Source organism: Hemicordylus capensis, chromosome 1 (assembly GCF_027244095.1).
Source record: "Hemicordylus capensis ecotype Gifberg chromosome 1, rHemCap1.1.pri, whole genome shotgun sequence".
Classification (NCBI taxonomy): domain Eukaryota; kingdom Metazoa; phylum Chordata; class Lepidosauria; order Squamata; family Cordylidae; genus Hemicordylus; species Hemicordylus capensis.
Genome location: NC_069657.1, coordinates 318,852,294 through 318,924,382, shown reverse-complemented (window position 1 = coordinate 318,924,382; position 72,089 = coordinate 318,852,294). Strand labels below are relative to the sequence as shown.

At 42.7% G+C, this 72,089-nt stretch overlaps 1 long non-coding RNA gene across 1 annotated transcript; it reads left to right on the top strand.

Moving 5' to 3' along the window:
- The first annotated feature begins 30,004 nt into the window (after positions 1 to 30,004).
- LOC128348247 (uncharacterized) lies at positions 30,005 to 61,710 on the top strand. Its single transcript, XR_008318030.1, has 2 exons — positions 30,005 to 30,263; positions 61,212 to 61,710. It is a non-coding gene; the product is annotated as an uncharacterized LOC128348247 (long non-coding RNA).
- Positions 61,711 to 72,089: the final 10,379 nt, after the last annotated feature.

The following is a 72,089-nucleotide window of genomic DNA, read 5'->3' as shown; positions in this document are numbered from 1 at the left end:
GCCTGTCGCCAGCGCACCTGCCCTGGCCAGACCTGCCCCAGCCAGCCTTGCCCCAGAAAGCAGCCATTCTTTCCCCATAGTTTGGGAGGCAGGAGAGCTTTTGCCACCGTCCTGCTCCACCGCTACTCAGCGGTGGCTTTAAAAGTGGTGTTTTTTTTAAAGACAAGCCCCACCCCTCGGTGGCCATGCCCCCTGGGCCCCTCGGGAGTTCCTGTCCTAATTTCAGCCAACGCAATGTTGACAACCCTAGTATATAGGTAAACTTACTTAGAGTAGGAATTGTTCAAGATTATTGTAAAGACTTCCAATTTTTAAAAAAAATCCTTTTGATAATTCTCAAACACATGGTTAGAGTGCGAGACTAGGACCGGGGAGACCCGAGTTCAAATCCCCATTCAGCCATGAAACTAGCTGGGTGACTCCGGGCCAGTCACTTCTCTCTCAGCCTAACCTACTTCACAGGGTTGTTGTGAGGAGAAACTTAAGTATGTAGTACTTAAGTACTCTGGGCTCCTTGGAGGAAGAGCAGGATATAAAATGTAAAATAAAAAAGTAAAAACCCCAAATTTATCTACACTAGACCTTAAAAAAAAAAAAAAAAAAACCCACATTAACCTAGAAAGACAAATTGTCCCAAGGTACCCTCAAGCTTTCTGTTTACAAATACCTCATGCCAAAACGAGAAACCCAGAATTTAGGAACAGATTTGGTAGCGGATGTTTCACCATATAATCTCAATGGATACAAATTGTTGGTGAATTCATGCATCTCTGGAATGTGGCTATTGTTTGGTATAAGTAAATTGCCTTAAAGGTACTACATTTGTTATGTAGGAAAAAACTTGGATTTAAACTATGGGCAGCCGCAGCCAATCATACTCCCAGAGAAGTGTGCCTGAATGTTTTCAGGCATGCGTTGATCACAATAATACTTTACATTCTAAGATGTGTACTTAAAACAGCTTACATGCACACCTAATGTGTGAAATGGCCTGTACTGTTGATCCAAATTGGGTAAAACTAGGTATTTCATAGACCAGTATTATCTACATTGACTGGAAACAGCTCTCTGGGGTATCAAGCAGAAGCTTTTCCTAGCCTTGCCACTCGAAAAAGAACAGGAAGTACCAGAAAACATGCAAAACATTTGCCCTGCCACTGAGCCATCGCCTCCCTAGTTATTGCTGTTACAGTAGCTTGAAAGGTTAAATGCCACACCTGTCAGATACTACAGATGCAGGTGCTTTCCTTAGACTTAAATTCAGACGGGAACTCACAGACATGTAGACACTGTGAGGGTAAATGCAGGAGTAAAATTAACCTTATTCACAATATTTGTGGATCCACCTTGGCTTCGTTTAATTACCTGAATTATTCAACATCGTATAAATATCCTTCACATGCCAAGTAAGGTTGCACTGATTACCATAGTAAACAATCTTGCTCATCAGGTGAAAACTAAAAAGCTATATTTAGTGCTCTAGGGGCAGACAGTCAAAACCTCAGGCAAGCAAGTTCTTTTTTAGAAGCTGAATATGATTATCTAGAAGCGACACTCTGGATCTGCAATGCTCTGGACAGACTCAGCTTGTGACACAGGAAATTAAAAAGTTAACAACAAGCTTTGAATATGAAATGAAAGCCCTTACACAATTTGGGTAACTGATATGAATCTTTTTGAGCAGGACAAGGAGTCATTCCCTCCCCCAGTTGCATTAATTATGTATTTGGAGCTTATTTATTATGCATGAAGGATGGAAGAGGTAGATAAAGACCTCGCTTACTGCTCACTGTGGCTGCGTACCTTCAAGTGCACAGAATCCTTGGTAACACATTTTTTGCAAAAGATTACAAGGGCAATGTAACTTCTCATGACTCATTTTTCTCATTGCAAGGAATGTGGTGCATATAGAGCGGTAGGGGATTTGACCAATATGGAGTACTGTATCAAGTATATTTAACATTTAGTGTCATTTGTACAGTTGAGGCAGGTTCCAAATTCTTGCTTCCTTCCCCCTCTGATCTCTAGCCTGGTACCACACACATCCAAAATGACTTTCCTTATTTCTAAAAGACTATGAGCTGGTTTGGAAAAGTGTCCAGCAGCTCACATGAGGATAGGGTTCTGCTGAGAGCATGCCCACCCCAACATCACTGAAGCATGTCCTGACATGCTATCAGGATACCCGACAGTGGCGATAGGGCTGCCACTGTCACCTGACATCACACCCTTTAAATCGCATGAGAGGGGTGTTAATCTTAATTGCCCCTCTATACACAACACAAAACCCTGGGTTTTCAAATGCACTTGGAGGGGCAATTTGGATGAATGCCCCTCTCACTCGATTGAGGGATGTCCCAACAGCATGTCCTTCATGTCCTTCAATGACGTCAAAAAGGAGGTGTTGTCAAAAAGGACCCAACCCTGTCTTCCTCATGTGAGCCATTGGATGCTCACCCAAACTGGCTCTGTAAGTAATGTATGTAGCGGCTGAAGAATCTGAAAGTGCACAACACATGTTAACAACAACAACAACAATAATAATAATAATAGGAAGGACTCGATGTCTGGATAAAACAAACCAGTCAATAACACCTGTCTGACTGTGTAAACAAGAAATAATTTGATTTCTATACCGCCCTTCCAAAAAAAGGCTCAGGGCGGTTTACACAGAGAAATAACAAACAAACAAGATGGAACCCTGTCCCCAAAGGGCTCACATTCTAAAAAGAAACATAAGATAGACACCAGCAGCAGTCACTGGAAGTACTGTGCTGGGGGTGGATAGGGCCAGGTACTCTCCCCCTGCTAAATAAAAGAGAGTCACCATGGTAAAAGGTGCCATTATTCCTGAATGGATGCCTAGGAGGAAGGACTGATAACAATTGAAATTGCTGGGTGATAATCTTGAGAAACATCAGAAGGAATTCCAACTTCTAAATGCCCCCAATACACTTGTTAGCCCACCCTTGTCTCACTAGCCCAGTCACCAGCCCTCTCCTGCTCAATAACCTTCCCTTCTCAAATGTGCTGCCACAGTGTGCTGTTTGAATGCTGGTGCAGCGATAAGGAGCCTGCATCCAGCAGTGACAGTTTCACCTGCTAGCCTTTCCTCATTGCTGCTGGAGAGTGGGGGTGGGGGAGGGAGAGAGAGAGCTGATGCTCATGCAGCAGTGGTGAGGAGAGGCCAGCAGGTGAAGCTGCCACTGCTGGATCTGGCATGCAAACAGCAAGCAGTGGCAGCATATTGCAGAAGATGAGCCCAGTGAGAGGGAAGAGGGGCAGCACCTGGGTTGGTGATGCAGGATAATCACCAGCCCAGTGAAAGTAGTGGGGGCATGGCTGGTGATGAGGGGAGAGTATGAAGACAGTATTGAATATTGAGTATTGAGTACTTAAACCTACTCTGGGAAGAGCAGAAGTAGCTTCAGGAGGTGAGCAAGTTTTCTAAACAGAACAACATCAAGCCTTTTCTCCCTTCAAACTGACTTAAAGGAGGACGGAAGATTTTGAGGGGCTGGTTTCTCTTTAAGGGATATATCCTAGTCTCTGTGTGTGTTATTTGCCAGGGCTAGCATTTGCCAGGGCTAGCAAGCTCCTGTGTCATCCAGTTTTTGTTTCTCCTTGCCTAGAGGGGGTGGAGTCAGCTAGGGCTCTCACATTTCTTGAGCCACATTCCTGTGTCTCAGTTTTAAGCCTACTCTCTACATAAGAAGTGAAGACCCGAGAGCATATTGAACAGAGCATAGTGAACAGGACGTTGGAGTTTTGCAGGAGCTTAGCGGGAAGGTCTATAGGACACCTCCAGCCTCAAAGTCAGGATGCCTCTGAGTACCAGTTGCAGGGGAGTAATAGTAGGAGAGAGGGCATGCCCTCAACTCCTGCCTGTAGGCTTCCAGTTGCATCTGGTAGGCAACGGTGTGAAACAGGATGGGCCTTGGGCCTGATCAAGCAGGGCTGTTCTTATGACAGGCAGTGGCAGCAGAGGAGGTGGAGCAGTGGTGGCAGCAGGCAAATGGTGTTAAGCTCATCATGAGCCTTCACTTACCACCCCATGGTGCAGTTACTGCTTGAGCAGTGTTCTCTCTCTCTCTCTCTCTCTCTCTCTCTCTTTTCTTCCAATGGTGTGCGGAATGAGTTTTGTTTTGGGAGGCAGTATCAAGGCAGTGTGCATGAACATGCATTTAGAGTGAGACTTTCCTGATTAAACCTGAGAGGGATATAAAATTAACTGAATGGATGTCAAAAAATGTGTGAGTGTGCACAGATGTGCATGCCTTACAGGGATCACTGTGCTTGAGGCCATTGTCTCACCTGGCCTCATGAGAGAGTCGCCCCTGTCTGAATATCTGGTGGGCCACTGTTGAACTAGATGAGCCTTGGGCCTGATCCTGCAGGGCTGTTCTTATGTTCTTAATATGCTACCCAGGGGTCAAGAAGACTCAGGATCCAGAAGAGTAGGAGGAGCCAGAAGAGTAGGCAGTTGAGGCAACAAGCCTTGTGGGAGGAAGTCTCAGATTGAGCCAAGCCCTCCCTACAGCTTGCAAAGAGCAGACTTGTAATACCTCTGCTGGGACCCAAATAAAGATTTTACTTCCAACTTGATGTCTGCAAGTGCTCTATACCAATGAAGCATGGTAGACTGCAAAGGCAAATGGAAAGCTGCCAAAGTGTGACGCTTCTTATCCTACTGCCATCACTTGCCCCCACCCAGCAAGTGTGTGTGTCACAAAATGTAACATTATTTTGTTTAAAGGTAAGTCAAAATGACAACCAAAATCTGCTACCTGTTTCCAGATTGCAGAGGGGAGAAGAGAGAGAGCACTTTGGCACTTGGGGGCACATGAACAGGGGTGTTTGCCCCACCTACTACTCCCTCCAGTCATAAATTGACTTTTGTAGTGACAACAAAGAACAATGGATGTGATTCTACATAGAGTTGTATCAAGATCCTTGTTGTGTGGCCTTTCTTTAACTGATGCATGCAAGCATATCACTAAACCACTGTACAAAGCGCAGCTTGGTGAAGAGCAAAGTCACATCAAGACTGCTTTTGTTGCAACTCCCCCCACCCCCCAGAGCATATGTGCAATTCAGTAAGAGGCAAAATGATCAAAAGAAATCAAGGTACTGGCTAAAAGGATGTGTTGCGCCTCCCTAACACTGCTCCCTGGCTCTGCTGCAGACAGAAGTCTGCCCTGATGCTGCCTTATAACTTCTAAAGTAGCATTTCTGCAGCTTTCTCAGCTGTCACAAACGGGGAAACCTACAGAAACACTGCTTCCGCAAACACTACTTCCAAACAGCGCCTGGCCTGCCTTAGAAGTCGTCAGCAGACCTGGGGCACAGCATTATGGAGCCGTAATGCTGCGCATCATGTTAGCCACCAAAACTAGTAATAATTTTTTGGAATTGTTTCAATTCCAAAATTAATTTTATTTTTTTTTTAAAAAAAAATAATTAATTTAATTTAATTTAATTTAATTTTTAGAAATTATTCTACTTAAACTGTAATTCAGAATGAGTGGAGCAGAGGGTAGAACAACCCTAAAGTGAAGGGGAAAGCTGCTCAGCATTGCCACATTTATGAGAACATCCAAAGCTATGCTGGAGAAAGTCCTGTAAGTGTTCACTTTTCACACAACGTTGACGCAATGTTCACACTGGATTCACACAATTGGATTCACACAACAATCCAGAGTTATGCATCCTTTACTTCCATATATTTTATCACACTCTGGACTGTAGCCTTAGATACCAAAAGCCAATTGTCCATATTTCCTTAAACCACAATGTTATGTTGCACAAAGTGTAACATTTTATTAAAGTTCTCTGCTTTGGACAGGATGCCTTTTTCTTCCTGTGCTTCATTTTCTTCTCTGAGAGAGAAAAAAAAAGTATAGTTTTTCATTCAAGTTCTAGGATCCTGTGTTCTGGATCTGACATATTTGATGAAACAAAATAAAACTTTGATTCAAACAAATCAGATAAAGAAGACTGCAGAAACTGAAGAGCCATTATAATTATTTCCAGATTTCTTTTCAAAGTGACCCCCATTTGGATTTGTTTGGTGGTTGGTCTCTGATCAGCTAATTAGACTGTCTCACAAACAGTGAGTGAAAACCACAGAAAAACTGGCTTTTTTTTTTTTTAAAGGCATACTTCTGTTGCCATCATTAATCCTCTTGGTGGGAGAAAAAGATCAAATAGTGTATTTTTAAAGGGAAAAAAGTCTCTTCACTTGACTTTTTGCCTTTTCTTAAAAGATATAATCATGGTGCTGAGAAAAATGGCCTTTTAAATCCAACCATGCAGATTAGAGGGCATCAAATTAGAGCAATTTGATGTAATACTAGATATTTAAAGGTGAAGAATCCCACCGAATACAATTTAAAAAACAAACAAACCACCACTCCTCACTTTGGGCAAGACTAGAATGTTGTCACCCACCCATCCCACTTTCTAGTCAAAAACAAGAAAGAGGAGATACTAGTAAATCAGGCAAATGAAAGCTATGGGTGCAAATGAGAAGCAAAGGATGTATTTATCATTTTTCAAATGGTAATCATATTTAGTTGGGCTCTGTTGGCATTCTCTCTTCTTGAACTGAAACGGCACCTGAAGCCAGTGGCACAGTTGGGGGAAGATCTCACTGCTGGTTCTGAGAACAGCAAGTCAGACACATTAATATGACCAGCCACATGGTTGGCACCAAAATTTCAGAACAGAGAAATTTGAATTTCAGGGTTCTTTCCCTGGGAAAACATTTGAGAATTTTCAAGGGAAGCCATATGTGTTTCTATAAAACACATGGAGATTCTAGGGGTGGGGGGTCTTTCTATACATCTCTATGAAAATATTATAAGTCATTGATTTTATCTTTTTTCTTCTTTTGTACAAAGCATATATTTTCTCCCCCCCCCTTTTTTTTTAAATGCAGAACTCTTAGGGTATACTGGAAATTGTTCTCATTGCATCCACACCGATGAATAAATAAGTTTTAAACTGGAGAAAAGGGTCGCAACTTGAATCAGTTAAGGATGTTGAGTCAACATCCAAATCAAGCAGCAATTGGATCCCCATCCGCCTCTTTTGATGAAATCCAAAACAAACTATGATAAACTTGAAAGGGATCAACCTTTCAACAAAACCTTTCAACAAAAGCAACAAAACTGCAATTGCAATTGTTTCCTGAGAGAGAAATTGCACATTTTGACACCTGTGGATAGAACCTATTAGTTTTTTTCAGGCATTTCCTTCATGCATATCCCACATTTGTGGAAGGGCCAATAGAATCGTTCTGCCAGCCCTGGCCCAAACTTCTACAGATTGGGTGCAAGTGTGAAACAGACACTACATGTAAAGCTCAACACATGTAGGCTCTGTATGTGGGTTTGGGAATGATGGTGGGAGATAGTGCATCACCTTGCATTTTTCTCAGTTCTTGAAAAGAGCACCAACATTAGGAGTGTTTTCTTCCTCAAGGGAAGGCTTGCTTGGCCAAGCCCTCCTTTTTAAAAATTGCTTTTTTAGGGGGGTCTTTTAATAGGACCATGGACAAGGAGGAGTTTATATATATAAAACATATGGCCTAACCATTTAAGGTAGATATTCCACTGTGGTAGCAAAATGAGAGCCAACTCCCTTCAAGATATTCCGTAATTTGAATTCTGGGAACTGGCACTGCTCCCTCTACACACACACACACACACACACACCAAGCTGAGGTCCCACAGCTCTCCCTTCCCCAGTATTACCTTTGTCTGTCTGGGCTTGCACTTTGGAACTGTTCTGCTGCTGCTCTCCCATCTCACCCCTGTCACAGCATATGCCCATGTCATTAGAGCAATCCATATCAGGCCACTTCAAGGCTTTCTTGAAGCAACCAGGAACTTTGAGAAAGTGAGCAAAAGGAGTTACAGTGGAACTGCTTTACATAAGTATCCCTCATTGGCTGGGCTGCACAAGACTTGATATTCAACTATGTTTTGCCCCTTTCTAGTTGCATATTCTCCTCTGTAACTATCCTGGTCCACAGATAGCAGGTAAGGAAGTAGCATTCTCTTTGGTTCTGTCTCACTCAGCAGTGCATTTCTATCCATAGTATATTATGAACAAGTCTCTCATACAGCAAACTTCCTATTTTAGAGGTGAGAAAACACAAAGCCTCAATTGATGCAAAGGAACAGGATAACTCCAGTTGGATAATTCAAACTGTGATTAATTTGAGAGGATTATACCCTTGGAAGTATGAGAAATGACACCAATCCCCTCTAGGTATTACAAAACCCCCACTAGTAATTACATCAGTATATTTTCATGTTTTTGAGGGCTCATCACAGCATGAACAAAAAGAGAAAGAAGCAGGAATAGGAAATATAGTTTTTCATTACTTCATTCAGGAGTGCTAATCACATGGATGAACAATAGGTTCAAATGAACCGATTACCCAAGGAGCTCTGAGATAGACATTGTTTTCCATTCTCATAATGGCTTGGTCATTGGGAGCTAGTTAGTGGAACTATAACAGACTTCACAATGTGGTATTTTGGAAAGCATCACTGTGTTAATAAAAAGGATTCAGCTTGAAAAATAAGGCGCAATGACCTTAGAACCAAGAACCTGGCTCTGCTCTCATTATGAAAACAATCTTAGAGCTAATCATGTCAAAACTCACGAAGACTCCCTGCTATTGTAAGGTATTTACATAGAATAATAACAATATTGAATATCAAAGACCTATCTCAGTACAAGATAATATGAAATTCTAATATTCTATTTTTGTTGTACAAAACAACTCCAAATAAAGGCCATCCCAAAGTTCTTAATAATTTTCCTGTTTCAGTGCAATGATCACAGTAAATCTCTAATGACCAGTCTATTGACATCAACAGAGCCATAAAAATTATTAATTGATGTTACCTGATCCTTTGCCAAATGATCACTCTTTAAAATGCCACTGATGTGAAATGAACCCAGTCACAGATACTGGGAAGCATCCAAATTCTCATGAAAATTAGTCTTGTTAATCATAACTAACTTGTAGTCATTCATTCTGAGCCATGACCAACTTAATCTGGATGCTACCCACTGTTTTAACAGGGGCGTATCTAGTGTGAGGCAGGCAGGGCACATGCCCCGGGCGCCACTTGAAGGGGGTGCCATTTCTTAATTTTTTTAAAAAATCAAAAAATGGCCACCGAAAACAAAATGGCTGCCGTGCATGCTCAAATGGCCTCTGTGAGGCCCTAGGCCATGCCAGGCCTCATAGAGGCCATCTGAACATGCACAGTGGCCATTTTGTTTTCAGCAGCCTTAAAAAAAATTTTTTTTTTAAATGGCCACTGCACATGCTCAAATGGTCCCTGTGAGGCCCCAGAGACCAGTGGGGGGAAAGCTTTGCAGACCCCCCCCATGGCCTTTAGGAAGCCCCCCAAAGGGGCTACAGGTAAAAAAAAGTTTTAAAAAAATTAATATAATATAAGTCACTGTACACATATTCAGATTGGCACTATGTACAGACAATCAGGGCTTGTGAATACTGAGCTGAAGCTTATGAGCTAGGATTGTATTCATTTGCTCTTACTTTGCTTCTTGTGATAAGTGAGTTAAATGTGATGTCTTAATAATATGGCTATTAATGGTGAGTTTGTCTTTGAATCAGTGTGAAATCCTTAGTATTAAGGCTCACTGGGAGTTTTTCGATCTCTTTCTCTCATTTTAACTGTCTTTCTGAAATACTAGAATATATTCTAAGCAGTGACACAATTTACTCTGCATATCCTTTCATTATTTTCAGAGTATCTGGGGAAAGTCAAATTCTCTATTTATTTTTAGAACTTATGTAACAGTGATGCTAGAATGCATAGTAGAGAATTAGACAGGCAGTTCTGTTTAGTTTTCCAAGTACACCTCCACATAGTATTTGGGTATTTCATGAGCCCCAGCATACTGAAATTTGTAGTTTTCCTGCATTTTTTGGTCTGGCTACGTCCACTGCAAAATAGTTTTTGAAATATTAAAAGATTAACGAGCTTGACTTGTACTTTTCAGCTGATATTATGGTAAAGTTATCTGAAAGATGGGTGTCAGATGTTTGGAAAGGGGGCGCAATTTCAGTGCTTGCCCTAGGCGCTATTTTTCCTAGATACACCTCTGTGTTTTAAATATCATCAGTTACATGCATCTTTTGTATCAATAGTTTAGTCAAAACACATGCAGTCTTAGGGCACTTCTTGGTTGCTTCCAAGAACCATCTAACATTTATATCCAGCAACTCTAATCTAAAGACCACCCTGTTTCTTTTTAACGTCTGTTCTCTGCCTTACAAACGGTCTGAGTGTATCTATTAGTCCTGGGGGGTGTAAGAGAATAAATGTGGGGGAAATAATCCAACTCTTCTTCATTCCAGGATCTGGTTACAGACAGATCAACATCAATCACCTAGTGAGGCTAATCAACAGGTGTGCTTTATTCTTTTTAGACTCCAGTTTAAGAATGCTATAAACTGGACATTTAAGGCTATTACACCATGTTGAAAAACTCTGTCTCCTCCTCTTTTGCTTAACATCCAGACTGATGAAGTGTTCACTAGAGGAGAAGGCACCCCACTGCCCCCCACTGTCCCCACCCCACACCAGAGCCATCCCCATCCTTCTTGCTGAACTTATCCACCAGCCCAGATGCTACCTCTCTTCCCCCTATGTCAGCCTTGTCTTCTGTCATGCTCTGCTCTTGCCATTCACAGATCCAACTCTCATCTGCAGTGTCCAGCTGGCCTCCTTTCATTGTCACTCTAGCTCAGTCACTCTCTCTTCTGCTGTCACTTCAGTACCAAGTTTAGTCCAATCTAAACCAGCCCCTTGTGGAACCACATCCTATATTTACTGGAATTTCCAAACAGGTTTCAGGAGCAACACCTGTTTCATGCATCAGGCCCTGGCTGTAGGCACAATCAATATGGCCCCAATGTAATCCTTCCCTGTGTGTATGGCAAATAGGCATTGGCAAACAGTGCCAGTTTAGATTATACATCTATAACACCCCCATCCACATACAATTGGACACATAAGTCTAACCCTTCAGGGCTTAGCACCTGCTGACTTCAGGACCGCCTCTCCTGGCCAGTCCTGTCCCGTCCTGTGAGATCTTCTCAGGTTGCCCTTCTTTCAGTCCCTAGTCTCAGAGAGGTCCATAGTACTAGGGCCCATGTAAGGTCTTTCTCTGTTGCTGCCCCTTCACTTTGGAATCCCACCCCTACCCCCAGATTTGGTCTGCCTCCTCTCTTTCAGCCTTTAAAACCTTATTGAAGACATTACTTTTCCGCCAGGCATTTGCTCTTTAATTTATTTATTTTTAATCTCAGATGCTGTTCTTGTTTGTACACTGCCCTGAGTCTATGGATTGGGTGGTATATTAAATCTTTTGATAAATAAATATTAAATAAATAAGTGTGCGTGTCCTGCTCGCTTTCCTGGCCATTCCACTTTTCATAATTTGACTGCTGACGGCATTTTGTCTGAACTGCCCACTCAGACGCAAATTAAATACTAGCATAATGAAGTATTTAAATTGTGGGGGGGGGAGGCAGTTCAGACAAACAGGCCCCCACTACAATTATAAATATTGGAGCAGCCTGCTGGATGGGAGAGAGGGATGTGTACGCTTGCATCCTGAATTTACTTATGGGAGGGACTGGTTCAGATATTTTATCCATTCCTACATTCTAAAGTAATTTCTACTTATCAGACAAGAGTTTTGGGGCATATTGTTTAAGAATTCCACCTTGTTCAAAAAGTATCACTGGTTTTACATGTGGAGAAAACAAGGGTGTCATTAGGAGGTGGCCTATGAGGCACGGGCCCCCAGTGAATTGCTCAGAGCCCGGATGTCAATCAGCCACCTCCCTCCTCCACCACCTCTTCCAGAAAGGAAGTGCCACAATGCACAGAGCATGAGAGAGTTCTCCACACCTAGTTCTCTGCTGCTTCCACCTTCATAGATGCTGCATTATAACATGAAAGACTTTTTAAAAAGTAATTATTATTATTCTTTGGGCGGTATGATTGAGTAATTATCAAATGGCGCTGTGGGCCCAGGCTTGGATGTCTCTAAACTGAATGTATGGGGGAAATTACTCAGTAGGCACTTCACTAGTTGCATACAGAATGCAAAAGGCATTGTGGTATTGAAAACACAACACTCCTATTTCCTGGTTCTTGATTGGGCTAGAAGGCTGTGACCACAATACCTCTTCATGTAAATTGAAATCCGTAATTGCTCTTTGATCTTTGGATAACCTATTTACTTTTCTCATTATTGGCCCTTTGCTAGAAGCCTCCACCAGCAGAGGCTTACATAGCTAATGATACTGTAGAAAAATCTTTGCGAGTTGCTACTGCCTGCAGCAACTGTAAAAGTATCTGTACCCAATGTAAGATGGAATTGGCTCATTATCTCATTATTCTCATCTAAGTTTTTGATGGCAAAAATAATGCCAATCCTTTAAGGGGGAAACATGATACAAGAAATGAAAGGCAGCTGTAAAATAGACTAGGCAGTTATTTCCTTCTACGGTAGGTCATTTGTAATCATGTTTTGCAACCTATGGTGGCAGTACACAAATGTTGAAAATAACAATACTGAGCCATCATCTTTATAACGATGTTTGCACACTTTGCTGTCCTTAGCCATACAGCTCAGAAGACCTAGGAAGGCTTTCCTATGTGAGCATACTTCATTTCAAGTCCATTTGGTGTTCATGTGGGAGAGAGAAATTTCAGTGGTGGCTCCTGCTCTGTAGAACTCCCTGTTCTTGGAAATCTGACTGGCCCCCTCTCTTTCAGTATTCTGGCAGACTGTAAAGACCAGGCTCTTCCAATGAGCCTTTTCACACTTCTCTCATCCCTGTTCCATTTATTAAACCTTGATCTGCGGTGCTTTTTTCCATTTCTTTCTTAGATTGTGCTTTTATTGTTATGTGTATGCTTTTATTCATGTTTGATGTAAGCCACTTTGGGCCAAGAAAGAGAAAGAGGGAATCTTTAAAATAAACAAATAAATTTGCCTAAGGGCACACTTAGAATTCTTGTGTGCAGAGGTTCTTCCTTTCATTGCAATGGTAGCAAATCCATGTGAACAAGGACACGTTCAGAGCTGCTGCTGAAATGCATAGATCACTTTTTGGTGGATGGAGGAATTCCATATCGATTAGTGCCCCTGAATTCTTTTTTTTAAAAAAATCACATAATCACTGCAAATATGTGCAAGAATGTCTGGAATTCTGAGACTTAGTAGATTTTGAACCTGTCCTACATGCTGATACCATTTTACTCATATAGTCATTTTATTTATTTATTTTATATTTGTGCATGCCCCCAAACTTCCATCTTTGGGCGGTTTACAGCAAAATAAAACAGAAATTAAAACTTTCAAACCATTTAAGCCCATGATAGATTAAAAAGCTTGGGTGCAAGGGTGTAGCAACTATTGAGCCAGGGGAGACATTTGTCCCCAGGCCCCAAGGATCTGGTGGGGGGCAAGGCTCCCCCTCGCCTCCTGCACCCTTGCCTCCTGCTGGTGAGCAAAGCGCTAGCCAGCTGGGAGCACGGGGCACGCCCTTCTCCTCTCCAGGCAGCATTTCACGCTGGCTGGGGAGAGATGGACTCTCTTCTCACCCCGAGCATTGGCCCCTTCCCTACATCTGACATCTGATGCAAGGGAGTGGGGCCAGTGAGAGACTGGGGCTGTCACAGCCAAGGCAGTTTCATTTCCTCATTTCCCCTGTCAGCAATTGGTGGAATCTCTGAAAGCGCACTCCTTTCCAGATGCAGGGAGCATGGCTTGGGGCACATGCAGGCTTTGTGTGCTTATCTGCCTACATGTCCCTGTCTCCTTTATCAAGCCTGGCTAGGCTTATCGGGACCGGCCTCAGAGCAGGGAGAGGGAGGGGGTTGAGCATCACACTGTGCCTCCTCTGTCACAGGCTGCTTATTCCTTGTGTCTGCCCCTCTCCGGGGGGCCCTGACGCTCTCCACCAGCCCCTTTCTCATCCCTGGTCGGCTCCTTATATGCCTTCTCATAGGCTATGCATCACCCGCCCCCAATTATGGGACCAACACTCCTCTTTATTACCTGTAATTGATTACCCCTTACAGCTGCTGCCAATGCCTCTCCCCCTTCTTCTTCCTCCTGCTCAGACCCCCTCCCTTTGGGAGGCATGCTGCTGATGTTATCCTCGCACGCATTCCCTTCAGTCTTATCAGGGCTCTGCTTCTCCTCCACTGGAGCTGGATCCCTGCCCATTGGCCGTCTTTCCTCCATCTCTCCTCGGCTGCCACCCATCCCTGTCACCTTGGGCCCTCTCACTACTCTGTGCTCAGAGGTAGGGACAGCCAGCCTCACTGGACAGTGCATGAAAGAAGGGGGAGTCATTATGGTCAGACATTATCCCCCCACCCCCACAAAGCTCCCTACACCCCTGCTTGGGTGCCTAAATGTGTAGACTACTGGAGCGCATGTGGAGAAAGACTCATCTCATATTACAACACAGAGGCTGCCAGAGCACATTTGAAGACCTATGCTCAGGCAATATATGTGGCAAATAAGTGGTTATTTTCTGCCCATATTGTACCCACAAGCTCACACCCAGTTCTTCCATATTTCTTCTATATACCAAGGGGCCAATTTTGAGGCAGGTCGGAAAGCGATCATGCAGCTTTGGATCTTAGGAACAATTATATCTACTGCCCTGAAAGTTTTTCACACAGGGCTTTTAGCTTCTATTTCCTTTGGAATGGAGGGTGTGTGCTCATAAATTGGCCAGATTTACCCCTGTGAGCTATTGGGAGCACTCCACACATGATTCAGGTTTTTCATTGAATGTTAGAGTGTAGCCTTATTTATATTCAGGGTTTTTTAAAAAATCCACTTTTTGCATCATTTTCAGGGGACAACTTTGAACTTGCAGTAAAGCCTCACAGTAAACTCATGGTAAAGCCTGCTTTGTGAAAAACGCCCTAGTGAGATTACTGTTTCAGTTCTCCACCAGAGAATCAACAGAATTTCTGGCAGAACCAACACTAAATCCTTCCAAGGCTTCTTGTAATCCTATTGGGTCCAATAACTTTCTTGGGTGGACCATCCTAATAGGCCCCTCAGTGCTGCAGAGGTGGGACATATTTGTGAGTCCAACCATAACCAGATGGGGTTCTGTCCATGGCAATGAGGAAATCAAAGGAGTCCCCAGTAGCCATCAAATTCAGCATACATGCGAGGAGAGAATCACCAAGGAAGTCTAACGCAGACATTTTGAATTTCAGAAGAGGAAACTTCTCCAAAATGAGGAGTATGGTGAAAAGAAAGCTGAGGGGGGAAATCAGGAGAGTCACTTCGCTCCAGAGTGCATGGCGTTTACTCAAAACCACAATACTAGAAGCCCAGTTAGATTGTATACCCAAAAGGAGGAAAGGTACCACTAAGTTCAGGAGGATGCCAGCATGGCTAACGGGTACCGTCAAGGAAGCCATAAAAGGGAAGAAGACTTCCTTACGAAATTGGAAGGCCTGTCCAAATGAAGAGAACAGAAAGGAACACAAACTGCCAGGGAGGCGGTTGGACCATTAGACAATGAGGGAGTGAAAGGTATTATTAAGGAGGATATGGAGGTTGCAGAGAAGCTAAATGAGTTCTTTGTGTCCGTCTTCATGGCAGAGGATACTGAGTATATACCTGTTCCTGAACCAGGCTTTTTAGGGATAGAGGCTAAAGAACTGCGTCAGATAGAAGTGACAAGAGATGATGTTCTAAACTGTCTGGAAAAACTGAAAACTAACAAATCACCAGGGCCGGATGGCATCCATCCAAGAGTCCTCACAGAACTCAAATGTGAAATGGCTGACCGCCTTGCTAAAATATATAAATTATCCCTGAAATCTGGCTCTGTACCAGAGGACTGGAGAGTAGCAAATGTAACACCGATTTTCAAAAAGGGATCCAAGGGCGATCCAGGAAATTACAGGCCAGTTAGCTTAACGTCCGTTCCAGGAAAATTGATGGAAAGCATCCTCAAGGATAACATTGTAAAGCACAAAGAAGAACAGGACCTGCTGGGAGTGAACCAGCATAGCTTCCGCAAAGGTAAATCTTGCCTGACCAACCTTTTGGAGTTCTTTGAGAGTGTCAACAGGTTTGTGGATCAAGGTGATCCAGTTGACATAGTACACTTGGACTTCCAAAAAGCTTTTGACATAATTCCTCATCAAAGACTCCTGAGGAAACTTAGGAGTCATGGGATAAGGGGACAAGTACATGTGTGGATTGCTAACTGGTTGAAAGACAGGAAAAAGAGGGTAGAAATAAATTGAGAGTTTTCACAATGGAGGGAAGTAAGATGTGGGGTCCTTCAGGGATCTGTGCTGGTACCGGTGCTTTTTAATTTATTCATAAACGATCTAGAAGCAGGACTAAGCAGTGAGGTGACCAAATTTGCAGATGATACCAAACTCTTTCGGGTAGTGAAATCCATAACTGATTGTGAGGAGCTCCAAAAGGATCTCTCCAAACTGGGGGAGTGGGCGACAAACTGGCAAATGCAGTTCAGTGTTGGCAAGTGTAAAGTGATGCACATTGGGACAAAAAACTCCAACTTCAAGTATACGCTGATGTGATCTGAGCTGTCGGTGACTGACTAGGAGAGGAATCGTAGGGTCATGGTGGACAGCTCATTGAAAGTGTCGACTCAATGTGTGGCAGCTGTGGAAAAGGCCAATTCCATGCTAGGGATCAATAGGAAGGGGATTGAAAATAAAACTGCTAATATTATAATGCCCTTATACAAAACTATGGTGCGACCACACCTGGAGTACTGCGTACAGTTCTGGTCACCACATCTAAAAAAGGACATTGTAGAACTGGAAAAGGTGCAGAAGAAGGCAACCAAGATGATCAGAGGCCTAGAGCACCTTTCTTATGAGTCAAGACTACAACACCTGGGGCTTTTTAGTTTAGAAAAAAGACAACTGCGGTGAGACATGATAGAAGTCTATAAAATCATGCATGGTGTGGAGAAAGTGGATAGAGAGAAATTCTTCTCCCTCTCCCATAACACTAGAACCAGGGGTCATCGCATGAAACCTCTTTTTAAGAAGCCTACCCTGGATCCCTCAGCGATGGATAGTTATAGGCCAATCTCCAATCTTCCCTGGCTGGGCAGGGGTAATGGAGAGGGTGGTGGCTAACCAGCTCCAGGCAGTTTTGGAGGAAACTGATTATCTAGACCCATTTCAAACTGGCTTTAGAAGGGGCTATGGGGTTGAGACAGCCTTGGTCGGCCTGATGGATGACCTTTACTGGGGAATCGACAGAGGGAGTGTGACTCTGTTGGTCCTCTTGGATCTCTCAGCGGCGTTTGATACCATCGACCATGGTATCCTTCTGGATCGCCTGGGGGAGTTCGGAATAGGGGGCACTGCTTTGCAGTGGTTCCGTTCCTATTTTCTTGGGTAGATCCCAGATGGTGGAGCTTGGTGACAGTTGGACCTCAAAGCAGGAGCTGTTATATGGAGTCCCTCAGGGCTCCATTCTGTCACCAATGCTTTTCAATATCTACATGAAACTTCTGGGTGAGGTCATCAGGAGATTTGGTGCTGGGTGTTATCAGTATGCTGATGACACCCAAATCTACTTCTCCTTTTCATCTTCAGGAAATGGCACTCACTCTCTAAATGCCTGCCTACAGGCAGTAATGGGCTGGATGAGGGAGAACAAATTGAAGCTGAACCCAAGCAAGATGGAGGTGCTCATTGTGGGGGCTCAGAATCTGAGGAGTGAGTTAGATCTCCCTGTGCTGGATGGTGTTACACTCCCCCAGAAGGAGCAGGTGTGCAGCTTGGGAGTACTCCTGGACCCAGGCCTCACTCTGGTCTCTCAGGTAGAGGCCATGGCCAGGAGTGCTTTCTATCAGCTTCGGCTGATTCGACAGCTGCACCCATTCCTCGGAGAGGATGACCTCAAAACAGTGGTGTACCAGCTGGTAACCTCCCGGCTTGACTATTGCAATGTGTTCTACATCGGGCTGCCTTTGTATGTAGTTCAGAATGCGGCAGCCAGATTGGTCTCTGGAGTAACCCAGAGAGACCATATTATGCCTATTTTGAAACAATTGCACTGGCTGCTGATATGTTTCCAGGCAAATTACAAAGTGATGGCTATTACCTTTAAAGCCCTGAACAGCTTAGGCCCGAGTTACCTTAGAGAGTGCCTTCTTCTGCGTGATCCCCTCCGCACATTAAGGTCATCTGAGGAGGTTCGTCTCCAGTTACCACCAGCTCGTCTGGTGGCGACTTGTAGGCGGGCCTTCTCTATAGCTGCTCCGGGGCTGTGGAATGTGCTCCCTGCAGAAATCCACAGTTTGAATTCTCTATTAGCCTTCAGGAGAACCCTTAAAATGTATTTGTTTGGCCTGGCTTTCCAGGGTTTTTAAATCTGTCTTAATATTCTAACCTGATTTTGAGGCTTTTAATCATTGTAATTGTTTAATTGTTGTTTTAAAATGTTTTTAAAATGTTAATTGTTGTTATATTGTTTTTAATTTGTTTTAGCTCTTTATTGTTTTAGTGGTTTGCTTTAATTGTAAACCGCCATGAGCCATTTTGGAAGGGTGGTATATAAATCAAATAAATAAATAAATAATAAATAAAGTGCTTCTGCCTCTCAGGCAGTCCCCAGCCCCCACCGGCTCTGTCATGGAGCCAGCAATCATGTGGGCGGCCGATCCGGCCACCCAGGGCTTCCTCCCCACTCAGTGCCCCATACTGGGTCTCACTGATCGTGAGACCTGGCTCATTATGTTCTATGCCTTTGTATGTATTCTAGAAACTACAGTTGGTGAAGAATGGGGCAGCCAAGTTGGTCTCCAGGGCAAACCGAAAAGACAACATTTCTCCTATTCTAAAAGAACTTAACTGGCTACCTATATGTTTCCAGGCAAAATACATGCTATAAATATATTACCTATAAAGCCCTTAACAGCTTGGGCTCAGGGTATTTAAGAAAGCACCTTCTCCATCACAAATCCCGCTACCCACTGAGGTCATCAGGAAAAGTCTGGTTGCAGTTGCCACTGACTTCTTTGGTAGTGACTCAGAATCAGGCCTACACTATGGCTGTGTCAGGACTTTGAAATGCACTCCCTGTCAAAATAAGAACTTCCCCATCTCTGGCTGCCTTTAGGAAAGCCCTTGAGCACCCCTGTTTCTTCAGGCTTATATATAATATAGCATGTTAACTGTTGGTTGGTTTTTAGATTTTTTAAATCCCATGTAAATCACCCAGAGAAGTTTTATTATGCAGTTTATAAGTGAAATAAATAAATGCACCCAATGCTATACTATGATTTTAAAAGCCCAGTCAGATCAGCCATTTACCATTCTTCTGTCAGTATCCTCCTAGTTACCACTGTGATAAGACTTCCTAATTTGGAACATGTTCATAATATTGACATTTTCCTACATGTTGTTGATATATTAATCCTGTCCAGTTACAACTGCAACTATATTCCCCTTTATATGTTAAACTTTTTATTTTCAGTTCTCCAAAACTGGTTCCAACCTTGAATGCTCTCTTGCTATACTGTTTGAGGAACATCTCCTCCAAGTCCCATTGAAACTCTGAGAAGTCAATATGGCTTTTCAGCTGGACTGGGAATATGTGTCTTTCAAGTCCTATATTCTCATTAGGTGATTTTGAGAACACACTCTTCACCTTTAATTCCCAGTCTGTAAAATGAGAGCCATAATTACTTTTCTGACAGAAGGTGTGAGGACGAATTAGATCTAAATTGCAAAGCACTTTATATGCAAATAGCTGTATGCTAGGTCTTACACCATCACATAAGGGATAGGATGCAGCAACTGCTACACCACAGTTACATCATTGAGATTTAGACTGAAGAGGTGATCCTTCTTAAGATGTGGTGGGCAACTGTGTCAATGTCCTTCTGAGAAGTAAACTACCTACATGGACACAAATACACACAGAACTGAAAATTTTATTGGTCAAAAATAGCGTTATGTATGCTTTTTCCCTTTAACAGATGTTTTTTGAATCCCTTACATCGTATCACCAGAAGGCTCTATCACAAGCAGGTCTTCAGTCTGTTTTTTACCTTGTTTAAGATGGCAGCCACAGAGTTTATCACTGTAATCTTGTGTGCGCACACACAAAAGTACCTATGACAACTAATGAAAATGTCAAGTGACTATTTTGTGATATAAATTAACTAGGGATCATATTTGACTTCCCAGTTTCATTCATTTGTACTACAGTTTGGACTTAAGCCAGTAACTCAGCAGGGGAAAAATAATAGTCATGCACCAAGAGACCATGGGTTCTATATATGATATTTTGAAGAGTGACAGAAATAATGAATATAATTAAAGCAGCATGCAACTAAGGCAAAGATAATTAATGTGCAACCTAGAAGGTTCTACGAAGTCTCTACCATGACAAAACCTTTGCTTAAGAGTTTTGCATAATCTGAGCTAATTAATTTCCTTTCCCATCAAAGGAAAAAAATTAATTTGGGGCTTTCAGTTTATGCAGAACTTAAATTTGAATTTTTAATATAAGCTAAAGAGGAATTATTATAGTTCTTATGACAAACGAGGAATCGTTTTGATCAGTCTGGTTGCTCTTGTTCTTTTACTCTTGATGTTTAAAATGGAAATTAAAATTTTAATAGAAACTAAAGGGACAGACTAGATGTATAGATATGGCCATGCACAGGACCTCACATTGCCACTCATGGAGGCCTGTGGGGAAGGAACGAGCTTGCTTGCCTTCCCCAGCAGATGAGCACTGCCATCTTTGCCTTTCCTGCGCACCCACATGAGTGACTTCCCCCTTCTGCGTCTCAAAGTGCCTCATGCCATGAGTGTGGTGGCTGTTCTCATTAGAGCCACTCCTTCCACCCAGCTCGCTGCAGGAAATGGCAGCAGGCCGGGGGGGGAGCCTTTTAACCCACTGGTGATCATACCGATGATTGCCTGCACAGGTTAAACAAACCACAGGTTCATTTAGCCTTGGCTGAACACCTGGTTAAAAAATTGGGCGACCACATTTTAACCTTTACTATGCACTCAAAACAGTATAAATACAGCCAGGGTACACACACAAAATAAAAAACTGTTGCATGAATACAAGGTCATCTTGTATGCTTGTAATATGGAATACAATAATAATTTGTGGTACTTTCTAGTGCTTTTTCATGTATTATGCCTTACAAAGATTTGTTCAGGATGGACTATACAAACAGGAATAAGTAAGAAGTTATGTTACATGGGTATTGCAGGCTGTGGATACATCGTCATGAATCTTTAGGCGGGGAATGCCAAGAAGCTTTGGAAGAATAGGTTTTAGGCTACAAGAAGCTGTGAATGATAGATTTTAAGAATACATTCTTGTGCTCCCTAACAAAAAACCCTCTTGTGTTATAAAGAATTTTAGAATTTAACCAAATTTATACAGTTCACTTGCCAATTCAACACTTGGGTGGTGTAGATTTTGTTTTGTGAGATTCTCATTTGTCCTGGACAAATGTACAATTCAGAAGATGATGTGTGTATTTCAACCCTGAAGCAAGTTAGCTTCATTATTATTATTATTATTTGGTCAAGAATACATTGATGATCTTTCCATATTCCAGTTTTCTTGAACATAACCTTTATTTCTTTATTATTGTTGTTGTTTACACAGTCAGACAGGTGTTATTGACTGGTTTGTTTTATCCAGACAGCGAGTCCTTCCCAAGGACCTGGGATGGCTGAATTTTATTGTCAATGTTGTTGCTGTTATTATAGATATCGTCGCAGAATATAGGCTGTTCCCAGTAAAGCTGCTTTTTGTAATTGGCTGATGGTGATTTCTGTGGCCCCTGTGGTGTTGAGGTGCTCTTCAAGTTGCTTTGGAATTGCACCTAGGGCATCAATTACCACTGGGATTATTTGGGTCTTTTTCTGCTACAGCCTTTCAATTTGTAGATCTTTGTATTTTGTGATTTTTTTCTATTTCTTTTTCTTCTATTCTGCTATCCCCCGGTATTGCTATGTCGATTATTTTAACTTGTTTTTCTTTCTTCTCGACTACAGTTATATCTGGTGTATTGTGTGGCAGATGTTTGTTTGTAGTCGGAAGTCCCATAATATTTTTGCATCTTCATTTTCTTCAACTTCTTCTTCTTCTTCTTCTTCTTCTTCTTCTTCTTCTTCTTCTTCTTATTATTATTATTATTATTATTTACATTTTGTATTTTTACAACACCTTTCCCAGTCCCACCCCCCTTGGCACTGGTTGGGGGGATAAGAGGGAAGGAAGGAGAGAAGAAAGCAGAAGGGGAGTGGGGAAGAGGCAAAGGAACACTCACCATTGCACTAGTTGATGTGGGTAAACCAACAATTCTTGTGATCCTTTTCTGCAGCCTGGCATGTCTCGGTCCACCTTAGAACATTTTGTTGCATGTGATCAGGTCAATGAATGGGGAAATTGTAAGGTATAACAAAATGTAGTTGCTCACATGAGGCTCCTATGTACAAAAGCTCAAACTTTATTCATTGTGTGCTCAGTACAATTTATTTCACCAAACACGTTAGCCACTTGGTACCTCAGCTGGATCAAGCTGTAAGTATGCAAGTTGCAGCACTACCAACCGTAGAATAGTGTTTCCTTGGGTCACAAGGAGTTCTGAAATGGATAGGTACTTCTGCCTATGCTACAACCTGACACAAGCCTTTAAAAGGCACCATTGCAATGGGACAACACTCAACCTAAAGAAGAATCCCCTTTAGAAGTTCTCTGTCCTCTAGATGAAGGCATAGAACCCATGGTGGCTCTCTTGCTAGTACAGAATATGCAAAGATTTCCATGCACGTGACTCCCTTTGACAACATGTTTAACACTCACAGCCCCTAGTTGGGGTGTGTGGGGTGGGTTGACTTCCATGATGTTGGAAGCATCAATAAGTTTGGAACATTCCAGATATTCTCCGTGTCAGGGGTATAACAGCAGCTAGCCTGGTAAAACAACAACAACAACAATGGGGTTTTAAGGATTGCAATATGGCCTGAAAATAGTGGTTGACAGATACATTTTAAATATGTGTATGCAAGGCTGAGTTATGATCATTGTGAATACACATATTTCAAGGACATCACAAAGGAAGTTCATTCCTCAAATAAGAAATCATTTGTTTCCTTTATGCTCTTAATATTCATAAATATGTTTTCCTGAACACATTCACTTATGACAAACCACATTCATTTCTTATAAACCAAAAGCCACATTCCCTTGATGATGAGCAATTTGCTGAGATTTTAAATATAGCATCTATTATATTACTGCAATTTGTAATTAATAAATGGAAGTACAGTTTATTTTCCTTTTAAAATTCTTTTCCTTTTTAAGTAATTTAATACCAAGAGTTACGTAGCATATAGCTTTAGCATGCATTAGATGCACTCAAGTTTAATAGCATCTATAAAACATTGCTTTTATTCTAAATTGGAATATTCCTGTTACCAGTGATTTGCAATAGATTCAGTGCAATTAATATTGATTGTTTTAAGTCAAGAGACACCAACCAATACATATAGGTCAATATATTTCCAAAGTGAAGCAATGTGTTATTCACAAATGAAAACAATGGAACAACTTTCACATATCTAAAGTGGCACTGCTCTGTTGGATGCTGTGAAGAGGATCAACCAGCTAAGGCTGATTGTTGATGAACCAGCATAGATTGATGTGGTCTCATGGATTCTTGGAAAGAATAGACTATTATCAGTCTAATTTAGAGTATCCATTTTATCTAATTAAGAATTTATTAGAGCTCTTGGAACACTCTCCATAGTTTGTGTGTTAGCTAAAATATCAAAGGATTTGAACTGTGGAGGAAAGTGGCTGAAAGCAAAGAGTCATCTTAGAAAAACATTTATAACTGGTTGTGATCTCAAAATGTATTTGCATTTCTGTGATTTAGTGAGCCCTGATTTTTGCATGCTGATCCCTTTATTAAAAGGAATCAAAAATAATATTTCCAGGTTGTATTACTTTCTGCCAACCAAAACAATGTGATTCAGTCATCAAACCTCTTATTACAAAATAATCCCATTGGCATTTATCCTTTTGTAAATACTTTTGGAATCAGGAATGGAAGCATAGAACTTTATACCTGAAAATGATGTGGTCATCATTGTACAGTGACTACTTCTAATGCTGCATTTTAGAATTGTGATAGTAAATGACAAAGAGATGCACAGAATGTATTTGATGTACATTCAGGAACTCAATCTAGGAAAGCTTCTGGGACCTTCTCCAAAGTTCATTATTATTATTTTTCTTCTTCTCTACCTGTGAAGTTAGTGGCCTACCCATTCTGGCCCTAGTTCTCAGAAAGTTTGATACATCTGGAACTATCTGAGCAAACCTGTTGGTAAACTACTCTAGAACCATGCTTACATGACTGACTGATCTTACAATAAAATTATACAGAAAATTAACACATCAAGAAGAAAACTAGGCAAGCAGAATTCTTCTCTTCAACATTTAACATTCTATGAGGTTTTTTATTTTAATGGAAGAGCATTCAGTCATGAGAGACTCTGCTTTCAGTCTGAAGAGGTACCACTCAGGTTTTCCAGTTCAATAAGAGCTAGACTTTAGATGCTATCCTACAATGACTTTAAGAGAACTGAACAACCCAAGATTCACCCATCCTTACATCGGCACCTCAGTATATTGTATAATGACTGGAATTCGCTTCCAGTAAATGTAGAGCAATAGCTATATTAAAGCAAAAAAACCCTATGAGTATTTGCAAAATATCAGGAAGAAAGACACCATCTCTTAGTAACTTCTAATCGCCAATCCTGAAAAACTGTGCACGGCTTCAGACATTGCACAGAATCTAGGTTGCAGCTGATATCCACATGATATCCCTTCAACCTGAAGTGCATGCTGTCCTCTCCTCCCATTCACATGAGTGCCTACTTTCTTTTGGTTAGGATTTGCCAAGACATCTAAACTCACCAATCCTGTCATATTCTAACCTACTTGCTTCAGAAAATCTGAGCCCCGTAACTCACTTGAACTCCAGGGTTTGCTGCTGTGTAATGCATAAATGATGAAATCTATACAAACAGAGATTCATAGAGGGTATATGTTGCCAGTGCTACATTGCAATTTTAGAAGATTGTTCTTTCATCCCACATCTCTTGAGATGAATCATAGCATAATTTGAATGCAAAGTTAGTTAACAGTTCATATTGGGGAGACACAATGGCCAACTTCATATGTAATGCCAAACTGGAGTTAAACAGGGCAGAAGTTGGGACTCCATTTTGCCCAAATGTATGAAACTGCAACCTCTGGTTTACCTCACCAAACTCCAAACTGAGCCTTCGGTTTGCACAAAGGTTCACCACCAGGACCTCTGGTTTTGCCACGGACACTTTACGTCTGACTCTGAATGCTGCCATAACTGCTTTTTCACGCTGATTTTCAAACTGCAATCACGGAGTCAGCAGTACCGAACCACCCAGGGATGTGGCTGCTCTGTTGATGCCATGGCTTTTCATTGGCCACCTCTTAGAGAAACAGGCCCACCCCACCTGTCACCTATGCAGCTATGGAGTTGCCTAGCAACAGGAACAGCGCCATGCCCCATCCCTGAGTTGCTTGTCAAGCTGTGCAGTCACTCGAGGGCATTCCCTCTTGCTCCACTCTGTCCCTTACTCTCCCCACCTGGCATGCAGGAGGGGAAGAGGATGGGATGAAAAGACAGGCACTAAGTGCTTTGCTCCCTGGGAAGCAAGTGACAGTGATGTATGTTCACAAGCACAAACACTCCAGGTGGCAACATAAGCAGGGCACCCCTCCACAGCGCCGGGAGCTGAATCATTTGATGGGGTAAGTGTGTGTGCGTGCCTGGGGTTGAGTTTAAAAGGCAGCTCCAAGCAGGAATTCTTGAGCAGCCAAGTTCTATTTTTTTCACATAAAGGTTTGGGAAGGGGAGCCTAGCCCAGCCCCTTCCCCTGGGGGGATGTTTGCTCCCTAGGCTTACTCATGAGAAGGCCTGTTTGTGAGGAATAATTTCAAATGTACTAAGTGGTACTCTAGTACTTGCCACACATTATTTCACAGACCACTTTCTCACAAGAGGGACAGGCCATCATGGGCTCAACGTTGAGCCAGGATGTTCTACGGAGGAAAGCTGCAGGGTATCCCAGATATTGCTTTCCTTGTCTTGGCAACTGCCGCCATGTTTCTGTCAAAGCATGCCCCCTACTAGACCTTCCACTGATGTGGACATGTGCTCCCTTGCCTGCACCCTGAAATGGCGACCCACTGTCCTGGGGCCGCTGGAAATTGCAGCTCCACTCTCCTACGAACCCCCACACTGCGAGATTTGCATACAATACAATGTTGGACCAAGCCTGGGAATTTTGAATGCATTTAAAGGTTCGTCCCAGAACCCAGTTTCTTCCTTGCCCATGCACGGGGCAGGCGCTGATACATGGGGCACCAAAATCTCCTTTGGGTGTGTGCAAGGCTTCACAGAGAAGAGGGGGGTTTGTGGGGTTTCTGTCCTGGGGCTGCTGGAAATTGCAGCTCCCCTCTCCCACAATTCCCCACACCAGTAGATCTGCATACAACATGATGCTGGACCAGACCCTGGAATTCAGAATGGGTTTAAAGGTCCATCCCAGTGTCTCCCTCATCCATGCACACAGCCAGGCACATGGAACATCAACATCTCATTTGGGTGTGTGCAAGGCTTCACAGAGAACTGGGGGGGGGGGTTGTGGGGTATCTGTTCTATCTTGGAGTTGGGGGCCACACACAAGTGTGGCCCTCTTAGGTTTGCTAGCTCACCTCGTGAGCACACAGTCCATGGGTTGACCAGTGCCCTTACAACTGCATGGTCTCCCCAGAAGACTAGCCCTCTCATGAGAGGGCAAGCCCTCCAGCAGCAAGATGCCAGTAGAGCAGGATGTTCATTGGGTCTGGGTGAACTGCTTTGGTAGGGTTACTCCCCGCAACATCATTCTAGGTTACGGTGGGACAGTACCCCTACCAGCATTCCTTGCCCTCACTCATCTACATATCCCTTCCTAGGAAGTCTCAATGTTCCCTTTCCCTCCCCTCCCCTTCCCTCCCCTCCCAGAGTAACAGGGAAATATCCCCTGCCCAGAGACACCCCCACCATTCATGCTTGTGTAGGACTATCAGGGTACAGGGCTCTTTGGGGGCCACTGGTGCCATTGCTGCCAGAAGAGGTGCTGCCATGGCCTGGCCTGGCATTTAAAGGGATTTGAATGCCCTTCCCTGCTGAGGGCGGGCTCTGTGCTCCAAAAATGCATGATCTTGCTTGGCATGCTCCCTTCGAGATTGTGGCCATTCTGCTGACATGCTGATGCTTTACCCACAGTCTGGCTGTAGACCTTGCTGGGATAGGCCTCAGTCGCTGAGCAGCAGGAAGGGGCTCCTCTCTCCTGGAACTGGAGGTTGGCGGGCCATGGTTTGACAAATGTCTGCAGTCCGATTAACAGTTTAAAATTGAATCTGTGGATCCCCCAATCTCCAGTTTCATATTACATATGAATTGGGCCAATGAAAAAATACATATTTTTTCAAATGTGATTGGTTACCAAGGATCGGCCAATGAATAGGTGAGAACTAAAGTTAGATGTGACATTAACGCACAGGAGGTAGGCAACATTTGCGGATGTAGGATACATTAGCTGAAAGATGGGGCAGGGCTTTCATCAGGAAAATAACACCCATGAAGAATCGACAGTTAGTGTAACCTGAAACACATTATACATTCTCATAAACACTTACTGAATTCCAGTAGGGCTCTTTTATGGGTGGTAGAACAAAGGAATATATCTGAAGTTGTCACAAGCAGAAAAAAAGCTTCTTTTTTCGATTATCTCTTCTGTTTCTACTGTAGTTAAACTTTATTTTGTGAAGCTGTAATCTGTGCACAATGAAGCATAATTGTACTTCATTCTGTATGTATAACACCTAATCCAGCTCACAGTCTCAATTTTATGTAGGACAATTGTTGTTGTGGTGCCCAGAAGATTCATCTCCTATTCTTCTTTCTTTTTAAAGGAATATTTAATTAATTGATCTGATTATTTAATCAGAATATCCCTCTACATTGTACTTTGTCTCATTTTCTCTTCTTATCCCTATACATATTTTTAAACTGAATGGATTGAAAGACATGTCACATGGTAATACTATCAAGAATGATGCAGTAATGCTTCACACATCATATCACCATGCACAGGAAATTTGAAATGTAAAGAAAAAGAGTTTTTAACATATTGCCATCAAAGAAAAAAGGCCATTTCAGGTTTGCATATGCTCAACACTCAACAGTTGGACCTGGCCACATAACAAATTTACTATGAAAAGCAGAAAACAGTCATACTAGACTGGGCGAATGGAAACTGAATTACTTAACTAGATCAGTCCCTAGAAAGAGCCTGAAAAAGAAAATACGCAGTCTGTGCTATATATCTCTCTATTTCCATTTATTACCTATTAACTCACTTGATTCCCTGCTATTAGAATAAATGTGGTAACACTGCTTGTGAAATCTCTGCTTTTGAAAAGTGTTGGAGCTTGCTTCCAAGCCTGCAGAAGCTCCAGGTTACGGCTCTGTAATATTGCTCATTACGTCGGCCATTATCTCTTAGCCTAGCCTACCTAACAGGCTTGTTGTGAAGCTAAAATAAGCCTCTGTATATGGCTCTGGGCTTTTTGTAGGAAACATGGGGTACAAATGTGAGAACTAAATGCATTTTGAAATCTTAACACAGGAAAACTAGTGTATATAAGGTCATAAAACTTCTCAAAATATTGCCATTTTAGCATTAACCAATTACAGAAATGAAAAAGTAAAATAATTAAGTAGCCATCAGCACACTTTGCCTACTCATATTTTTTATTAAACTAGCATAAGTTTTCATGACCCAGGGACATTTTGTTGACTCTTTTTTGCTGCAGTATAATAGAGCTACCCTCCTAGAAGCTGTAATCAGAGAGAGTTTGACTTAAAAAAAATCTCTCCCTGGTTTGATCATTTTCTATGTGTACTGCAGGAATTGTTTTTGTTTTTCAATGGAGGAACATACAATCATGAGATCTCCTAATGTGTATAATCAATCCAGGAAGCAGGCTTCTTCATTCTTGGATGATACACATATAGATGTTCATTTGGATTCAAGCCTAGCTAGCTCTATGTTGCAGTACTCATCTGGATACCATTTAATGGTCTGTTCATAGCTGAACTGTAAGCAGTTCACATCCTGATCACATCAGGGACACTTACTGTTGATCATCACTAGATTGGAACCATATGATGAGGATCAGGAATGGTACTGTTCTAGAGTTGTAGCACATGATTCACAAGTGCTTTCAGATTTGCAGATGACAATCTTTTGGACTTCTGGACAATAAAGAAAGTAGTACTCTTGTCAATGGAAAGCTCTAGATAAGTGAATAATGGTGAAAAAATTGACATTGCAGTCAACTGGTAGAGGACTCTTAGATCTAGATTAGAAACCTTAATGGGATACTTCGGGAAAATGAGAATGTCTCCATATAGCATTTTTAGTAGTATTAATCCATTAAGCAGCTCACCATTAGGTAGCTTTATGATTTTTTTCATCCTACGTGAAGGAGTGAAGTAGTTTGTTTAAAAACCCACATTTGCCTGGCAGAGCAAAAACTCTCTCCAATTGACTGAGGTGATTATTTATTTATTTATTACATTTATGTAGCGCTCTTCCTCAGAGGAGCTCAGAGCAGTGTACATGGTTATTTTTATCCTCACAACACCCCTGTAAGGTAGGTTAGGCTGAGAAATACATCGCTGACCCAGAGTCACGCAGTGAGTTTCGTGGTTGAATGAGGATTCGAACTTGGGTCTTCCTGGTCCTAATCCAACACTCTAACCACTATGCTATGCTGGCTCGTGGCATGCACAATGGGCCCCTACATGGTCGAGTCATGACCCAGGCCATGCAGGGGCCCATTGCGCATGTGCAGCAGCCTCCAAAATGGCTATGTGAGGGAGAAAGGTCCAGAAAGGGCCGAAGAACACACAAACCGGGCAATTTTTGCCATGAGGAAGTCTGGCGAGGGGAGGGGGAACCTCCATGGACCACCAGCCTCAGAGAAGCCCTCTGGAAGGGGTAAGTACTTTTTTTTAAATTGACTTGAGAACCCCCCTGAACAAACTCAACCTGTGGGCAGTGGGGGTTGATGGGGGGCAAAACTGAACTGGCCTGGTCCTGTTCGGGTCTGGTTCAGACTTGAACCGAACTGGGACAGCCAGTTTGGGCCACACCCCTAGTGGGAGGACTGACCCTAGTGGGAGGACTCACTGAATGATGTGGATTTACTGAAAATGACTGAAAAAGGATTTCTTAAAGGAAATTCAGGAAATCTGCCATTTGTAGATTCCTGTATGATCACAAATTTCTTCACTGGCAACGGAGATTATATTGGAGTGGAGATGAGGGGAGTAAATACCACAAGGTCTTCTGTTTCTGTCAGGACTGGTGAAATCTGCCCCCTGGAAATGTGATTTTAAAAAAAATAAAAAATAAAGGGCAGGATTATTACACTTGAATGATTTATGTCATGTCTCTGAGGTAAATAGGGAACCAGGCTGGATCACATCGGCCTTGGCTCCCTACCTTTGACAGTGACCTCTTCCTTCATTTTACCTGCAGAAGGGGCTGCTACATTCCTTGTAAGGGCCAGAGGGCCCAGGAAATTTAGGCATGACAGGCAGACATCCAACTGGTACAACAATATGAGGGTGGTAAAATGAAACAAAATGAAGGAAGAAGCCACTGTTGTACAGAAGCAGCAACACTAACACTGCTAAGCATTTGAGGTGTACGTGATAGAAACAAGTCCAATCTACCTCAAGAGACGTGAGTTAAATTATTCAAATGTAATAATAGTTGCCCTTTATTTTCATGAGAGATCTCTTTACTGGGGGAGGGGAAAATTTCAATTCTGCTCCGCTGTTACTAGGGCAAAAGGCAGAAAGAGCAGGAATCTATGCAGAACCACTATTCTTCACCATCATCCTAATCCGCACAGTGGCTCCCAGCCCCACTCCCCCTTTTTTTTAAAGGCAGAGAAAAATCAAATAAAAATAATTTCCCCTTACACTGGCATTCCATATAAGAGGACAGTTTGGGGTGTGTGTAGAGTTTTTGAGTTATAAAACTAGCTCTGATACTAACTTTGTGGTCTTCACCCTCCTCATCTCCATCCTATGAAACTGTTCACCTCCTACTCTTTGTCGCACAGTTGCTCCCATTTTTTTAAAAAAGGGGGGGTTAGAAAATCAAATTAAAAATATAAATATAATATTGGAGGATAATAAACCTTTTATCATGTATTTGTACTAACACTGAAATGCTCCTGATACACAAACAACACAAATCTATCATGGAACACCTTTTCTCTTCTCACTTCATCAACCTCAGCTTTCCATTGCTTCTTTTCTGTAGGTGCATGCACAGTTTTCTCACACACCCAGCTGGTGTGCTTTTTGTTGTGTTCTTGCACAGTTGTTCTATACATCACTATTAGCTTCTGGGTTTTTCAAAAATCCGGAAGGATTTTTGGTCAGATTAGTGCAGGTAAAGTCACTCGCCATATTCAGAATGATGAGGCCTCAAAAACAGACAGGTTTCCACAGCACAATCAACATGTCTGCTCCCTGTTTTGAGGGCCGTGACCAAATAGGTATTTCAAAACTTAATTAAAGCTGCTTATGAGCAAATGTCAGCAAAACCCAAACAAACAAAACCCAAACAGAGATTACTTTTAATCACTTTTTGGGGGGAACTGAATACATTTGTTAAGGTGGCATCCCCATTCAGGCTCGCTTGCTTGCTATTTATTTATTTATTTATTTATTTGCTAAATGTTTACTATGCATTGATCACTGCAGACAGTGTTTGATAGCACTGCTGGACTAACACAGTTATTGTCCTACACAGCCAGTTTCTCAAACACATTATTACTGGAATCTCAAAAGATAAACTTGATTGCCTAATAAACAACACACTTTTTTGTTTGTTTTTGCATATCATGGATTGCCAAAATGAAAAAGAAGGAAGGAAATTGTATATTTAAAGAAGGCAAAACTGTAATGCAGTTGAACCTTGCACTTTTTGCTCTTCCGTTATTTCACAATCTACAAGTTCAAGCAACTGAACAATGAAATAGACTGTTTCGCTGTTTTCTGGAAGAGCATTTGGAAATAATGTATTGTTTGAAGTTCCAAATCTATACAACATACAGCAGCTGCAGTACTAATGAGATCTAATGAGCTGTTTCTTTATGGAGAAAAACTAACATTTGCAATATCAGTCCCTTTGCAAATTATACAAGAGCGCAGAAGCAGAGAGGTTTTCATATCTTTCTGATATAGGCTTGAAGTTGCTACTAATAGCATTTAAATTTGAGGTAATTATTCCACTGCTGCAATAAACAGGAAGTAAACTAAGGCTTGATTCAAACAATCACTTTCAGTAGTTTCCAAACAGTCTTACCTAGGGGAAGAGGGAGAGAATAATCAGTTGTGGAAGGCTGATTTCCAGGCAGCAGAACCCCTGCAAGTTAGCTGTAATGAGGCCTTCTCCCTGTTATTTGTAGAGAGGGGATCATTTGTGTAGGAGTGACTATGGAAGAACTAGTCTGGCAGAGCAAAGGGGTTCCAAAGAACCTTATTTGGGGAGTGAGGATTTTGCTATACATTAAATAATTATAAGGGTAACGTAATTAAAGTAATTCATGAATCTCCAGTCTACCTAGCTGCACCAACTGCAGCTTGTTCTGGGACAGAGTGAAAGAGGTTCCTTTAAACAACTGAGGTCTTTACAAATAACTAAATCGATCTATAGGACCATAATATACTTTGACTGTATTGCCTGACACTTTGCTGAAAAGTTCCCATCTGGTGGATGTGGGAGCGGGAAATATTTGGGGGGAAGCACCAGCTACCCCTTGCTGTTCCGTGGAGTAATCCCTGGTATGAAGAGAGACAAGGAAGGCACATGCTAGGCAGTGCCATGTTAATTTAGCTGGCTACAGGTCATTTTGTGATATTCTGCAAGAGGTGGGAAGGTACATTATTTAAGGGCTGGCCATTTTATTCTCTTCTCAGTCAGTGTTTGGGAAGGTTCATGAATGTGACCTCACTTTCATCTTGTGATTCCCCCCCCCCCACCGCCTGGCTTAGTTGGTCATGGCTTGTGGAAGCCATGAAGGAATTTTGACCCCCTGCTCTGATTGGCCAATTAAGTGGGGAATTTGGGGGATTTCTTGGGGTTCTATTCAGTTTCTGTGTCAATTTAGCAGGGTAACTGAATGGAAGGCTGGTAGGCTTCTAGGAGCTTTCTCAGAGGGCATTTGTTATGAGGGTGTTAAGTTTGTAGCAATTTATTTCATTTTGTTTTAATTAGCATTTGTATACTGTCCAAAATTCCCCTCTTCAGATGATTTACAGTAACGCAACATGGATTAAAAACAAAGTTAAAACATTAAAACAATTTAAAACAATGATAAATTCTATCTCTAGGTATCCCTGGATATATTCTATCTCTAGGTATCCCTGGATATCTGCTGATGTGGAGGCTGAGGCAAACATCAGCTGGGTTGCTGGGCTATGTCTAGTTCTCTTTTTTTTAGGCTGGCCTTTAGGGGAGTTTCTGGACTGGGAACCTCCAGCCCAGATTCAGGCAGGGAATGGGTAAAAACTTTGGCAAGAAGCATTCCCAGTCAATTTGCTAGGGGCTTTCATTAGGTAATGCTTGTGTCATCCAGCTACCTGTATGAAGCCTTTGTACAGATTGTTATATACCTTAATAAAGTTTTGGCCATGCATTTTCTGCACCATTTCACATGTCTCTATTGATCTCTGTACAAATGAAACACGGGCCAAATTCAGACGAAATAGGAAACTGTAGGTCACTTCACCTCCAGTCTCCGAAACTGCACGTCCGAATTCAGCAAACCAGAGTTAAGGGCAAAAAGGGACCTGCAGTTTCCCTCGCCAAACTCATAACTTTCAGTCAGAATGGAGTTTTGCTGCCCTTAACTCTAGTTTTGCAGTTCCAGCATTACATCTGAATGCTGGCACTACAGTTTGGGCTCCACAGAACCGGAGTTGAAGGAGGAAGCTCCTCCCTCCCTCTGGCCTGATTGGCTGTGCAGGCTGTCCTTATGTCAAGAAGGAAGCCCATACAGCCAGCTCTCCTGCCTCTCTGCAATCTTGCAATCCTTCCCCTCTGTGGCTTACTTCTGTTATCCTGCTGAAAACTGGTTGTTCACACTACACCATGTCTTCGATTTCTCATTCGAAACGTACAGCCCACCATATGCTTGTGATGTATGCCATGATGGCATCTCTTTTCTTTTTCCACCTCGGTAACTCAAATGTGTTTATATGAAAGAATTCAAGTAGAGAAAATATAGTCATCTGGAACACCATGGCAAGAAGTAAAGCTTATTCGTAAGATATTTAATCCCTAGAGTGTATGAGTTTTCCTTATATTTTGAAGATTCGGTAGGAGAAAAAAGAGAAATACTTGTTTCTCTCCATGTTGTCCAGTATTTGATTAATATCCTAGAGTTTACATAGGTGATAAATGAGGTGAAGAAGGAAGCTCATATTGTTCTACCAATGAAACAGAAACCTACTGAGAACAGCAGGAAAATTAATCAGCTCTTTGGATAAAGTAAGAGAATGCAAAGTGTGTTTCCCATCTGATGACAAAAAAGAGCCAAGGTAATTGCAATAACAACAAATGTACTAACTGCAATGCTGCTGAGTGGCTGAAAGTAAAGATATCACAGCAACATATTCTGACCTCATACTGCATCGACTTTCATCTCTAGACAAGTTTTCCTAAAAGATGGATTTAAAGTGCCACTGTTCTCAATTCATAGCACTGCATAGAGCATCCAAGATATTTTACATTGGATATCAGTTAATATAACTGAAGTGCATTGTTTAAAGAAAATATGTATTCAGATACATCTTGTTAGTAGTATACTTGGGGGGGGGAAAGTCTCCTGAAGAAATCCTCTAGCAATTTTGAACATGGGTTACATATAAGAAAGGAATATCAGTTAAAGGTGCCATCTGCTCATTGAATGTATTTGCTGCATTACACCAAAATTGACCATGGTGTAGTGTGCTAGATGTCTTTGATTTGGTGATAATATTGAAAATGTCAGATTAATTGTTATATTAATATTACAAATGTCAGGATAATCATCTGAAAATGGAACAATTCTGGAAAGATGGAGTTTGCCCAAGAGTTTAGACAAGGCAGCTCCTCTACGTGTATAAATGTAATCTTATTAGCCATTGTGGAGGAGAATGGATTTATTCTTACCAGGGATATAGCCCGTAAACTTAAGTAAATTCTAGAATCGCAATAATATGGTAGAAATAGCATAAGATAAATGAGCTTTTATAGAAGGTTGTCATCAGAATATATCCAGGAAATAGAGAGATGAGGGGGGTGCTGAGAAGCCCTGACATTAAAAATGAAAGGTGTATTAGTTTCATAAATCATATATGCCACAAAACAACAGAGGATGTAGAATTTATTTTCAGTTATTAGTGGTGGCCCATTACCTCCTTATGGGTTCTTCACCATGCCACTTGTGACTGATCAGACTACCTATCTACTGGAGATAAATATTGTATGTTAGCACAAAGTATAGCAAAGACCACACTACTTTATACAAATGCACACTTCTTGATTTGCACTTTCTACTGGGAAGGATTTAATTTCAATAGGTTATTTATCTTAAGTCTCAGCGTCGGTCACGAGGCGAATATTACCACCTTTATCACTGACCATGCTGTTCACATACACCAGAATAATATTCCTGATTTAAAGAGATGTGTTGATAACAGCTATGAGTAAGGATTGACAAACCTCCTCTCTTGCCTTGGTCAAAGGTCCCTTCTCCTTTGCACCTCAGAGGTGTGGGGAGGGGGTTAATTCATCCTTTTTTCCTCCACTAGCCAGGGAGAGGGAAAATCTGGTTCCTCACCAGGAGACTCAGTTTCGCAACCACCCTTACTTCACTCATCAGCAGTGTGGGGTCCTCTAAATAGTCTGGCACATCCATGGCATTCCCTTAGGACCCATCCCACTTCCTGTCCCACCCCACCTCATTCCCCCAACCCTCTGTTTCCCTGGTGGCCTGGAGTTGTTCCTTGGATTCCTCCTCCCTCCCTATTGCTCAGTGACTCCCCTCCCCTCTGAAGTTCAGTTGGGTGATGCTCCCCCCACCCCGGGGCAAGGAGCCCATTCTGCTCTGTGTAGCCAGGATGCTGTGCACCAAGTCAGCCCTGCCCACCTGCTGGCCTGCCATTCGTTGGAGCCCAGGCCTGCCCTGTACTGGTCAAGGCTGCAAGCTTGAGCAGGCCCCATATTGATGTGGCTGGCCTCAGAAGAGAGGCATGCACCACTTGGTCAGCCAGAAAGAGAGCCTGTGCCCTGTCGTCAAACCAATTGTTAGCTTGCACTGATTAAAAATAGCCAGAAGAAAAGCCCAACAGTACAAACATTTAAGAATTTCAGCCATAGAGTGTATTCACATGACATGAGCTCCCTGGATGAACCCAGGGAGCTTGTGTCATCTGGAGCACCGGGAGCCCTCTGGTCCTGGCTGCTCCAGACCTGCGGAGACTGGATTTTCTACCCTGCTCTTTTCTACTCAATGGTTCGTTCTACTTTGGCAGGGGATCGTATGTAAGATCACCTCGGGTAGCTGGGCTTCCCACCAGCCTGCTGCCATTTTAGGCAGTGATCCAGGAGGAAGGAGTGGCCGGGCAGAGCAGAGTGCCTGCGCTACTGAGAGCAGCTGCTCCACTGCTTGCATGGTGCCCTGAGGGATGTGGGAGGACTTCCTACTCCTGATCCCACCTCAGGACTCCACCACAGCGCTGATCGCTGTGGTGGAGTCCAAGGGAACCATTGCTCACGTGGGGGGAAGGCAGGTAAGCTCCTGCCTTTCTCCCAGTCCTTCCCATTAATTAATTAATTATTTTTAGTTGCATTTTCCACCTATTGGGTACAGAGAGCAACAGACAATAAATAAAAAACATGGGCCAACATGTTCTTCATGCATTAGGACAGCAAAGCAACAGCCTTTCAGAAAGGTTGCTGTGGAGCCCAAAGGCCAAGGACTGTGCCCTCACAGGAGAAGGGTGAAGTAATTTTTGCTGCCCTCCCCTTTCTCAAGACACATTTCTGGAAACCAAAAAGTACTTTAGGATGGAGGGGAAAGCTGAAAATATTGATCACTCCCTTCCCCTCTGTGTGTGCTCAGAAGCAGGATAAGTCTTTGTCTGAGCTCTGCAGCAGTTTCTCTGCAGGAACTCAGCTCTTATGCCACCCTCCTAATGCTGCAGAACATGTCAGCCACTGTCAATAAAACAACTCCGCAAAACTAGGAGGTTTTTAAACAGTTCATATAATTGCAAATGACATAACAATATAGCACTTAATTTTTTATTATATCAAACCTTAAAAAAGGATTCATCTATCAACCAATTTATCAAGTAATTAGTTAAATTGTAGCTGATTAAATGTAAATAAATTTGCATATTACCTTGAACTTGCTTGGTCCCTTATGTAGGCACTTTTCTTTCACTTTGACCCACCAGATATGGATACTATGAGGGTAAGAGAGGGAAAGGTTAGAGGTGCTGTCCTGAGTTTCTTGATGGAAGGGTACAAGTGTAATAAATAACTTACAATTTAATTTACAAAGCTAACAGTCACTGTTAGAATGAAAGTTTAATATTTTCCCATTTCCTATTGGAGTAATACACTAAAAACAACCATTAAAAAGTGTATACATTGCTTGCAGCCTCACTGATTAAAATTGGTTTTTCCCAACTAATCAAATAAAGCTTCAGTTGATTAATCTATTGATTGAACTAATTAAAGCTGAAGCATTAATTAGTTGTGATGCTATAAAGTCCTCTCTATGCAATGACTTAGAGCACATCATTTTATTTGTTAAAGTAGTTTTTTCAATATATCCCCTTCATTCACAAAAAAATTCAGAGCTTTGTAGGTCTATGAGTCACAGATTTTTAGCAGACACATAATCTACATTGAAGCTGTTAAAAGATTTAGCCTAAGAAGGAGGTTCATGTGCCATCTGTCATAAAGCAAGACTGTAGGTGGCCCATAGAGAATATTGTTAGTTCAATAATTCGAGACAACTTCTAAAGAGTAGTTGTGAGCACCAAAAAAAAAAAAAAAAGTTGTCATACTGGCCTAATTAAATAGTTCCTTAACTCCATCTTATAAAATAACGCTGTGAAGAGAATTCTCATACACATTGACAAAAGGATAAATTGGAAAATACTTGTAGCTAACTTATATTAAGAATAGTCATTTCCACTGTGCCACAGGGATCAGCATAGAACATAGGAACATAGGAAGCTGCCATACACCAAGTCAGACCATTGGTCCATCTAGCCCAGTATTGTCTACACAGACTGGTAGCGGCTTCTCCAAGGTTGCAGGCAGGAATCTTTCTCAGCCCTATCTTGGAGATGCCAATCCAACCTTCTGCTCTTCCCAGAGCATCTCCATCCTCTAAGAGGAGTATATTACAGTGCTCATACATCGTCTCCCATTCAGATGCAACCAGGGCAGACCCTGCTTAGCTAAGGGGACAAGTCATGCTTGCTACCACAAGACAAGCTCTCCTCTAGATATTCAAGTGCATTTTTAAGAACAGACTATTCATCTAACAGTTAAAGAACTGTGACTCACATACAGTTCAGTGCACCATCTGTGGAAAGGCTGAGTGTGCTGTGTCAATTCATCCCCAAATTGCACATTTTTATCTAGAAAACTCACAGAGCTTCTGCAGTTCCTACGAATTGTGTCATCACTGCAGCGATGAGGCTCCCATTATTCCCAAAGGGAGGCTTGTCGCTGCAATGATTCTTAGAATTCTTAGGAGCCATGGAGAAACTGTAGGGGAAGAATAGCAGTTCAGTCCCCAAATAGGAAAGCAAAATCAGTTTGGTGAGAAAGCAGCAAAGCAAGAAGTCTTGAGACAGATCTTTAGTATTAAAAAACTACAAGGCTTTATGTAAAGAAAAGGTTACAAACGAATGTGAAAAAGCTTGCAGCTTAATTTCAGCTGAAGCTCATGGCTGAAGAGAGAGACAAAAAAAGCCATCTCTGGAGAGACAAAATGAAGACTAACATTGGAAGAACAAAGAGGGGAGGAGTCTAGCACTTTTATCCATGACCCTAAAATCCCCAGTGGTCACTATGAGACATTGCAGCTGAGAGCTGATGCTGCCAGAGTCCTAGCTCCAACACTACTTCTCATCGGCTTGTGCTGCTGTCTATAATTCCCAATGTCTCTCTCAAGGTTTTGAAGCAATCCCTGGGCAACAGTTTAGTTAGCACATCTGCTACTATTCGTTCATTTGGACAATACATCAATTTTACAAATCCCTTTTCTTGTGCATCCCGCACATAATGATATTTGGTTTCAATGTGTTTTGTTCTAAATTTAATTTCCTCTATTTGTGAGATCTGGATGCAGCTTTGATTATCCTCAAACATCTCAGTGGGTTTTGGTTCATCTATGTTCAAATCTGACATTAACTTGTGCAGCCACGCCACCTCTTAACATGCTTGAGTGGCAGACATATTCTGCCTCACTAGATGAGAGAGCAACTATTGATTGATTGCAGCCACACCAACTGACTGCTCCACTACCAGAGAAGAAAATATAACCACTGGTTGACTTCCAGTTTATTTGATCCTCAGCCCAGTCTGCATCCATATAACCTACTAATTTGGGTCCACTATTAGCAGGCAACGTTAATTTTAGTTGGATTGTCCCTTTTAGGTACCTGCCTAATCTCTTTACCGCAGTCCAGTCATCTTTGCTAGATGTGCATACTTTCCAACTCAAGATTCCCAAGCTATATCCTGTCTTGTTATCATAGCTACATATAAATGTTTTCTAATCACTGTCCTGTAATCATTGTTGTCTGGCAGTTTACTCTTGTCCTTCTGTTTTAGGTAACCTGTTTCCATAGGTGTACTCATTTCTTTGGCCTCTGTAAGTCCCAAATACTCTAGCACATCATTTATTTTCTGTTTTTGGTTAAGCAAATAGTTTCCATCCTCTTCTCCCTCTATGTGTATCTCAAGATAGTGTGAAACAGGCCCAGTTTCTTTTACTTCTATCTCAATATTCAGGTGCTTTATTATTTCAAGGCTGTCCTCTCTTTTTTCAAAACAAATTATCAAATCATCAATGAAAGGAAATATATAGGTCCATCTGTTGTCTTTGAGTCTCGAGTACAGGCAAGGGACGTCAGCCTTTCCTTGAGTAAATCCTTCATTGACTAGCAAGTGGTTTAATTTGACATTCCAGGCTCCTGCAGCCTGCTTTAGTCCATAAATACTTTTCTGCAACATACATACAAATTTTTCTTTACCAAGTTCCACAAATTCTGGAGGCTGCTCCATATAAATATTTTGTTTGATGTCTCCATGAAGAAATGCAGTATTCACGTCTATGTGATCCACTTGCATTTTCTTTGCTGCTGCAATGCTTACGAGTGTCCTTACTGAGGTGTTCTACAATGGAGCCAAATGTCTCATCATAATCTTCCCCATATATCTGCACAGGCGCGGACTGTGAACGCACTTCCAGGGTGGGCAGCTTCTTTAAGTGTAAATGGAGCCGGTGCTCCGTGCTGCCCAGCAGCCCCCGTGGCGGGGAATTGGTTCCGCCACTTACCTGGCTCCCATGGAGGCAAGCCCTCGCCAGCGGCCAGGTGAGTGGCAGAGGCGATTCCTGCTGCTGGGTGGCATGGAGCACTGGCTCCATTTACACTTAAAGAAGCCACCACCACCACCCTAGAGGCCCGTTCATGGCCTGAGTCTGTATCTGCAAGAAACCCTTTGCCACCAGTCTCGCTTTGTATCACTGGACATATCCTTCAGCATTTTGCTTAATTTTAAAAATCCACTTGCACCCCACAGTCTTCCTTCCCTCAGGTAGCTCTGTGAGTGTCCATGTGTTCTTTTTGTGCAATGATTCCATTTCTTCTTTCTCAGCTTCCTTCCAGATTTGTGCTTCGGTTGCAGGTAAGTTATCAGTTTCTTTCCATGTGCTTGGATATTGAAATCTTTCTCCCTTTGCAGTGTAGGAAGGTTTCTTAGGTGGAACTCCTATATTTTGTTGTGTTGAATGCCACACATTTTGTTCATCAGCATCCTCTTCTGCTGAATCGCTGCCAGGTGTAAAACTTACAGTGGATTCTTCCTTTTTGTCATATTACCTTGATTCTTTCTCCAACTGAAAATTGGCTCTAAGTCTGGCAGTTTGCTAGTGGTTGGTTTTTCATTTTCACTGACGTATGCTACATTGCATATTTTAATTGTTTCTAAGGCGAGGTCTAAAATCCTATATGCTTTACATCCTATGGAATAGCCAACAAGTATTCCTTCCTCAGATCTACAGTTGAGTTTGGTCCTTTTGGCTTTTGATATATAAGTGTATGCTTTCGATCGAAACACTCTTATATGATTCAAAGTGGGCTTGTTGCCATACCATAATTCATGTGGTGTTGTTCCTGTGGCCTTTGTTGGCAATCTATTTTGCAGGTAAGTAGCAGTCATCACTGCCACTCCCCAAAATTTAGTAGTCAAACCAGCATCCACAAGCAGAGGCGCTCTTACCCCTGGACTTTGGGGCCAAAGTCCAGGCCCTCCACAGCCCCTGCAGCCCCCCCAAATCCTCTTTAATCTTTCTTGGATGGTGTGGTTGCCTGGCAGAGCATGATGATGCTTAATTTGCGGGGGGGGGGGTGTGCTCCAAAGACCTTTAGGTCCAGGCTTCAAAATTACCTAGGTGCACCTTTGTCCACAAGCATGCATCTTGTCATTTCCATAAGAGGATGGTTCTTTCTTTCCGCCACTCCATTTTCCTCCAGAATATAAGGAACAGCCTTTTTCAGTTAAAACTGAAAATTATAAAAAGCTAAAGAAGCTAAAGAACTTACCAGATAACAAAATAATGATATTAAAAAGCCTCCATATTCTTTTAGTCTTTCTAGTGCTTGTCTCTTTTCATTTAACAGGTATGTATATGTGTATCTAGAATAGTCATCAATGAAAAAAAGAACATATTGATTCCCTCCTGGTGTATTAAATTGCATAGGTCTACAAACCTCACTATGAATCAGATTCAAAGGATGCTGTGTTTTTCTTTCTTTGCATGCAAGAAAAGCAGGTCTTGTTGCCTTTGCTCTTATACAGCATGTACACATTGATTCAGTCCTGCAGGGGCTATTTTAAGACTCTTTACCGAATCCAACTTTTCAGCCTGACATATCATTTTGGCATCCCTATGGCCTAACCTCCTGTGCCACAAATTTAGAAATCCTTTGTGTGCGCATTCCTTCACAGTTTTGGCTTTTTCAGTCACACATTCTACTTCAAACAATCCATTCACTTGTAAAACTGCTTTCATAAGCAGTCCTGTTTATCAGTAATGTAACAGGGTCAGCCTTTAAATTTTACTTCGTAGCCACTTTTCTGTGGAATATTTTATAGACATCAGACTTGTTTCTCGAGTAGGCACATACAAAGCTTTTTCAGTTGTTAATCTAATGGTTTCTTCTTTCTCCAGTTTGCAGAGCAACTATGCAAATCCTTTCCCTTCTGCATACATCACTTTTCCATCTGCCAAATATATAGGGATTTTACAACTTGTATCTAAGTTTATAAATCTCTCCCTCAGGTTTTTAAATCTCTCCAATCAGGTTGCTTGTAGCACCTGAGTCAATGCAAATGCCATTGCAGCATTTCTCAGACTTTACTTCCAAAACTTTATTAGTCCTTGCAAGGTTTTTCCTTTGCTTATTAGCTTTAGACCCTGATTGTTTGTAAGTTCTGTACTTTGTGTTCACAGATGACTCACTCTCTTTGCAACTTTGTTTTGCTTGCCTTTTGTCAGCAAACTATTCTTGGGACACTTATTCTGCAAGTGTTTGGGGCTTCCACAAATAAAGCATTTCTTATTTCTTTGAAAGGTTCTAAATGAATTTTCTTCTCTTTCCTTTGGTTGCCTATCATTCCTTCTGTGCAAATCAAAAACGGCTTGATTACAAATTGTAAGTCCGCATCCTCCTTGACTTCCAAAGCACTAGTCATACTATCAAAGTAATGTGGAAAACTATTCAACAGCAATCCTATCCAAACTGCCTCTGACATGATTACTTCTTACACTTGCAGTTGCCTAGATATTTCTAACATTTCATTTATGTGCTTGGACAGACCTTCTCCTTTTATTGCTCAGTTTTCTTACTAGATACACTTTGGAAACCACAGACTTCTTTTTATATAATCCTTTCTGAGTTTCTTACATATTCTTTGCATTTTCTTTGTCTCTTAGATGCACTAAGATTAGGTCATTCACCACCAAGCAAATCATTACTAATATCTTTTCCTGTGTCTCATTCCTGTGTCCCATTCTTTCTGCTCCTTTCCTGCATCTGCAGGATGCTAGGTGTGCAGACCTCTGCCAAGTCCATGATTCTTGAGGAGCATCTCCATCTTGAAAGACCAGAACTTGTATTCAAGACCTTGCAACTTTTCAGTCATCTGGAATCCTTGTGCTGTCTCCATTTTCAAAGCTTTTCTCATTGATTTGCTTTCTATTTAGCTCTCTAGACTTTTATCTTTTATATACTAGCTTCTGGGCTTGTAACCCTGTGTAGGAGAAGAATGGCAGCTCAGTCCCAAATAGCAGAGAAAAACCAATTTGGTTAGAAAGTAGCAAAGCAAGAGGTCTTGAGACAGTTCTCTAGTATTGAAGAACTACAAGGATTTATTTAAAGAAAATGTTACAAATGAATGTGAAAAAGCCTGCCACTTAATTTCAGATGTAGCTCATGGCTGAAGAGAGAGACCAAAACAAAAAGCCATGGCTGAAGAGAGAGACAAAAAAAAGCCATCTCTGGGGAGACAAAATGGAGACTAGCATTGGAAGAACAAAGAGGGCAGGAATTCAGCACTTTTATCCATGACCCTAAAACTCCCCAGTGGTCACTATGAGACATTGCAGCTGAAAGCTGATGCTGCCAGGGTCCTAACTCCAATAGGAACATCTGGGTTCACTAGATTCTTAGGAGCATCTATGTTGACTAGATTCAAGGACACAATCTGAGGATGAACAAAAAGGTTGATCCTTAAAGGCAGAGGAGACAATAAGCTTGTATTTCTCTCCTAAAGAAGACATCAAGCAAGGAAACGCAGCAAGGAAATTTAAAAAATAAATAAATCACCAAGAAAACAAAAGGCAAAGGAGAAGCTGGATGGAAGTGTTTGTGTATTTGTCAGAGGAGCCTGAGTGGGGGATTCATTCCAAGTGAATGACATTCCAGTTTGTGGGAGGATTCCCATTCCTGAGGACAGTCAGTTTGCCTGCTGATCTTGATTTACAAGGTTCAGACCAGAGGAGCTTTATGAACAGATATCGAAGGAGTTTCACATGAGATTGGTGGGGATGTCTGTGTGGAGGTACACAAGTGGTACTTTGCGAGGATATACCCAGTGCAAAAACAAGGTGAGTACTACCTGACTTTTGTAATTTTATTGGAGGACAAGCTTAAAACCTTTAATTAGCTGACAACTGCACCCAGTACATAGCTTCAAATGAACAAGCCCTATATACTCTGAATAGCCAATCAAACCTGAATAGCCAATACCAGCAGGGGAGGGGTGCTTCCTAATGTATTGCACAGAGTGTCGGATGTGTGACTATCTGCCAAGAGGCAGAAGTCCTGGGTGTGTATTTGGTGTAAAGTGCTCCTCGCTCTTGGGGAGCAGGTTCATTCCCTCAAAGCCAAGGTGGCTGTCCTGGAGAAGCTAAGGGAGGCAGAGAGGTGTGTGGATGAGACCCTCAGGGATGTGATAGAGGCATTCCACTCTCAAGCTGACAGAGCTTCTGCTGTCATGGAGAGTGAAGGTCTCAGGGAAGGAGCACATTGGTCTGAGGAAGAGAGCAGGGACCCCTTCCTTGGGTGGTGCATCCATATCCTCTCGCACAGAGGATACTCCTTCAGCGGGTGAGGGCCTCCTAGTAGTAGTTGATTCTATCATTATGGGCATAGATAAATGTGTCTGTGATCCATGTGTAGACCGCACGGTGACTTTCCTGCCTGTTTCAAAGATTGCAGATGTCACACTGCATGTAAGTAGACTGTTAGGCAGTGCTGAGGAGGAGTCAGCTGCTGTGGTGCACGTTGGCACCAACGATGTTGGGAAATGCAGTTGGGAGGTCCTGGAAGCCAAATTTAGGCTGCTAGGTAGCATATTGAAGTTCAGAACCCCCAGGGTAGTGTTATCTGAAGTGCTACCTGTTCCACACTCAGAAACAGTGAGGCAGGTGGAGCTGAGGTTATCTCAATGCATAGATGAGATGGTGCTGCTGGGAGGAGTGATTTAGATTTGTTAGGCACTGGGATACATTTTGAGGCAAGCAAAACCTGTACAAAAGGGACAGGCTCCACTTGAACAAAGATGGAACCAGACTGCTGGTGCTTAAAATTAAAAAAAAAGAAAAAGCAGAGCATCTTTTAAAATGATGCCTGGTGAATTGCCGACAGGAACTGGGGGGGTATCTGGTTCGGCCAGCAAAATCACCTAAGGTGCAGGTGTGTTTCAGATAAACCAGAAGGGGGTAGAGTAGAGCCAGGAGTTGAGCAGAAGGAAACACATGACAGCTTGGCAAAAATATGCAAGTGGAGATTTGTCAAGGAAGTCCAACACAGTGAAGAAACTTATCAAAAATGAGCGGACTGGTAAAAAGGAAGTAGAAAGGGAAAGTCGGAAGGGTCAAAGCATTCCAGAAAGCACAGAACTTATTTAAAACCACAATACTAGAAGCACAGTTGGGATGTATACCAAGAAGGATGAAAGGTACCACCAAGTTCAGGAGGAGGCCAGTGTGGCTAACAAGTAGAGTCAGGGAAGCTATAAAAGGGTCGAAGTCTTCCTTCAGAAAATGGAAGTCCCCAGGCCCAGTATATCATGATGGCAGCAGCGGCAGCACCAGGTCCATGCAGGGCTGCCCTGCCAAGCGTACGTAGAGGGCGGCAGGCGCGCCACTTGGAAATTGGTGTGCCGTGTGGCCTGGCTGCTGCTGCTGCCCCCGCAGTGCCTGTCCAGGAGCTGGGCCTGGAGCAATGGCACTGGTCACCCCACCCTAAGGATGGGCCTGCATCCCTTTGGCTTGTATAGAGCAACCAGACTGGGTGGCATCTGCCCATGTGTGTCTCCATGGCCTGACACTCTCATGAGAGAATGGTCCATGGGAGAAGGGATGTCGTCACAGATTATTAGAAGTGATTCCACCCAACACCCTGTCCCTGCAGATGGTTCTGTTCATGAGGTGTGAATGGATATCCCCATGGCCTTACACTCTCATGAGTGAGCAGTTCGTTCAGGAACATCCGTCATCATAACCCATGTCGAAGAGCTCCTTTCACTGGTGGCAATGCCGATCCTGGCAATCCTGCCTGGCCCATCTCATCAGTAAGTCTAGGGACTGCATACATTCCCACAAGGAAAGGGGCTGGTTACGGCAGTGAAACTCACTACAAACCAAAGGTTCAAACTGGAGTTTGGTGAGGTAAACCGTAGATCGCTTTTGCCACCAAACTGCCTTTGCATGCATTCGGACATTCACAAATTCAAACCTCTGCTCCATTTAACTTTGGTTTTGCATTATGTGCAGATGTGACCAGTCACTTCTACCCAGGTTTTTCTCCTACCTTGCTTCCACACAACCAAAAATTGGGAGCACACAGGGCTCCCAAACCCAAGTACAGTTTTAAATTGTGTGTATGGCTTCCGAAAGTGCTCTACCTCATGCACCAGACCTGTAAATTTATGTGTTTGTTTCATGTAATTATAAGCTGCTTTTCCACAAGCACCTTTGATGTTTGTCACAATTCTCAGTGGAACACAATGGCTGCCATCCAGAGAAATGTTCCAGGAATGCAGCAGCGGCTGCACATTTGTAACCAACTGTTGCTCTTAATGCAGCTGTATGCTTCCTGAGCAAAAAAGGGGGAGCAATTTTATGAGGTCCTGTGAACCTTCAGGAGGCCAGGGAGATAAGCAGAAATTACTCCAGCCTCTCCATGTACTCTCTGCTGCCCAGGAAGCCTCTGGCTGCAAAGATGAAGCTTCTTGCTACATCTTTGTTACATTGCTCTGAATGTCAACCAGCAATCTTAGCTTACTTTATACAGAAACTTATGACCTGGTCTGAGGACACACCTGTTCCTTCTTAGATCTGACCCTTGTGACAAGACCACCCCTTCTTCTTCCCTCTGATAGCTTATCGCCTTATTTCCCTCTTTGTGCTGAACTTTTATTGCTTATTGTGTGTAAAATTTGGGAAGTAGCAAGTAAAATGCAATTGCACTTATCTTATTGGATTCTGTTTGGTGGAAATGCCCTTTAATATGTCTGTCCTCCTGTGGCAGGAAGAGAGATGCAAGGAACAAACACTTAAATTTGCAATCCTGAATCTGCTACTTTAAAAGCAAATGTGGCATTTATTTTCTGTCTGATAGAATTTATCTGTGAGATGTGAAAAGTGCACAGTTATTCATCACATTTTCTTCTCTTTTTGTCCATATTAATGACTGCATACCCTCCAGGTAATTGCATCCTGTTTCTGTCAATGTATACATGGGAATAATGGGGGGGGGGTTTTCTATTAAACATCTTGAAGGAAATATATTTGCAGGCATGCTACCCCTTTTTTCTCTGATAATAGAATCCATTTTATAACAGTGAACGTGTGCTACAAACTACCCATTGTTATTATACTGGGATTCAGTGCCAATATATTTTATCAAAATGTAGCATCTGCCTTGTAATGCAGCATGTTCTGCTTTGGTGACAAAATGGCAATGCACCAGTGACACCAAATGCAGTGACAGATGGGCTGATACAGATATTGCTTTAGGGGAAGAATGGGGGACAGCTACTTCTCCCACCTTTGCTTGCTGCCAAGACTAAAATATTACAGGTGATCTAATTGGCTTCCTATGAAGTTTTTACCCTTTGGATTTCAGTGCATGCTACTTTCCCCATCTAATTCAAAGAATCTTCTGCCTTTGATTCAAAATTTTACTGAGCTGGAGAGAGAAAGAATTATGCATTTACCTCCCTCCACTACCAACATGCTACACTCTGCTTTCTGATGAGTAGCAAATGTGCACTGTAAGCAATTTTGCGAAAGAGTCTATAGCTCGTCTTAAGTCTATTGCTAATCAAGTGCTGCAGTGATGTATGGCTTTCAAAACATCTGCAGTTTTTTGGGCTTTTTGCCACATTTTAAGAGATAGTCAAGAAAGATCAGTACACACACACACACACTTTAAGGGAAGGAGTGCTGGGTGCTTTTTAGAGTGAACCACCCATAACTGCTCAGTCTTCTTTTTTCCTCATCTCCTGCACCATCAAATAGATGTTCAATGGTAATGGCTTGTGTGCAAGCTACAGCACAACCCTATAGGACCATAGTATGAATGGGATCAAACCTAGATCATTCAGACAAGTGAGCTATAATACAAAGTGACAGTTAGAATCATACAAACTTAACCTGGGCACAAATTTCTTTTAAAACCCCAAACTCAAGTCTGAGATGGTTCTCATGTGCACCCTAACCCAGGCTAAGGAAGTCCAGCCAGGGTTAGGCTGTGTGGGAGAACTGCCAGCTTGGGCCCAATCCAGATGAGGCACGGCTGCGTAGTCCAGCTTTGAAACCCAGCTCAAGCAAGCCCTTAACCCAGACTCAGGGAATGTGTTTGTTTTCTGGGGCTACATTCAGCCCCAGCGGACACAGAGACAGGTGCCTAGAGATGGGCGCCTCCTGGGGGAATCCCTCAATGCACTGTGCATGGGATATATGAAGGCTATTATCCTGAACTTCAGAGCTTCAGGCATCATCCTGACCTTCAGAGGTCTACACTGCACCCTTCAGCATGGATCTTCTGGAAGCATGGTCCACTCCCAGCAACAGTCGGGTGCTCATCTAGGGAGAAGGTGAATTTAACCAGCCTTCCCTGCCCGCCCACCTGCCCGGTCATATGAATGGCTCCATTGTCAACAGCCAAATATTTAATATATGTATTTTTGGAATCTCTTGTCAGAGAATCTGATCTGATGAAATGAAAATGTTGCTTGGGAAGAGATGGGAACTCTATTCATTGCCAACTAACACCACAAAAAGCTATGTGGTAGCTTAAAGCTCTTTTAACCTTTGAACTGTGGTTCATATAATATTGAAAGTGTGATTTATGGATATTTAGGAATGCAGATGTTCCGTTGCCTGAAAGCACAGACTGTTATATGATTTTCCTTAATAAAGCTACTCTTTTTTAAGATAGATCACTAGCTGATGAGGCTGGATACGCTCACTGGCCTTCCTATCAAGGCAGGTTGACTGATGGTCGGAGAGTCTTGGTTTTTTGATATTTACTAGCTAGCCAGAAGGACATTAAAAGAGTTTCCAGAACACATGGCTGATTAAGAATGTTTCTGGTGGTGACGGCAGCACTGAATCATACCTTCTTAGAACCTGTGAGGCTGTAACAATATCCACCTGCTGTTGCTGCTAGTCTAAGCACATGATCAGCCTTAGTGAAAGGTAGAATAAAAGCCAGGATCCAGAGAAGCCAAAGCCTGTGCTCAGGGATGGGATTTTCCCCCAACCTCTTTTGTTCCTCAAGAGGTTTGCCACTTAAGAGCGTGTTACAACTGGGGAGTTACCAGGAGCTGCAAGGTACTCCTGCCAGAAGGATGGCCCTGAAAAGTCCTTGTGAGTTTGTGTAAAAATATGTACAGAGCTTTGGATCTCTGCCCTTGTCTGCATTTATAGCATTAACAGCAGTTTATTGTTGCATGCATTTACCCTCTTTTAGATCTTGAATAATCATAATCAAAGATATACAGGGCAAGATATACAGTATAACTAGAGACAGACTCAATAAATCATAGCGAGCACAATCAGAATTTGGTCTTGTCCTTAAAAAGATTGTGCCATTGAGTCAGTGTTGACTCCTGGCGACCACAGAGCCATGTGGTTTTCTTGGTAGAATACAGGAGTGGTTTACCATTGCCTTCTCCCACACAGTGGGATGAGACAATGCCTTTCAGTACTTTCCTATATTGCTGCTGCCCAATATAGGAGTTTCCCATATTCTGGTAAACACCAGCGGGGATTCAAACCAACAGCCTCCTGCTCTCTAGGCTGGTTGCTTCCCCACTGCGCTATTAAACGTAAATGTAAATGTAAATTTACATGTAGCAAAATGCTGGAGCTGCTATTTTTACCATTAATCAACAACATTCAACAATAGCAAGAACAATGATAATACTTGATGTTTTCTAGGAGTCTTTATCATGTTAATGAGTCTTCCATGAACAATAAATGTGTTCTTTGAACTTTATAATATGAAATTTAAATCCACTCTGTTTTTTTGGTTATAAGAGCAATATAATGGGATCATTCACATGACCAAATAGAGGGGAGCTGGGGAGAAGGCAGGAACCTACCTACCTCCCCGCTGACAATCAGGGGCTCCTTTCGCCTCTGCTGACCCACGTGGCAGCTATTGGCAGAGCTGGGAAGAGGAGAAGGAAGCCCTCCATTATCCTAGAATGCATTGCACAGGAAGCAGAGAGGCAGCCCAATGCACAAGGGCTCCTACCCTTGTATGATGGCAATGCACGTGGGCTCCTACCCTTGGCTTTGCAAGCGACAGACCTTTATGGTTGCCAGCCCCAGGAGCCGCAAAAGCTGCTGCAGGCACCGTCATGACCAGGAACAAAGGTAGGACAGTGCACGTTTCTGTCCTACATAGGTTAAGAGCAGGGTAGAAAAGCTTGGCAGCCCAGCTTGATAGGTGCTAGGGAGGAGAGGGTTCCAAGGCTGCAGGAGTCTCTGTACCCTGGTTAACCCTCACCTTCCCAGAAAAGGCTAGTCATGGGTATGGCCTAATTTTTTTATTTGGTAACAAAAGGCAAGAGGACCAGGTGCCATTTCCCTCATTTACATGACAAACAGAATAAGTATGGCCAAAATCTGTTCTCATTTACTTCAGTATGATGCTATACTAACCGTGAGCCAAGCTACAGTTGTTGTTAATAACAGGATTGGCTCTGGCAGGCTTATTCTTTCCTAAAATTTATTTTTTTATTTATTTTTATTCTTAAATTTATATACCGCCTTTCATCAAAACAATCCCAAGGTGGTTTACAGCAGAATTTAAAAACAAGATGGTAAAAAAGACACAATTAAAATATTAAGCTAAAAAATATAAAACAAATCTGATCGAAAATTTAAAACACAAGCATAAAAAACAGTACAAAATACAAAGAGCAGCAGCAGAGGCAATCATATAAAAGCCTGGGTAAAAAGCCAGAATTTAACATGCTTTCTAAAAGCTGTGATGGAGACCGAGGAGCGAATAGCCACCAGGAGAGCATTCCAGAGTCTGGGGGCAGCAAGAGAGAAGGCCCTGTCCCACGTGCACGACAATCGAGCCTCCCTCATTGTCGGCACCTGGAGCAGAGCCCCCTCAGATGACCTCGTCAAGTGGGCAGCAACCCTTGGGAGCAGGCGGTCCCTCAGGTATCCTGGGCCCAAACCATTAAGGGCTTTAAAGGTCAAAACCAGCACTTTGAATTGGACCTGGAAACAAACTGGTAGCCAGTGCAGCTCTTTCAAAATGGGTGTGATGTGCTCCCGCAGGGCAGCTCCGGATAAAACCCTAGCTGCTGCGTTTTGCACTAGCTGCAGTTTCCGGATATTCTTCAAGGGCAGCCCCACGTAGAGCGTGTTACAGTAATCCAACCATGATGTGACTAAGGCATGGGTAACTGTGGCCAGATCTGCCTTCTTGAGAAAGGGACGCAGCTGGCGCACTAGCCGAAGCCGTGCAACCACAAGGTTAAAATAGCAACCACAAGGGGAACTGGATCCCTCCCTGTGAAGGAATAGGAATAGTAACCACTTGCCACCTCAAGTGCATTCTGGATTGGCCTCCTGCTCTTGTGTCAGAGTCGATCAGGTTATTGTGCAATTTATCTCTCAGCATACTTTGCCTCCATAAAGTTCCATATCTATTAGGTGGTATTTAAAGGTGCCTAAAAACAGTTTGGCTTGTGATAGATGCCCCCTCAGCTGATACTTAATCCCTCTTCCTGCCATAGCTGCTGCATCGCCTATGATGCTGATCTATAGGCCCTGGCCCTAGCCAGCTTCAGAGAGCTTCAAGGGTTAGGAAAGGCAAAGAGATTTCTACTTATGCTTCTCTGGAAACTCAGTGTCTAGCCATTTATTACATAGTTAAGTCTTAAAGGGACTTGAAGGAGTCACATTATATGAGTTCTATGGCACCTTCAAGATGAATCAACTTGGTCCAATTGATGCCTTATATCCTTCTCAGTCCAGACTACCCACCCCTTCCCTAGAGAGTGCTGCAGCCTTTTGGTATGGAGCCTAGCACCCCATTTCCTGTCCACCAGCTCCCTCCTAGTTTGTTGCTTGAACACTGTAAAGTCCTTGTTATGGAGCAGACTCAGCAAGGTGCTGAAGTCCTATGTTACTCAATTGACAGGTTTGGGTTCTAATGCAAGCCTGGTGTCAGGGTCTTATTTATTTTTGGGCCTGCTCTCTTCGCTTGCTGGAAGACTAAGCTAGCAAAAGAAATCAAGGGATAAATATTAAAATCCAAAAACTATTGAGTATTTAAATCATGCTGGGATGCTTGTTGGTGTTCAATCACAATATGAGACTTCCTATATATGGTCTATAAACAAAGGAGTCAGAGAAATCATATCTGGCATATATGAATAATGGAAAGTTGGGCACAAGGAAATAATAGATCACAGTAGTGGGGAAAGATTGATAGAACTGTGAAATACTACTGGGGCACTAAACTTTGTGTGAATTTAGAATCCTCTAGGTGCAAAGTGTTGTGTGCTTAGCTGAGGAGAAAAACAAAATTTACAGCTCACTACTGACGGTTTGAGTAATCTAGCCTAATAGTCCAAAACTAAAGGTGCCATTCAGCTGTCAACGCTTGTGCAGTCCTCTCATTATCATTAATAGGAGGAATGTGTGCAAATAATAGATCTCTCATAGATCAAAATGGCCTGATGCCATTGCACATGACTGAAGAATGGCTTTGCTTAAATAACCATCCACCCCTAACCTCAACAGACACATCCCTCTTAATGATTTCTGCCATGGCTAGTAGAAATTCATTTGTTCTCCGCGTGTAGAATATGAAACAGCAAGAAGCAAGAAGATACTCTTTTTTGCAGGTTTTTTAAAAAGAATGTGATGTCGGATTTATTAGTGGGAAACTTTGGGTCACCAAATTACTGTACTCTTATTATCTTTACTTTGTATCTGTACTCTGTTTAATTGTTGGGCAAGTGTATACGGTGGGTATATCTGTAAGTCCTGCCTCTACGCTCCCTGTGTTGATGCATTACTTAGCACAGCATTTGTCTGATGAGATTAATGCTGATTTTGAGAAGAAATCCTGCTCATAACTAGAGAAGTTTGAAATTCTGATGTTAAAGTATAGACAGCATTTGACAAATACAGGAATGGTTTGAATGAAGTCCCTCCACACATTTAAGAAATGATGTACTTGGTGGGGAGGAGGAAATGTGAATGCTCACACAGGAGCATAGGGAGTCCAGCGGTGGCCCCTGTCCTGCCCGTTGCACAGCTCCGTTTTTGAGCAGCTTCCCAGCCTGGGTGAGAACACATCTCCCTGCCTTTTAAAGCAGGGATAGCTGCTCCTGGCCACACTGCGAAGGCGGCTGGCCAAGAATTTGCTTGGAAATGGGGCGTGCACCCACTTTGCAAGCAAAACTTCACCCCTTACATGCAGGGTGTGTGGCTGAGGCATGAGGCGTGGGCCCTGAGGGGTGACAGCATGGGTTCTTTGAACCCATTCACGCAATGGGGGTTCCGCCCCATGCTCACCTCTTAAGCATACTGCTAAATGGAAAGTACCATCAAACCAGCTCCCAAAATCTTCTGATTTTTTTCTTAAAACACCCTTCAAAATTCCTACCACTGACTGAACACCACTGTGTAGGGCAGAGGGATTCAAAATCCATACTAGAGTAGTGCAAGGCAGTGGTGAAGGCACTGAGCTGCTTCATCAATAATATGAAGATGTGCTGCTACTGCATTGTACAAGTTGCTAATGTTACCATCATTGCATTGGGTGCATTGGGTGTTGCTAGCCACTTAGCAACCACACTAAAATGGGGGTATACGTCAGAGCATGCTGGAACACCCAGGTTACAGTCCCTGCTATTTCTAGATAAGGCAGGGAAAGACCCCTGTCTGAACCTCTGGACAGCTGCTGCAAGTTACAGTAAATAATACTGAGCTGTATAGATTAACAGAATAAGTATAAGACAGTGTCATCATATATTCAGACCCCCACACCTTCCCAAACTAGAAGCATCCATGCCTCCAAAGCTTCCCTGTAGGGCATCATGTTGGCTCCCTCCCATGGAGTGACATATGGTGGACAAAGCTGACAGCTTTCTGGAGAACCACTCCTGAGTTATGTTGGAGTTTGAATGCTGGAGGCCCTATTCAGCAGAATGCAGCATCCCTCTGCCTCGTGCCGGGGGGTGGCTCTTTGCCTCACCCCAGTCCTTGGCCAGTCTCCAAGGCAGCTCTGTTTGGGCAGCTTCAGAGAGGGCTGGTGGGCTTAGGAGGAGCATTAGTTGGGGCTTGCTGCTCCCTTCTCAATTTGCCTCTAGCACGGCTTTGAGAGGGAATGTGTTCCGTGCTCTCCTCCTCTGCTTTGTGGGATCAGACTGCTGGGCTGAGCAGGTTACAATCTGGTGAGGTGTGTGCAGCCTTGCAGCAGTGTTTGGTGCGGCCTTCTGGCCAGTGGGCAACAAAGTGGCGCGGATCTCAGCAGAGGCCACGTGTGGTTTGCCCAGAAAGGGGAAGGCTTGGGGAGGAGGGTTGCAACTGCATTTGGATCTAGCAGTGGGTCTGGGCCCTAGGGGAGCAGCAATCCCTCCTGGAAATCCCTCCTGTTTATTTTGGCTCACATCTCCCCACTGGGTCTTTGCAGGCCAATTGAGTTCTACTTAGTGATGGGGGGTTCGTGGGGGCTACCCTCCTTTTCTCTCTTTCCCAACATCATTTTCTTGGGTCAGGCCCAGGGAATGTGAGGCCTTTTGGGGGCTCTTTGGAGGGTGGTGGGGACTAAGGGCAGTGCCACTCTCTCCCTCATAGGGCTAATTGGCTGGGGCCTGTACTATGAGGTACTGGGCTGCTGCTTTTGCTTGTTTACTTTTTATCTGGGGCAGTGAGGTGCAGTTACTGTTATCACATGGGGCTCCTGGGTCTGGTCCAGAGTGTGTGGCTTTCAGCCGGTGTTTAGTGTGTGGTGGTTTGTTTGGCTGTCTCGTAACCTGCCCTGGTTTAAGAATACCACCCAAGAAAGTTACAGGCAAAAAAGTGGGGCACCCTGTGCAAAATCCTAAGGGGCCTCGCCCTCAACTTTCCTCTTCTGAGGATGAAGACGATATGGGCACACTGCACTCTTTGATTGCCAGAATGAAGGCACTGGAGTGTGCTAAAAAGGCACCTTAAGATCCAGGGGTGGGTCCTTCAGGGGTGCCTAACAGAGGGAAAATGCACCAGGGGAACTGCACATGCTAAGATGCTAAAAGCTTTATCTGATAGGCTGGCTGTGCTTGAAAAGGGGGGAATGGACAGTGCATCTGTGCCAACTGACCTGGGAGGCCACAACTGACTGCCTCCAGTGGCACCAGCCCATGAGACCCAGGCTGTTCTGCCTGCACCTCTGCCACCTGCTCCAGAGGCTCCATCACTAGAAACACCTACACCAAGACCTTCAGGTGAGGCAGATGGGGATCTGATGAAGGATGCTTCAGGGCCGTGGACAATGTATCCATGGTCTTTGCAGCCTTTCCCCTGCTGGGGTTGCAGCCCATTCTGGGGTCCAACAGCTTTACAAGGGTGGCCTGGAGGTGCTTATACAGGGCAACTGGGGGTGGGGAGATACCATCTCCTGATGGATCTTGTGGTGTGGGGACTGGAAGGGGCTTCCCCCATGGGAGTTGTCCCTTCACCACGGCATTCGTATTTTGGGGCTATGGGCCTCCCGCTGAGTGATCATCTGCTTCCAGCTACTACGGAGAAGAGCCTCAAGGGTGAATATATGGACACATTCAGCTTACTTTTTAGGGAGCCAGAGGTTAAGCCCAAGGAAGGAGAACAAAATAAGGAACAGGAGGAGACAAAGTGCAAGCCAGTAGAGAGGACATGGAACAATTGGTTGTTGGGTTTCACCATCTGCATGGGGGTGGCCTTACAGGCACAGATGTCCAGGGGCCCATCCCTTGTCAAATATATGGACATCATACATTGGGTTTTTATGGACTGCGTGGGCACCTCATGGGCTTGTTATGATGAAAATTTCAGGATGAGAGCCACTCTAGATCCTTCTCTACCCTGGAAAGTCCCTCCTAATGAGCTGTGGTTCCTCATTATGTCACCTTCGTGACCAATGGATAGCAAGGGAGCTGACAGTGGCCACCTGCTCTCAAAGCCTTCTGGTTCTACTGGCATGTTGGGCTCAGGCCAGCAGTGGGTTCAACCCCATTTGGTGTGCTGGGAATACAACATTGGGGGGTACTGTTCTAGGACACATTGCTACTTCTGGAATGTGTGTGGCCTCTGTGATATGAAGCACCCCAGCTCCACCTGTAATAGGACACAGGGTTGGGGAACTCCACCTGTAATAGGGCTCAGGGTCAGTCAGCCAATCAACATAAAGAGCCCTTGCCCCCGACACCACCTGGAAAAGCGTCCCAGCCCAATCAACCCTATAGTCTTGGCTGAGCTACTGGTGGATTATCCAGATATACGGGTGGCTGTTTTTCTGTTAAAGGGTTTTGGGGAGGGTTTTAGGATTCCTTAAACTTCTTGCTGAGAAGCCTTTTTTGCACCCAACTTACAGTCTGTGGTGGGGATGGATGGGGTGGTCAGCGCAAAGATCAATAAAGAGGCAGCTGTAGGCTGAGTGCTGGGCCCCTTTGACTCACCCCCCCATCCTGCACCTGCACATTTCACTGCTTGGGGTGGTGCCGAAGAATGCTCCTGGTGAATTTTGCCTGATTCATCACCTGTCTTAACCCAAGGGCTCCTCCATGAATGATGGTATTCTGGAGGAGCTGTGTTCAGTGCACTATACTTCATTTGATGAGGCGGTGCAGGTTGTGCGGGGGTGTGGCCCAGGGACTTTCCTTGCAAAATGTCACATTGAATCAGCCTGCCGTCTGCCGCCTGTCCACCCAAGAGATTTTGACCTACTGAGTTTTGCCTTCGAGGGCCTGTTTTACGTGGACAGAGCCCTCCCTATGGAGTGTTCAATTTCATGTGCTGCTTTCGAGGCATTCCGCACATTTTTGAAGTGGGCAGTCTGGCACAGGGCATTCCTTCATCTCTCAACCTGAGATTGAACACTTAGATCCTCACCTTTTTCACCCGGATGGGGTCCATTTGTCAATGAAGGGTTGTGACATTTATTTGTTTAATCTGCAGTGGGAACTTGCTGAATTTTTGGAGAGGTGGTGAGGTTAGGCCAAGTTAGGCTGACTTTCCCTTGCGGCAGGTGCAGTGGGTTTTAGTGTTGGTGAGCCCCCAAGGGCTTTAAAAGTGTGAATGGTTCATCAACTCTTAGAGGCTTCACACCTCAGGGGCTGCAATTGGCCATTACACCTGCTTCTGGGCTTCACAGACTTTAAAGGCTGTGTGGCTTGGAGGAAGCGAAGCCCTAGAACGTGCCCTGACCCTATGGGTTGGCAAAGTTGAGGAGGTAGCAGGTTTGCACTGCTTCCTCCTTTGAGCCAGGGCGTGTCGCCCTGATGAGGCTTGGGGAAAGATCTAAAAATCTGAACCCAGCCTTGTTAGGCCCGCACTGCAGGGGATGGAGCTTTTGTCCACATCCAGTTCGCCAACTGGTTATTTAATAAAGTTGTGGTCCTTTTATACCAAACTACTTGTGTTGTGTCATCCTTGCAGCTGGGGTTGTGAGGGCAATAGTCTTCTGCCCAACAGTTTGACTGTGACATGACACAGATAATCTATTGGTGATTCAAATCCATTTCATATCCCAATATTTTCTAGGGTGCTTTTAAAAAAACTATAGTGTGCATGAGAGAGAGAGAGAGAGAGAGAGAAGTATTAGTAAAAGGGTTAGCAATTTTCAACCAATATGAACACAGTAGGGCCATTCACACAACCAGGGGGGTGAATGGGTGGGGGGAGAAGTCTGGACCAACTCACCTTCCCCCCAGACAATAGCAGAAATGTTGCTGGAGGCATATACTGTGCTCCCAGATGAACTCTGCTGTGGCACGCAGCAGAGAGCTCCAGAGGCTGCTCTGGATATCCTACAATGCACCACATCTCACGTATGCATTCCCCAAGAGATGTGTGCTCTAGGCACCCATCTCTGTGTCCTCTTGGACTTAATGCAAACACATGATCCCAGAACTGGGGTTAATGACACCTCATGCCCTTAACCCTGGCTAAAAGGCTGTGCTGTCCTGCCAGGATCAGGCCCAATCCTGGCGGTTTTCACACACAGCCAAACCCAGGCTGTTATCGCACTGTCACTTATCGCATTGTCGCTCTAACCTTATCGCACTGTCGCTCTAACCTTTTTCTAGTACGTATATTTGGTCTAATTCATCATGCTTTCCAATCGGAGAGTTTTTCAGATTTTCTAGGAAAGTAATACATTTTCCTGGGGTTTGGGATACTTTTTTCTAGTCTGGGCAAAGTCTGGAGCTACCTGAGAAAACAGACTGTTTCTATATTTTGTGGTTTGGTCTGAGAGTTTCATGTCAGTCAGTGAGTGTGAGTGAGAGTCAGTGAGGCCCAAGCAGCTTTATATTATAGATGGATGTGTGTGAGTGTGTTTTAGATTCGTGTAACTATGGCCAATAATCACCATAAATGCTTCTCCAGTGACAGTGCTTGCTGTGTATGAACAATCATGTACTGCTGCACCTGTCATGAATGCGAGCACAGATGATGTTTATAATCTCTTCATGTATTATGCACAAAACCATAAAACAGGCCTGCACAACATATGGCCTGCAGGCCGCATCCAGCCCATGAGGCCTTTTCCACTAGCCCACGGGGCCATTGCACTTGACTCTCCCTGCTGTGAACATCCGTGTTTGTTTTGATTTTGTTTAAAACCCAATTCCAGCCGCCACACGGCTGAGAAGCACCTGCGTGACTCCCCCCCCCCCGGGGTGGAGGAGCCTCGCCTTTCCCCTTGCTCACTTTCCCATCCCCATCCCCAATCTCTGGCTCATGCGGCAGGCTGGCGAGAGCAAGTCGGGTGCAAAGTCTAGCGCGTGTGCACACACACCTCTTGTCTTGCTCGGAAGCTGAAGCAGGGAGGGGTTTCTTCTTTTCCGCTTTGCTTCCCACCCTACACTGCAGGCACACCCACTGCAAGCACAGCACCCAGAGCGACAGAGAGGAGTGTGCCCGCTGCTCTGCCTGGCACTCTGCCTCTACCATAGTCCCTATCGCGGCAGCTCAACTCCAGGCTTGTCTTTGTGTCAATGTGGTCCTGGGTAATCTGCTGGAGAAATGGTTCCCAGCTGAGAGCACGGCTCGCTGGCTGTGCATTGAAAGGGACGCGCTGCGGGAGAGACAAGAGCTGGCGGCTGCTCTGGAGAAGTAAAACTAGGCCCCTGAACTCCGTGAGTACTCTCCCTCCTGTCTCCCCGCCCCCTCCTGTGTGCGTGTGGTAATTGTTTGGCCTACAAAGGCAGAAAGGGCCAAATTGCATTCTTGAGTCCCCCGTTCTTACTTCGGAAGAGGATTAATGATTTCCTGGTGCCGAAGAAGCTCTCTGCAATAAAGGCCATGTGCGGTGGGGTAGCTATTTCCATCAATTTCTTCTTAAACTTTCTCTCTTGTGTGCCAAATCTGCCCCATTCTCTTTCTCAAGCTAAGCCTGCCCTGTTCTCTCTCTCTCTCTCTCTCTCTCTCTTGCTCTCTCACCAGGTCTGCCCCACTCTCTTTCTCAAGCCAAACCTGCCTCTCTCTCTCTCTCTCTCCAAGTCTTCTCTCTCTCCAAGTCTTCCCTATTCTCTTTCTCAAGCCAAGCCTTCCCCGTGTTCTCTCTCTCTCTCTCTCTCAAGCCAAGCCTGCCCCATTCTTTCCCTCCCCCACCCCATTTCACTTCTCTCTTTCCCTCTTATAAAAGCCTGTTTGGTGAAGGATCAAAGTGTAACCTTCTTATTAAAAATTAAGAGAAAAACTTCTCTATTTTTTCCCCTTAAAAGTGCTCCGTGTTAAGTGTGATGGTTTGGCAGAGGTAGAAAGGAAGAACAATGCATCTTATTGTTATGTATTTTGTACATGTTGTATTGTATTTATTTTATTAGAATTTTTAATTCAATTCATTTTATTTTAATTTAAATTACTCTTGCCCTGCCAGAACTTCAAAAGTTAAGTTTTGATTACATTCATTTTAATTAATTTCACTTTAATTTGATTTAATTAATTGATTTATATTAAGTGTTACTTTGATAATCAGCACCCTAAAAACTGACCTCGGCTCCCATGAGCCAAGTCACGGTCAGGTTCGGCCCACCCGGTCATTTGAGTTGTGCAGGCCTGCCATAAAAGAAAGTCTAAATCCATGGTTCTCAAACACATTCTACAAGATTGCTAATGTTAACTGACTTACACTCACTCACAGTGGAGCTCAAACTTGTTCCCAGCATTAATATGTAAAGATGCATAATATCTGGAATAACCTTCCATTCCAGTATGGCCATTCAATGTGGTTTTTCGAAGCATGATTCCCCTATAGCACGGGATGCATGCTGAGTTTAGCGTTGATCCATATTAGTAATCAGATCACTGACTTTCCTTTCTTGTAGAATCCTTACACTAATGAAAGCAATAATACAGACATATGCTGACATGCATTGCTCCCAAGGTGCCTTCTGAAGCAGCCAGGGGATCCAAAGGAAGAACAGACAAGGTATTTCAGTTTATATTCCCAGCTCATCTATTTCAAACAAAGAAAGAAAACCTTCAGAAGATATACTTTGGTTCTGAAGGCATAGAATAAAACATAGCAGCAGCAAATCTGAGACTCAGCATTAAAGAATGTGTACCCCCCACCCCTTGGAACAATCTACAATAGGATATACTCGACACTGAGAAGATTTCCAATAAATCTGAGAAGGCAAAAGAGGTAGAAGAGGTCAGTGAAGCATGTGGAGTTATAAAATGACCTCACAACACTCAGAAAGGAGATCACCTCAGTGTTTATTTTTAGAAGACAACATTGTTCCTCGTTGAACTGTGATGGTGTGTGTGGAGCATTTTCCCTTGTTAAATATTGATAATAAAAATGATCCTTGATTCAGTAAAGTTGACTTCTAATATTTCTGAAAGAAATTTGATAAGAGTTGGTGTCTCTTATTAATAGGTCTGCCTAACCTCCATGAATATTGGTGGAAAAAAATTCCTTCATGTGCACTGACTGAAAAATGCTGCATATAATCCTTGATATTGGTTTTGTATTAAAATTGACAAGAATATTGTGGTATTCTATGCAATATCTTTTATGTTTTGTTGTTGAGAGGTTTGTCCCAGTGAGGATCTTGTAGAGAGTGTGGAGAGTATGGTCAAAAAGAAAAAGAGAGGGAAAGGACAGAGATGTAGTTAAATCTATATAAGATTACTTTGTGGGGGAAGCAGTTATGAAACATATACTTCATAATGGTTTGTACTCCGGTTTATACTGTTTTCTTGAAGATCAAATTGAGCCCGAAAAACAAATTACCACAATCAACAAGAAACACTAGCTGACATGATGGGAAAAATTACTCTAAGTAATCCCACGGAAATTAAAGGGACAAGTTAGGCATTTGAGTGATTTCCCTCAACGTGTCAGCCATTTCTTTTTAATCTTGAAACAAAATAGTTAAATTTAGTGAAGAAAATCAAAGAAATATAATACATGAGGTAAAACAAAGACAGTACAAACTTAATTTTTTTTTAATTTTTATTTGTCAGAGAGTAGTAGTAACAAAAAAGAGTCTGAAAGATATACAGCAGACATTTGATCATGCCTGTATCATTATATTGATTAATAACTATTATCATGGTAATTTAGTTAATTTGAGAAATTAACATTGAACATATACTTGCATCTGTTTTAAAATACCAGTACACATACTGAGAGTTTTTAAAATCTTACAGCTTTGAATCACAGATCTTCATGTACAACAGTGAATTACACCATACAGATATAGCTTTATTTCATTCTGCCTTCAGTTTGGTACAGATTCCATTAATATTGAAAATGAGTAAGAATTACAGACACTCTTACAAGAGGCCAAATAGTGCTGATTTTCTGTTTGGATGTCCTAGTGGTGGGATTCAGGGATGACTTTGCAATGATGTCTGTAGGCAATCTACTACAAATAAATAATATGAACATTTATATACTGGTCTTCAACCAAAGTTCACGAAGTGGTTTACAAATAAAAATAGATAATACATAAATAAGATGGTCCACTCTCCCCAAAGGGCTCACAATCTAAAAGAAACATAAAGCAAATACCAGCAACAGCCACTGGGGCTGGATAGGGCCAGTTGCTCTCCCCCTGCTAAATATAAAAGAAATCTGTAGTAGTGTATTACATATTAATAAGAGAATCTGTATTGGTGGGGAAACATACAGCATTAGCTAGTTAAACTAGCTAGCTGTAGTCAGTAGCCAAGCCAGCTGAACGGCAACTTGTGTTCCACCCCACCGGATTGCCCTGCTAAGGACGCCCTGTACACATGGTGTCATGTGCACAGAGGCATGGCTCAGGCTCTGGAGAGCCCCGAGAGAGCTTCCCCCCTCACATTTCAGGCAGCACTTGCTGCCTGGAAGCATTTATTTCCCTCCCAATCCAGTGAGGGAGGGGAAGAGAAACAAACGCTGCCAGGCAGCAAGCGCAGCCTGAAATGAGAGGGGGAAAGCTTGCTTGGGGCTCTCCAGAGTACGCCCCCATGTATGTGATCTCACACACAAAGGGGACATGGCCTGGGCTTGGCATAGCAGGAGCGAGCTCTCCCCTTCACATTTCAGGCAGCATTTGCCGCCTTACTGCATTTATTTCCCTTCCTCTCCCTTGCTGGAGGAAGAGGAAGGGAAATAAACACTGTTAGGCAGCAAGCGCTGCCTGGAAATGCGAGAGGGAGGACTAAGGTGGGCCTTCTGGCAATCAGACCATGCCCCTTTTATGTATGACATCATGCGCAATGAGCCCCAGTGGACCTTGTTATTGGCAGCCCAGGTTCCTTGAACCCATTGGTTCAATGGTGACTCTACATCCAGCTCTAGTGTCTAGTTAAAAGTTAGTGGAAGTGCACTGAAACATTTGAAGGTTATTAAAATATTGAGACCATTGCCCCCCCTCCCCCGATGATCATTTTTGGAATATTCAGCTCACCTTGACAATCTGTGCTGCTCCACTGCAGTGCAGAGATTTGGAGGCCAGGATGATGTGTTGCAACCTCCAGTGATTCAACAATGCAGTGTGCGTGCCAAGAGAGGTGCATTGGGGAATTTTCCCAGGAGACTGATGCTCTTCAAGTATCCCGCATGATCACATGACCGCAGAGCCAGGTTTAAGAGAGCTAGGTGGCACTGCCCTGGCAGAATTGGTCCCAGTCCCAGTGGTTCTCATATAGAGCCTAATCCAGGCTGGGCTTTCCTAGCCTGCGTTAGGCTGTGTGTGAGAACAGCCTCATTGAGTTGTTATTCAAATATCTTTTTTAAACCACATGAGCTTCTTGGTGGTAGCACCTAGGTTGCAGAACTCTTTCTCCCTTGAGACCCAACAGGCTCCCTCATTAGCAGCTTTCCACTGAGTAGTGCAAGCCTTCTTGTTTGAGCAAGTGCTTGCTGGATATTGAGCTGTTGTATTTCACTTTTACTTGCTGCTGTTTATATCATGTGTGAAATTGAGATAATGTTTTAAATTGTTTTATTTGATTTGTCATTGTGCACCACTTTGTGTCCCCTTGAGTAGACAAGCCATATAAAAATACTGGCTGACAACATGTGCAAATGTATATCAGCCTAGACATGTTGCATTTGTGCACAAGATTAAGCTTATTGGACATAATGGGCTTACTTTTGTATAAAACAATTTTGCATTTACACAACTTATGCAAATTGTGCATAAGCAGTGCTGCAAGGCTGGTGTACTTTTGCACAGTATGTCATCCACTATAGGTATTTAAATTTATATTAAAAATCATAGCAATAAAAGCCCAGCTATTGCGTAAGGCAATTAAGAGAAGTACCACCAAGTCCAAGATGATGGCAATGAACAGAGTAATGGACAGAGTAAAGGAAGTAATAAAAAGCAAGGGGGATACCTTTCCAAAACATAAGTCTGTGAGATGCAAAGAACAAGAATGCACAAAATTATGGAAAAACAAATGTAAGTTAATGATAAAGTAAGTGAAATACCTAGAAAGCATTTAACTAAGAATATTAAGATCAACAATAAAAATTTTCTTAACCAATCAGAAGTAAGAAATCATCAGAAAAAAAATGTACTTGTCTACAGATACCCATATGCATGTACAATGCAATATTTGAACAGGGCTATCGTGATCAGGCTAAATAATGTAGCAGGTTTGTATCCACTTACAAACCTAATATTAGTATACTAGAAGCTTTTAAACAGTATTATCCTAAGGTTAAATTGGTGTACAATTCAATTTAAACTAGACAGGAAAAATATTTATACGAGAGTACTGGCCTAAGCACAATAAGAATGTCATATCTATTCTCAACATGAGTTATGCTGTTAAGCATCTTTTTTCTTTCCTTTTTTTACGTATGGCTAGATAGAGCAGGTATCCAGTGATATGTGAAAAGAAAGAGCAACTTGCTTGCTGGTACTTTAGAATGTGGGGTTGTGTTATAATAGCAGTGAAATAATTCACTGAAGTACAGAGAGGCAGACAAGGAAAACTTTTATTGCTCTATTAGCACAGAATCAAGTAAGCACAGCAATGCTGAGTTGGTACTGGCAGAGTAGAGGATCAACAGCTGATGTCATGTAAATGAAAACCATGGTCAGTGAGGCAATAGGGAATTGTTTCATATAATATTGCAAGAGGAGAACTGCTGGAGAAACAATAAGGTGCGAAAAAACTTTCAAGAAAGGGATAGTCTGCTGGTTAAGGTAACAGCATGAAGACTTGGATTAGCCACAGTCAGTTCTCTGCTGTACCACTGATACTCTCGCCACCTTTGGATAGAACTCAATGGACCCACGCCCTGCTCTCCTGTCCACATTTGGACAAAATTGAGAGTGACCTAACTGTAGTCACGCTGACTGCAGAGAAAAGGGGAAACTGGCTGCTGGGGCTTCCTCCTTTAATGAGTCAGCCCTGGCAGCCAAAGGCAGCTGGAGTGAGGGAGGAGCTTCCTCCTTCAACTCCGGTTCCATTAGGGTGAAACTGCAGTGCCAGTGGATGTAATGCTGACATCGTGCAACCAGAGTTGCAGTTCAGGAGTTTTGCCCCTGTTTATTCCCCCCACCCAATTATCCTCATTGTTGGTGGCTCTGGGGGTTTTTATACCTCATCTTTGACTCAGCTGGGGCTGGTAGACATTCATTCATTCATTTAGCACATTTATATACCACCACATACAAAGAAGTCCCTGGGCAGTTTACATAAAATGATTAAAATATTAACAATTACAACAATTTAAAATACAATAAAAACTCTAAAACTGAAGCTTTAAAACTATAAATTAAAAGCCTGACTAAACAGGTATGTTTTCAGGTCCTTCTTAAAAACATTCAGGGGAAACTCTAATTTCGTTAGGAGGCGTGTTCCAGAGTCCCTGGACGACTCTAGAAAAGGCCCAGTTTTGAGTTGCCACCAACCAAGCCTGTGGCAACTGCAACTGGACCTCTCCAGATGATCTTAACTGTACCCATTGATTGCTTTTGCACTGCATCATGCCTCCAAAAAAAGTGAAGAAAAAGAGGAGTGGGTACGCTGTGTGGCCACTGAGGAGGCCTGCTGCTCCACAACTCTCACCATCTAATGAAGATTATGAAGGGGTGGATTTTCAGGTCCTTATTGCTAGGTTGGAGGTGCTTGAAAAAGCAAATAAACAAGTCGGGGGAGTCCTTCTGATTCACGTCAGACTGGAAAGTAGCATACCAGGGGCAATACCAGGGTTGAACTGTTATGCTCTCTTTCAGATAGTTTGGCACACCTTAAATGGGATGCCCAAGGACAAGACAGTGGAGCCCCTGACATGGCCACACCTGTGCCTGCGCCAGCTGTGCTGGTGGGCCCTTCACCACCTGTGGAAGTACATATGCTGGAGGGGAGCAGCTGAGGAACTTACTGTGATTCCCACATGGGGATTGGGAGTCTGGCCAAGTTATCCCGTCCCTACCTCCCCTGGACTTCCTTGGGGATATGATCTGGGCTGGCCTCCCAATGGGCCCACCTGGTTTTGCCAGGGTTGGCTGTCTCCCACTGTACATATTGTCACTTTTTTTGGGGGGGGGGGGACAGTAGGCCTCCCTGTGGGGCATGAGAAGGCACAATAGCAGCAGGGGGCTTATCCCATGGGAGTAAAAACCAGGGACTTGATGTATCTGGAGTTGTTACCTATTGTGGTGGCTATGTACCTTTGGTCAGAGGAGTTTAGCAACTCCATGGTGCTCTTCTGGTGTGATAACTGGGTAGTGGTTCAGATTATCTTTTTTTTTTTGCTTTTAAATTTTTTATTGATTTTTACAATATATTAACAATCTCGTTACATCCAATTAAACAAATGTTGACTTCCCGCTCACCAATCCACGCGAATCACTAACTATACAATTCAACCATTGCTATAGTAATTCAAAACATATATCCTATACCTTACAAACTCGAATTTACTCTACTCAACCTGCTAATATTACTAAATTTCAAAACCGTTGAAAAATCAATATTAGAAAAATAGTTCTTTAGGTATAATAAGAATGGTTTCCAATCTTCTTTAAAACATTCCAAGTTTTGATCTCTTATCAGTACTGTAAGTTTTGCCATCTCAGCATATTCCAAAATTTTTATCAACCAATCTCCTTTTGAGGGCAATTCATTATCCTTCCATTTCTGCACATATACTATTCTGGCCGCCATGGTTGCATACATAAAGAATGTTAAATTTCTTGTGGAAAACTCTCCTTGCGTTATTCCCAGCAGGAAGGATTCTGGTCTCTTAGGAAATGTCATTTTAAAAATTTTCTTTAACTCATCATATATCATGTCCTAAAAGGCCTTGGCCTTCCTGCACGACAACCACATATGGAAAAAGGTTCCTTTACAGTGTCCACATTTCCAACATTTGTTTGAAACATTTTTATACATTAGTGCTAATTTTTTAGGTGTCAAATACCACCTGTACATCATCTTATAATAATTTTCTTTTAAAGTATAACATGCAGTGAACTTTAAATCCATTTTCCATAATTTTTCCCAAGCTGCCATATCTATATTATGACCCATATCTTGAGCCCATTTTATCATAGTCATTTTAACCACTTCATCTCTTGTCTCCTCCAAAAGCAACAGCCTATACATCTTAGAAACTAATTTTTCATCATTTTCACACAGCTCCTTCTCAAATCTCGACATTTGATCCTCAAATCCAACTTTAAGATCCTTCTTATAAACTTCATTTAACTGATGATACTGAAACCAATTACTAACCAAATTTTGTACTTCAATTAGGTTTTTTAATTTACAGCCCTTTTCTTGGAAACATAACAAATCCTTATAGGTACCCCATTCCGGTTGCATATTTATCTCTTTACGTGCTAAAGCTTCAATCGGGGATAGCCATAACGGAGTTTTAGGTTCCAACCATTTTTTATATTTTACCCACACTCTCATTAGACTTCTTCTTACATAGTGATTAAGGAAATCTTTATGTACTTTACTTTTATCATACCACATATATGAATGCCATCCAAACCTTCTGTCAAATCCTTCCAGATCAAGAATTCTAGGATTTCTTAATGTTATCCATTCTTTTAACCACGTCAAACAAACAGCATCAAAATACAACCTTAAGTCTGGCAGGGTAAGACCACCTCTTTCTTTAGCATCTGTTAAATTTTTAAAATTAATTCTTGGTCTTTTCCCTTGCCAAACAAATTTGGTTATGTCCTTTTGCCATTGCTTAAAACAAGTTAAAATATTAATTATAGGAATAGTCTGGAAAAGAAACAGCATTTTAGGTAAAAAATTCATTTTCACAACTGAAATTCTTCCCATTAAAGATAAGTTCATTCTAGACCATCTTTGCAAGTCAGTTTTTACTGTAATCCATATTTTAATATAATTATTTAAAAACAACAAAGCGTTTTTGTTTGTCAACCAGATGCCCAAGTATTTAATTTTCTTCTCCACTTTCAGTTCACTTATTTCAAAAAATCTATCCTTAGATTTCTGATCCATATTTTTTTGTCAACACCTTCATTTTAGTCTTATTTATATAAAACCCAGCCAGTTGGCCAAATTGTTGTATTTTTTCCAAGAGTCTTCCGATCTTCTCTAATGGATTTTCTAGAAAAAACACTACATCATCCGCAAAGGCTCTTAGTTTATACTCCTGTTTCCCAAATTTGGGGCCTTGTATTTGATCATCTTCTCTAATATTTCTACAAAGCACTTTCAGTACTAATATAAAAAGTAATGGGGAAAGTGGACATCCTTGTCTAGTTCCTTTTTGTATTTTACAATTGTCTGATACTTCCCCATTTATAATAATTTTAGCATATTGCTCCGAATAGATTGTCTTGATAGCCCTAATGAAATTGTTACCAACTCCCATTACATCTAATAGCCTCCACATAAACTGCCAGGAGACATTATCAAAAGCTTTCTCTCCGTCCAGAAAAATCATAGCTATCTGTTTATCGTTGTGTTTTTCATAATACTCCAATACATTCAAAACTGTTCTCACATTATCTCTTAATTGCCGTTTTGGCAAAAAACCTGCTTGATCTTCATGAATAAAAAGTCTTAATATAACCTTCATTCTCCTTGCCAAAATGGCACCAAAAATTTGTAGTCATTGTTTAAGAGTGAGATTGGCCTGTAGTCCTTGACTTGCATTAAATCTTGATCCGGTTTTGGAATTACTGCGATATTGGCGTACTTCCAAGACTCCGGCATAATCCCTCTTTGCAAAATATCATTCATCATCCATTGCAAAGGCTGTAATATTTGATCTTTAAATGATTTATAGTACCTATGTAGTACCGAACCCTCTGATGAAAGGGAAATAAAAAGGGAATTCTTTAGATACTATTCTGAATTATATAAAGGAAACAAAGTAGAAGATATAAAAATTGACAAATTTCTCAAGACACAAAATATTCCAAAACTTTCTAAGGAACATACAGAAATTATGAATGCACCGATATCAATAATGCAAATAACAGAAGTAATAAATCAAAACAAGGCTAATAAGGTTCCAGGGCCCGACGGGCTACCAGCTTCATACTACAAATCATTTAAAGTGGTTCAGATTATCAACGCACAGTCTTCCCACTCTCCCAGGGTGATGGGCTGCGTTGTCTCCAGTGTGATATTTTCTTTGTGTCCCAGCATGTTCCTGGCCTGCAGAAAGATATTTATTTTATTTTATTTATTTGACATATTTCTAAACCGCCCAAAACATGTGTCTCTGGGCAGTCTCTGATAATACAATTGGCGATGCATTATCAGGGAGGTTGTTGGAGCTGGCCTAGTTGATATCATTAATACCTCACTGAGGAAGGGTAGGATGCCATCTTGTATGAAGGAGGCAGTAGTCAGGCCCCTTCTTAAGAAGCCCACATTGGACCACCTGGTGATAGATAATTATAGGCCAATCTCCAATCTCCCATGCTTGGGTAAGATGATTGAGAGGGTGGTGGTTGACCAGCTCCAAGCAGTTTGGGGGGAAACTGATTATCTAGAACAATTTCAAACTGGTTTTAGAGTGGGCCACGGGGTTGAGATGTCCTTGGTCGGCCTGATAGAGGACCCTGACAGAGGGAGAGTGACTCTACTGGTTCTTTTAGGTCCCTCAGAGGCTTTCAGTACCATCAACCATGGTATCCTTCAGGATCATCTGAGAGATCTGGGGATAGGAGATACTGTTTTACAGTGGTTCTGCTCCTTTGTCTCGGGTAGATTTCAGATGGTGGCACTTGGTGACAGTTGCTCTTCAAAACGGGAGCTACAATATGGAGTGCCCCAGGGCTCCATTCTGTCACCAATGCTTTTTAACATCTACATGAAACCGCTGGGTGAGGTCATCAAGGTATTTGGTGCTGGGTGTTATCAATATACTGATGACACCCAAATCTATTTCTCCTTGTAATCAATACAAGGCAATGGTGTTAGCCCCTTAAATGCTTGCCTACAGGCAGTAATGGGCTGGATGAGGGATAGTAAACTGAAGCTGGATCCAAGCAAGACAGAGGTGTTCATTGGTGGTGGTCATAATCTGCAAGATGAGATAGAACTTTCTGTACTGTATGAGATTACACTTCCCCAGAACAAACAGGATCGTAGCTTGAGAGAGCTCCTGGACCTGGGTCTCTCCCAGGTGCTTCAGGTTGAGGTTGTGGCCTGGAGCGACTGATTTGACAACTCTGCTTGTTTCTTGAGGAACATGACCTGAAATCAGTGGTCACTAGCTGGTAACCTCCAGGTTGTACTACTGCAATGTGCTCTATGTAGACTGCCTTTGTATGGTGTTTGGAAAATGCAGTTAGTTCAAAATGCAGCAGCCAGATTGTTCTCTGGGGTATCCCAGAGAGAGAACATTATACCTGTTCTCAAACAGTTGCAATGGCTGCCGATATGTTTGCGGGCAATATCCAAATTGCTGGTTATTACTTTTAAAGCCCTGAATGGCTTAGGTCAGGGTTACCTGAGAGAGCATCTTTCTCTGCAGGATACCCTCCTCTCAATTAGATTATCAGGAGGGGTCCGACTTCACATGCCACTGGTTCATCAGTGGTGACCTGTGATAGGGCCTTCTCTACTGTCACACCTATGTTATGTACTTTTTATTTTACTGTAAACTAACCGAGCCACATCATGATCATCATCATTATCTTTATTGTTATTATTATTATCATTATTTTATTTTATTTTTTATTTATTTAACATATTTTATACCACCCAAATCTTACGTCTCTTGGCACTTTACAACAAAATAAAATAAATGACAACATAAAAGGTTAAAACATTAGTTACAAGAAAATAAATGTCAACAAAAAGTTAAAATATTCGTTATAACAAAATAAAGGACAAAAAAAAGTTTAAAAATGACAATTAAAATTTTTTAAACAATATTTTAAAACAATGTTAAAACTATTAAAACAGTATTTAATTAAAAGCCTGGGTGAACAGATGCATCTTTAAAGACTTCTTAAAAGTTATCAGAGATAGGGAGGCTCCTCTTTCAGCAGGGAGTACATTCCTAAGCTTTGGGGCAGCAGTGGAGAAGGCCTGTCCCCAAGTAGCCACCAGGCAAGCCAGTGGCAACTGCAGACGGACTTCTCCTGATGATATCAATGGGCGGTGGGGTTCATGACAAAGATGTTCTCTTAAATACTTAGTCCCAAGCCATTTAGGGCTTTATAGGTTATAACCAGCACCTTCTATTTTGCCCAGAAACTTATCAGCAACCAGTGTAGCTCTTTCAATATGAGAGT